This window comes from Oncorhynchus mykiss, chromosome 12 (assembly GCF_057628025.1).
Source record: "Oncorhynchus mykiss isolate SJ-2025 chromosome 12, ASM5762802v1, whole genome shotgun sequence".
In the NCBI taxonomy this organism is placed as follows: Eukaryota; Metazoa; Chordata; class Actinopteri; order Salmoniformes; family Salmonidae; genus Oncorhynchus; species Oncorhynchus mykiss.
The window spans coordinates 81,533,025-81,601,758 of NC_143033.1; the positions used below are offsets into that span (position 1 = coordinate 81,533,025).

Consider the following 68,734-nt stretch of genomic DNA (forward strand, 5'->3'; position numbering starts at 1 on the left):
ATTTTGTGGCTGTGGTAACTAGTGATGACCAGCAGTGTGTCAATTTCCGCAACAACTAAGAGTGTTAAAGTGCGAGGCTCAATTGCTCTGCTGTTTTGGTGCCCTGGCTAATAAGCTATGAGCAGCGTGAAGTGAACTCTTGCACATGCGCTGTGTGTGACTGTGTGAGAGTAAAGTCTTGCCTCTCGCTCCTCTCAATACCTGGGTTTTAACTAGATGGGATACCGCTTTGCCAGATTTGACTTCTCATGGCAGGCTAGGAGAATTTACGCAGAAGGTTAGGATAATTCACGTATCAGGTTAGGATAATTATGTTAAGGTTAGGAAAAGGGTAAGGTTAGCTAAAAAAAAATGTATTTGATCAAAGTTGTATTCCTTCTAGCCATGACCACGTATCTGAAAAAAAAATTGCCGCACAAATTACACTTTTTCAATATGGGAAATGTGTGGAACATTTAAAGGGATGTGACATTGGTTTGCTTTTGGCCCATTCTTTTCCATTTTCCCAATCAAGCGTTTACTGAGCTTCAGAGTAGCCAACAAACGAGGACACAGTCAGCAGTAATGTCTCAAGGATAGATTAATATGAATTCCTTTATCGTAACAGTACTTCCCGCCACAGCGCGATGTCGCTGCTTGCGTATAATTTACTGAAGTTTGGCAGGACTTCCATCGTTACATTTCACAACGTATGCTACAGAAGTACTTCAATAATACGGCTGAGATGAAACCTGTTGTATTGGCACTTTTGTGAGATTCAATGTAAACTTGTTTTTGTATTATTTTTATCAGTTATACCTGCATCTGCTATCCTGTTGTGGCACAGGTGGTAACTTGAGAAGAACACTGAAGTTGTCTAAAACTTGTCATTTTACCTTTATTTAATTAGGCAGTCAGTAAAGAACAAAATCGTATTTTCAGTGACGGACTAGGAACAGTGGGTTAACTGCCTTGTTCAGGGGCAGAATGACAGATTTTTACCTTGTCAGATCGGGGGTTTGATCTTGCAACCTTCCGGTTACTAGTCCAACGATTTTTACCAGGCTACCTTTACTAGGCTACCTGCCGCCGATGCAATTGGACCTGCCAGCTGTGTGATCTTTGAATAATTGAAATAATAAGAAACAAAATCCTAATATCATTGTTGTTTTAATAATATGATGTAATAAGCTGAATACAAACATATTTCAAATACATTTGAGTTGAGGTATATTTTATAATTTATTGTTACACACCAGTGGATGTCGTTGTTCTTTCTTTTAGCTCTGCGAGCATCTCCGTATGACCTCAAGCTCTGCTGGATAACAGGGTCTCACTTCTCTGTTCAAACAGTGAGAGCGTCAGAAAGGGAATGGGACAGACAAGAGACAGAGGTAGACAGAGGTGTGACTGAGTGGAAGACAGAGTCAGGGAAGCTAATAGCGAGCTGGTCCTTCCAATTTATGTCTAGAAACACAGAAAAAGGCAAACTAGCGGTAGAATTTCGTGCGTAAAAAGAGAGTAGGCTGCCCTCTATATTCTTAAGTTTTACAACACTTCTCTTCCAGACTGAACAGTTATTCGGAGGTAGTGTCCTCTGTGGAGTTTTCTTTGTCTCGTAAGATGATTTCATTCACATACATGTGCATGACTGTTTGTGTTTCATCTGTTTATGTGTGGAGAACAAAACACAGAAATGTACATAGGCTATTGATTTAATATTAACATGTATGAATGGTATTCTGCTTGTTTGTCTTCACCATGGATAATTTCAGATGTAGGCTAAATAGCATTTATATATAGAGGGTCACATATATATATATATATAGATATATATTATAGGCTATTCATTTTGCAATGCATGATATGATAATGTTCCTCTAAATCTACGTAACAAACATCTTAAATATGTCTCTCTTTTTCTACGACTACATTTCAGCGCAAGTGACACTAAAGAGCACGGATTACAATGATAAGGATTTCAGAGGTTTGGGTCACCTCGGTGGCCATTTCTCTGGTGGTTAAGGGGGCTCTTGGAGGTTATGGGATGAGTATGTTTGCTGCCCAGTCGTCCCCTCCAGACCCATGCTATGATGAGAACGGCAACCCCCGGAGGTGCATCCCCGATTTCGTGAACTCTGCTTTCGGGAAGGACGTGCGCGTCTCCAGCACCTGTGGAACCCCAGCCTCAAGGTACTGCGTCGTGACCGAGAAGGGTGAGGAGAGGACTAGGGATTGCCACACCTGCGATGCAGGGGACCCAAAGAAGACTCATCCACCCGCGTATTTAACTGATCTCAACAACCCTCATAACCTCACCTGCTGGCAGTCAGAAAACTATGTCCAGTATCCTCAGAACGTCACGCTCACTTTGTCTTTGGGTAAAAAATTTGAGGTCACCTATGTGAGCTTGCAGTTCTGTTCACCCCGACCCGAATCAATGGCTATCTTCAAGTCAATGGACTATGGCAAATCCTGGGTTCCTTTCCAATTCTACTCTACCCAGTGTAAGAAGATGTATAACAAGCAGAATAAGGCGGCAATTACCAAGCAGAACGAACAAGAGGCGATTTGCACAGACTCTCACACGGACATGCACCCGCTGACAGGTGGGCTCATTGCGTTCAGCACCTTGGATGGCAGACCTTCGGCGCACGACTTCGACAACTCTCCCGTGCTGCAGGACTGGGTGACAGCCACCGACATCAAGGTGGCGTTCAGCCGACTGCACACGTTTGGGGATGAGAACGAGGACGACTCGGAGCTGGCTAGAGATTCCTACTTTTACGCGGTATCAGACCTGCAGGTTGGCGGGCGGTGCAAGTGCAACGGCCACGCTTCAAAGTGCGTAAAAGATAGGGAAGGAAACCTGGTATGCGAGTGCAAGCACAACACCGCGGGGCCGGAGTGTGACAGGTGCAAACCTTTCCATTATGACCGTCCTTGGCAGCGCGCAACCGCAAGAGAGGCAAACGAATGTGTTGGTAAGTCAACTATTGTTGGTAAGTCAACTATTTACCCTTGTAACCCAGAGCTTTGCGCTATAACGTATTCTTTTTTGAGATTTAAATGTCCTTTCTAAATTGCAAGACTCATAATGATTGAAAGTATTTTGTGTGATTGCGCAGGTTTCTTATTATGCCTTGAAAAACGCATTTTACGCATTGTCTAATGCAGACCTGATTTGTTCATTATTCAGTTCTTAAATTCAAATTCAATTTAAGCATCTCACATTGATCCAATATGAATTAGGCTTTGTAAACCACCGATTGTTTTTGGCTAATTAGTTCTTTTTAAATCGTTTAATTGTGTCAAATAAAACTAATCCACCACGCATTCGTAAATTACACCAGTAAATTCATTACCCTGTTCAAATATGCCCTATCTGATAACGATTCAAAATGGGAAAACCACAGTAATTGTGAGGAGGGGAATTAATTAAGGTATATCAACCAATTTGAAAAAGTCAGCATAATGTATATCAAATGTTGTCGCCAATAACCAACTTATTGTGTTAATGTAAAAAATGGATTTTGTTGAAAATTATTTAATTGAATGATTTGAATTTAATAAAGTGAGGGCTGGTCCGTGTTCCAAACTTTGTTTTTATCACCCAAACCACCATACAAAAATGGAATGGCATAGTCAGTTTAATTTACTAACAATTACCCACATAAAAGCAAACGCTGATTAGCTACACATTGCAATGATTTATGCAAAACGTCAATCAAAACCAAAATACAGTTTTTTAGGAAAAATATAACCACAATGTGTTGGCCTAATTAATTTTTTTTAAACTTTGTTTTATGATACAATATTTTACACTTATATCAAAATGCATTGTAATACTCATCAACGTTGACTAGCCTTGGATTAATTAACATTTAAATCACTGAATTAATTAACTTCACCCTCCTTTAAAAATAATGGACAATTTTCAATTACTGAATTGAATAGTATTTCATCTCATTAATAATTAAATGAATGAGTTGACACCAACCATGACAATGACATATTTGTACTGTTTAGAACAACACATCATAGATATTTGTTTGAAGTATGTAACCACATAAATCATCGGAGAGTAAAATTGTTAGATATTGATATCAACAAATGGAAATCCCCCCCCCCCCAAAAAAAACAACAACAACCTAACAAGTTAATATAAATACATTTATAAACATGTACTCTTGGCATACTATCCATTTTGGAGGACATAAAAAAACAGACGATTACTGTTTAGTCTAAATGCTTTAACTAGGTTTATATTTTACTCTCAGAAATAATCCCTGAAAGAAAAGGCAGGAAGTTATTTCTCCAAAGGAAGTGCGGGTGCCCAAGTGCGTAATTGCATTTTGAGCAGCGTTTCCGACTGTAGTAGCAGTTCAATAGGTAGGAAACGTAGCCGCTGCAGAGATAGACCGCAGAGTTATGTTGTGTTTCCGACTGTAGTAGCAGTTCAATAGGAGGGAAACGTTGCCGCTGCAGAGATAGATCGCAGAGTTATGTTGTGTTTCCGACTGTAGTAGCAGTTCAATAGGTAGGAAACATAGCTGCTGCAGAGATAGACCGCAGAGTTATGTTGTGTTTCCGTAAGCAGGTGCTTTTACCAGATTGGATGGGTGACTAAGGTGGTTTTATTGATATTTTTGGCACATAGAGAATAAACTTCCACTTTGGGCCAAGTCAACTATTCAGAGAGGGACAAAACACGAGGTACTTTGAAATCAGAACTAAGTTTAATTTATTCAGTAGAGGATATTTTTCAACAGATCTGGGTGCTTGTACCAACAGTACCACACAGCATATAAACAGAACCACACAGAACAAACCTCATCTACAGTGAAACAAAATCTGGAAAAGAAACAAGTTCTGGCACCGCCATTGTTTGTTCAATGACACAGAACAAGTGAACAAGTTGTTCCCCTTGCCCTCTGCATTTTGCCTGTGCAGGGCCGGCATGTCAGTGTGTTTTACTAAAACAAAAGGTTGTCACTTGTGGCATCCATCATGCTGTCAGAATGAGGCCCCTTTCACCACCTCACTTTCTATGTCAGCAGTGTCATTAGATAAAGCGTCAGAACAGGCAGAATAAGCATGCAGTCCAAGGGAAGGGAAGGGAATAATAAGGGTGGCTTGACACCTCGTTGTGTGGAATGGGCGAGGGAGGCTGTTATTCACTGGGCTACAGCCCAGCTCAGTGGTCTGGCTAAAGGGGCTCAGAATGGCTGCTGCTAATGATCTTTCTGGGATTCCGGTTGGCCCCTGACTTTGAGTACTATCGAAAGTGAAAGAGAGCGGTGGAGAGACAGAGAGAGAGGTTGAAAGACAGAGAGAGAAGTGGAGAGACAGAGAGAGAGGTTGAAAGACAGAGAGAGAAGTGGAGAGACAGAGAGAGAGGTTGAAAGACAGAGAGAGAAGTGGAGAGACAGAGAGAGAGGTGGAGAGAGAGAGAGAGAGAGAGCAGTGGAGACAGAGAGAAGTGGGGAGATAGAGAGAAGTTGCGAGAGCGAGAAGTGGAGAGACAGAGAGAGAGAGGTGGAGAGAGGTGGAGAGAGAGAAGTGTAGAGACAAAGGGAAGTGGAGAGACAGAGAGAGAGAGGTGGAGAGAGAGAGAGAGCGAGAGAGAGACGTGGAGAGACAGAGAGAGGTGGAGAGAGAGAGAGGTGGATAGACACAGAGAGAGGTGGAGAGAGAGAGAGAGAGAGAGAAAAGTGGAGACAGAGAGAAGTGGAAAGACAGAGAGAAGTTGAGAGAGAGAGAGAGAGGTGGGGAGACAGAGGGAAGTGGAGAGAGAGAGAAGCAGAGACAGAGAGATAGGTGGAGAGTGAGAGATAAGTGGAGAGAGAGCAAAGAGGACAGACAGAAAGAGGTGGAGAAACAGAGAAAGGTGGAGAAACAGAGAGAGAGAGGTGGAGAGACAGAGAGAGGTGGAGAGACAGAGAGAAGTTGAGAGAGCAAAGTGGACAGACAGAGAGAGGTGGAGAGACAGATAAAGGTGGAGAGAGAGAGAGAGGTGGAGAGACAGAGAGAAGTTGAGAGACAGAGAGGTGGAGAGAGAAAGAAGTGGAGAGAGAGAAGTGGAGAGACAGAGAGAGGTGGAGAGACAGAGAGAAGTTGAGAGAGCAAAGTGGACAGACAGAGAGAGATGGAGAGACAGAGAGAGGTGGATAGCGAGAGAGAAGTTGAGAGAGAGAGAGAGAAAGAGAGAGAGAGAGAGAGAGCTAGAAAGACAGATAGTGATGGAGAGACTGAGATGGAGAGAGAGAGGTGGAAAGAGAGAAGTGGAGAGAAAGAGAGAGAGATGTGGATATGGGAGAGTAGTTGTCTACACTGCAGGTGCTGCACTGGGGAAGTAAAACAATATCCATTTCCCATGTGGCTTTGCATGCGGGGAGGCCATCATATTTAGTGGAACTGCATTCTTATTGGCAGCCGTTACCCTCTCATTGCATTCCCATCCAATGATGTGGCATGCAAAGCAAGTTAGTTAATTTAAACCAAATTCAAATCTTCCTGGTTGGATTTGCCTTTAATTGAGAAAATACATCTAATAGAAAATACATTTTAAAAAATACATTTAATATGAGAAAATACATCTCAATGATCAGCTTCATCTGTTGCCACCACACCCACAAAGGCCAGTGATTGGTTTATCATTGAAGAGATAAATGAAGGAGATAAATAAACACAGAGAATTGGCTCCTCCCCTGACCATCAGGTTTTCTCTTCCAGAAGAGGCACATCTCTTAAATTCATCCCAGCTGCTTTGTATTCCAACCATGCACAGCGTAGCATTGACCCTTTCGCGTCAGACCTACTCTCCTCACTTCGTTGACTGATGGGGTGTGAAGGAAACTGTGGGAAAGACTTGCCTGCCAAGTGGCTATTGAGGCAAGTTGAAAATGGTAGCCTTAGTCACTCATACGTGTAATTTTGCACTTTTTCAATTCTAACTTTGTTTCGAACAGAGGTTAAATGCAACACTATTATTTCATTGAGATGGGGCTTTGACCTTACCGGGCTTTTACAGTTGTGGAGCATTTGTGCATCCAAGCCTAGTTATTGATTTCATGTTCTCCTCTTTAATGTATGTTATAGGCTTTTGGCCCACTGATGTAGAGGGAGAGTTGGAAAGTTCCTGCCAAGGCCTGGTAATTCAGCATGGCCTTCTTTTCTCTCTGAGCTGGGATTCTCTGGCAGAGGGGTAGTATCAGTCACTTGCCACTGGCTCCTCCGCCATGTTTGACCTGTTGCCTTACACAGATCTCTGCATGTGTCTAACCCCCCTAAACTATCAACATATCAAAGAGCCTGTCACAAAGAACCAGAGAGAGAAAGCAATTGAAAAGAAACTGTCCAACCCCCTGGTTTATAGTACATATTACAGAAAGGACAAAAGGGAATTTACATGTAGATTGAAAGAGGATACAAACGACGCATGGCGTGCACCTGTATTCCCTTTTTGACAAACCTATGAAACAGCCACACTCTCTCACAAGATGCTCTTTCCCCCTCTAATTGTTATCAGCATGTTTTGTACGCTGTTGAAAGTATTTGGCAGCTATCGAACAGAAACAGAAGTCATTCTTGGTTTGGACTGACACGTCTACCACCTACAGGGATGTTGAATTAGATGTGATTATATCAATATCCCACAGGCTCTCCTCCCGGGCGGTCCAGCACATACTTGTGTTGTACCAACACCAAAAATAGCGTCAAAGTGTGCTGAATCTTTATGTGAGCTCTTAAATCACCCCGAAAGCCCACTGGATTGCGTTCACTATGTCTCAAAGGGAACCGTTTGGAGAGAGCATTTTTAAAGTAGAAGTTCATGTTCTACTGCAGAGGTTGTTCAGTCAAAAGACCCTGTTATAGAACACAGAGCTTTGTTTAAATTGTGATATCTCTGGTTGAGCTATCCCACCTGTCTGGTAAAAAGTGAAGAGGAGACAGGCTCTAACAAATCCCATGCTTTGACCCCATGTTGACGAGGCCTTCAGCAGCTCAGTGAGTCTCTCTGCAGGCCTGTTCTTTCTCCATGTGGCTGACTGGGACCATTGACATTGACAGCTCAGTTCTTTCTCCATGTGGCTGACTGGGACCATTGACATTGTTTCTGCTGACTCCAGTCCGGCTGCCTTCCCCTGGGCTGCCAGTCTGGGTCGAGGCCGGGGCTGCCCACCATCTGGGTCTCATTCCGCTTCCTTTGTAGCCCATGTGACAGGAAAAATAACTTATTGAAAAGATGATGTCATAGATGTTCTTGTAGAGGAACTCTTCGGCCCCAAGCAGCCATCATCTACTGCCAGGGGTTAGGTCCATCTGGATTTGGTGACCTGTTTGTAGGTTTGGATTTTTCGAGTTATTAATCCTTATTTAGAATAGTTTTATATGATTGTTATTTCTATTTTGTTAATAACCTTTATTTAGTCTGTTTTAGCAAATATTTTGTTGGCTAAAGAATGCAGCATATTAAGTGAAAGTAAATTGGAGCAAATAACCACTGAAATGCTTTCACTTTATTTAATTACTTGTTTCGTATGGATAGTTACTTGTTTTGTATGGATAGTTACTTGTTTTGTATGGATAGTATGGATAGTTACTTGTTTTGTATGGATAGTTACTTGTTTTGGATGGATAGTTACTTGTTTTCATAGAATACAGTATTTATTCATGAACATAGCTAGCAAAGAAAGGTCTCATGGGCTGAAAGAATGCAACATTCAATTATGGGTACCAAGCAACAGGAAATTTGCCATGCAGACCTAAACATTAATCTCTGTAAAATAAATGTTTTTTGAATGAAAGAGAAAAATAACCAACAAAATAAAACACAAAAATGAAAACAAGTTCGTGCAGCAGGAGAGCTTTTTGAGCAGTTAATCGGAAGCAGGTGGGTTGCAGCCAGGTCAGTATTGGGAGTCTCTCAACAGACAGATGAAAACTTAGACACCTAGACACCTTTAAACGGCCCACTGGGAATAGAAGGTCAGTTAGACTGCACTTAGACTAGAATCATATCATTAGGTCATATCATTTGGCCTCTTCAAGGAAAAAGTACGATCTGCGTGTTTGTAGAGACACATACTGTATATAAAAAACAACATCAAATTTGCAGTCTTAAGAAAATAAAACAATCTGCGGTCAATATCAGGAGTTCTAAAAGTCCAAAAGATGAACCTCTATGCTAACAAGGTAATGAATAGCAGTACATTTGGGCTGTTACTCATTCCAAAACATCCCCAGACTAATTCTGTTCTGTAACTGAAGTGGAAACTACAGTGTATCTCTATGGTGGGCCTGCAGGACAGTCCTTTTGGCACATCAGCCTGTGTGGTTCTGGTGAGCTGGGAGGTTTCACTGTATACAGGGAGACTAAAAAACAAAGACGTATATTTTTGAGATCTCAAAATCCAAGCTCTGGTGGAATCCAGTGTCCTCTGGGCAAATGCTTCATGTTTTTGGGGATTTTGTTTTGTTGAGCTTATAATTCAAGACAGACATCAACATAGAGCCAAAAAGGCTTTACTCTGCCTTTTAAGACAATAGAGAAAATATTCTATGGCTATGTTGTGGACGGCGGTTTGGAGAGGTGGCCCTCAACAGTTGGAAGGAAATGGTAGCTTTGGTTTAGGATTCCTTTTCTCTTGACTCCGATGTCAGAGGACCATGAGGGGTCATTTCACACTGCTTCAGTGTGTCAGGGGACATACAGGTCCAGTCTCTGTTTATCTGGGTGGGCACTGTCCTCTCTTCAGGACCTGAAACAGTCAATGTGTTACTAATACGTGATAACTGCTGACAAGTGTTGCATTATACATATCACAGGTCATATTATGAATGCTTGAGGTGCTGTATCACAAGTCAAGAGGACATTGTAGAGACTGTATAATTCAGAGATCTCACAGTGAAAACGGAGACAGGTGGGTCTGGCAACTAAATGGAACAGCCGCACACGTTGCTAATCTGTGACCTCATTGTCTCTATGGGGTAACTATGCTGAGGTACATTAGTGATGCCGGGGGGTGGCTTAAATACATACAGGCTTAAATATACAAGGGTTCTCAATGGTCAACAGAGGAGAGGGAGCACACAGGTAGAGCTGGGAGCCTGTCTACTATACATCCATCCTGTGTATGCATATAAACTGTCCCCCAGAATAAAATCTGCAGTCTTGTAATTCCAAAGTAGAGAACAGGGGGATGTGGAGGATGGAGAGGGATTAAATAGTGTTTGATAGGTGGTATTATCTTCTAGTGTCTGAAGAGAAGCCAAGGAAGAAGAAATGGCCATTTCTGTCAAAACAAGCAAATATGCAATATTTATTTCTGTTGATAACCGTGTGTGATGGAATGAATGTGTATTAGTTTGTTTATCTGTGTGTGTTGTTTGGATGTATCTGTTGACGTAGACATTGGAAGCTGATGTGTGTGTGTGTTTGCACGTTTAACCTACATGGGTTTAACCTCCGCCACCCTCTGCCCGTCTGGGCTGCTACGGCAGTGGCGACAGGACCACCTAGCTTGAGTGTGAGCGCATGGAGCCCCTACGCGGCGCTGGAGCTGGGGAGTCTGGGAATGATTAATGGCCCAGTGAAATGACACGCTCCGCGCTCCACCGCTCAGTTACAGATCCCCCACCAGCTCCCCCACTGTGCTGCCACCCAACACAGCCAGTACTGGGACGTTACCACCCCCTGCCCACACACACACACATGCACACACACACTTCCCTGTGTAATGGCATGGCTGGTTATCGCAATTACCCTATTACCTCAGCATTGTGAAACTCCCAGTAGAAGCCGAGTAACGGCCCTCGGGTGATGCCATCCTCCCTGCTGTTATGTGGATAGAAACTCCCAGTAGAAGCCGAGTAACGGCCCTTGGGTGATGCCATCCTCCCTGCTGTTATGTGGATAGAAACTCCCAGTAGAAGCCGAGTAACGGCCCTTGGGTGATGCCATCCTCCCTGCTGTTATGTGGATAGAAACTCCCAGTAGAAGCCGAGTAACGGCCCTTGGGTGATGCCATCCTCCCTGTTGTTATGTGGATAGAAACTCCCAGTAGAAGCCGAGCTAACGGCCCTTGGGTGATGCCATCCTCCCTGCTGTAATGTGGATACAGGACCTTTTAAACTAAAAGACAAAAACAACAAATGGCAACTAGCTCTATTATGGCTGAACGAAGGCTTGACTCATTAGAATCTGAGACAGTCAACAGGAGGCTTTTCATTTTCACCATGTCGTTTGCGTCAGAGCTAAGGACTTTTCCAGCAACTGTTTGCTTTTACACCAACAAACTGGACCAACAAGTCAAAGTAAAAATGTTTGACTGATTGAAGATTTTGACTGATCCATACTGTTGAATGGTAGTGTTGTATCAACACTCAATTAATTTCAGCTGGAAAACGTGTCTTCAGATACAACAAAGCTTGTGTAGCGTCTAATTGTAAAACTTATCTCTGTTCAGTTCACAAATGCAGATTTCAGCGACTCTTCTCGTCCTCCTCATTAAAAAACACTTGTCTCCAGATCGACTTCAGCAACGCTTCTCGTCCTCCTCAATAAACTCTCCAGAACGACTTCAGCGACCTCTTCTCGTCCTCCTCATTAAAAACCTTTTCTCTCCAGAACGACTTCAGCGACCTCTTCTCGTCCTCCTCATTAAAAACCTTTTCTCTCCAGAACGACTTCAGCAACGCTTCTCGTCCTCCTCATTAACTCTCCAGAACGACTTCAGCGACCTCTTCTCGTCCTCCTCATTAAAAACCTTCTCTCCAGAACGACTTCAGTGACTCTTCTCGTCCTCCTCATTAAAAACCTTTTCTCTCCAGAACGACTTCAGTGACTCTTCTCGTCCTCCTCATTAAAAACCTTTTCTCTCCAGAACGACTTCAGTGACTCTTCTCGTCCTCCTCATTAAAAACCTTTTCTCTCCAGAACGACTTCAGTGACTCTTCTCGTCCTCCTCATTAAAAACCTTTTCTCTCCAGAACGACTTCAGTGACTCTTCTCGTCCTCCACATTAAAAACCTTTTCTCTCCAGAACGACTTCAGTGACTCTTCTCGTCCTCCTCATTAAAAACCACTTCTCAGAACGACTTCAGTGACTCTTCTCGTCCTCCACATTAAAAACCACTTCTCTCCAGAACGACTTCAGCAACCTCTTCTCGTCCTCCTCATTAAAAAACACTTCCCAGAACGACTTCAGTGACTCTTCTCGTCCTCCTCATTAAAAACCACTTCTCAGAACGACTTCAGTGACTCTTCTCGTCCTCCTCATTAAAAACCTTTTCTCTCCAGAACGACTTCAGTGACTCTTCTCGTCCTCCACATTAAAAACCTTTTCTCTCCAGAACAACTTCAGCAACCTCTTCTCGTCTTCCTCATTAAAAAACACTTCCCAGAACGACTTCAGTGACTCTTCTCGTCCTCCTCATTAAAAACCACTTCTCAGAACGACTTCAGTGACTCTTCTCGTCCTCCACATTAAAAACTACTTCTCAGAACGACTTCAGTGACTCTTCTCGTCCTCCACATTAAAAACCACTTCTCAGAACGACTTCAGTGACTCTTCTTGTCCTCCTCATTAAAAACCACTTCTCTCCAGAACGACTTCAGCAACCTCTTCTCGTCCTCCTCATTAAAAAACACTTCTCAGAACGACTTCAGTGACTCTTCTCGTCCTCTCATTAAAAACCACTTCTCAGAATGACTTCTCTCCAGAACATTGTAAAACAAACAAACAGCAGACCCAATCACCGCCGTGATAAGGAAATGGAGTTGTTCCCACTTTTATTTATTTGTCCAAATAACTTCTGCTTGGGCCTCTCCAAGGGTCTTCAGTACTTTTAAATTGATTTCAGTCACCCCCGACACAACATGTCTTTCTCCCATACCCCAGTGACCAATTCCTTTCTCTGAATAAGGAACCACTTAGTGGATTTAGGGGGAAATCCAGGGGGATAAATAACAGTAGGATATAATCAGTAGGGCTTGAGGACAATGGCTACCAGACCCCCCTTCTTCCCCACAGAACTGTAAATATCCCAGGGATCCATCTGCTGCAAGAAGTAAAAACCTGGGGATTCATCAATCGCATTCCTCCTCCTCCTCCTCCTCCTCCTGCTGCTGTGCTGTGTGGAGCAGATCTCTGTTCTGTTGGCTCCTGGAGCATGGAACCCTGCACAGGCAGAGGATTACGCAGCCTTTCATACGTCTTCCAGTGCTGGAGAAGATGGATGAAAACCAGGGAGGCTGTCATATACTCTGGGCAGGGAACCAGCACTTGCCTGGGGTCATGGTCATTCCACACACCCCAAACCCCCAGGCATTACTTCCTCCCACTCCTGCTGGTCCAAACCCACAGGCAGAGATAACATCCTCCCTGCCATGCTGATGTCTTGGGCGATGAGCACTGAGTGTACACGTGTGCGTGTTTGTGTGTGCATGGGGTTGGTGAGGTGATGGGGATCATTGGCCCTCTTTTCACAACCCTTTTCTTTATGCAAAATGGTTTATTTTCCAAGATACTGAGCTTCGTTTCTTCAGGATTGTGAGTTTGAGATATGGTATCTGGTTTCCTCACAGACGGGTGGGAAATGGAATGAGCTAAGAGGCCCAATAACAAACAGAGACCAAAGCCCAAGTTAGATTACGCTGTGATGTAACAATGGCAGAGTCTTGGCTCTGTAACACAATGTTTTGAACTTCAAGAGTGACATTTCCTCAACACGTATCAAACCCAAAATGGTGGACTTGACCCATCCCATCAACAGATGGAGATGATTCAAAGAAGACGTGACCATTTCAATGAGCTTATAGGTCACAGCAACTTCCAGGCCACAACCTCAGTGTCCATGTTTAAATCACAATGAAAACAGTCAATAAAACAGTGGCCAGTAGCTTCAGAAGGGTTTCCTCTCCGTATCTCAGGGAATTGCATAAATTACACCAAACCCTTAAAGTTAACATGTTGTATACACACTGCATTCCATTTTAAATTACCCCCCAAAATATCATTAACAAGCCCTGGATGACTTTCAAGCTTATTTTACTGTTTCATTCTAGGTTTGGCTTCTCACCGAAGAGTAGTTTCGTTATTGACTCTAAGTTTGTCTTGTTCTCCAATCACTCACAACTGACAGAAAAATCAACATAACAAGCCTGTAGCATATAGTGTTACAATGAAAGACATATTGGAACTGTCTGATCTGAATAAGTCATTGTAAAAAGCCAGACAGTTCTGTGATATCTTATCTGGAGACAAGTTGATAATTCTGACCTAAGTGAAAGTGACAGAAATGACAGACATCAATGTGATGTAAGTCTATGTGAAATGTATTGGATTAAACTGGATCTGACAGTGATTTGAACCAGACGGTTAAAACGTACAGGTTAGATTGGTGTATTTTCTATCTGGCTCAGGACGTAGTTACTGTAGGTTCATTGGGTTCCTTAAGATAACAAAACACTGGCGTGCAGAAGGAGGAACCCTGCCTTTTCCTCTCCAGACCAATTCCAGCTCCTGAAAGCCACCTAGCAACCAGAACAAACTTTGGAACTTAGGTGAAATTAGTATGAAATAACACAACTCACATTGACTTCTCAGTGTTTCCACGAAAACAATCATTAACAATTATTCCATAACATTTTCTTTTCTCTCGCCAGAATGGAACTGCTCAGTCCCTTTTCCCAAGGCAAGCTGGGAAAGGGGCTCAAACATTTCCTCATTTACCTCACATTATGAGCTTTCCACCTGTTTTGATTAATAGAGAAAGCTTAACAAGCCACAAAAAGGAAAGCCTCCAACACCACTGGGATAAGGACCTTTAATGATCCTCTGATTATTGAGAAATAAAATGGCTGGCCTGACACATTCGAAAACATAAAACATATTTGAGAGAGATTTTAACATCGGGAGTTTGCGTGGTTATAAATGAGCCCATGGAGAAAAGGGGAGAAAAGCCCAATAAACATGTCAGGGTTGCGATGGATCATCGTTTATGTTTTACAGCACAGCGGATTTCTGCTCGCTCTCTCTCCACCATGGGGGATAGACATATAAATCAGAAATTCAGTTGTTGATAAGATGATTGCACCACCTATATTTTATCTAACCAGGCAAGTCAGTTAAGAACACATTCTAATTTACAATGATGGCCTAACCCGGACGATGCTGGGCCAATTATGCACTGCCCTATGGGACTCCCAATCACGGCCAGTTGCGATACAGCCTGGAATCGAACCAGGGTTTGTAGTGACACCTCTAGCACTGAGATGAAGTGTGTTAGACCACTGTGCCATCACTGAGATATATTTCATTCTGGCGTATTTCCTCACCGGTGCTGTACAGTACATACGCTAAAGCGGAAATGCTCCCCAGATGACCCGTCCAACCGACCCCCCCCCCCCCCCCCCCCCCGCCCCCCCATATACTCTTGTTTATTTTCTCCCACCGCCCGGCAGCTCATGACACCACAGGATGCTCTGTCACTAGCACGTCAGCCTGATACTTTAATTGGAAATGTTATAGTCCAATGTTTTCCCACATTGACCGCCCAGGCAGCAGCGGAGTTCACATAAGTCACAATTACCCTTAGTGCAGCCGCTAACATCTAATGCACACGCTAAGTCTTAGCGACCTTTATCATTCATAAGTAGCTCCCCGGAGGTGATGAGGACTCCTGACTGTGGGGACCTGGAGTGTTTAAATAGAGCGTGACTCATTAAGACCAGAGGCCATGAGAACAGGTCTGTGGATTGGGAGAGTAGCAGTTTGATTGGGCTCTGTTTGATAGCGAGATCATTTCCACTTAGGTGTTCTCCTGCCTGCTCTCGTCCTGTTCCCAGCCCTGTGCAGGCAGGATAAATGGACTGAGATATGTTGCTCATTATACGTATATTATTATTCACAAGATATGGTGTATTATCACTGGCATCACAACTAGTTGTTGAGGGGAGGGAGCAGAGCTCTCTGGCTATTACTGATTGCACAATTATATAATTTTGCTGTTCCATAGTGTCAGGTCTTTTTTCTTGTAGTTAAGGGTTGTGATACAGAGCAGTCTCTGTGGGTTCATGTACAGGTGATGTGTGGTTCCACTTGAGCTATTCTAAAATAACAAGGCGGCATACTATACAGTAGCCATGCCTTTTTAACACATGCAAAGAAATACTTGGGAAAGATGGCTAACACAAACATTGTCATTGAGATCAACAATGTTTTTTGAGAGGCTTCCAATGAACTCTCAGACAACATGGATCCAACCCCAACTTCTCCATGGTTATGATATTTTGTATGCAGTAGACTGGCATCGTTTAGGCCAATTAACACCTGGTTTTGACAGTGGCACCAGTCACCAACCATCACACTGGATACATTAGCATTCACTAATGTTACATTAGATTAGCTAATGTTATACTCAGAACAGGAGAACCACGGTTGAATTCTGCCTTCGTTCTTAGAGCACGGCTTGGCCTGACATTGGGTGGCTGTTTTTGTTGAGACGCCACGTGCCCGGTCGCCAGGCAACCGCTCTGTTTTACGAGGAGTTACTCACACAAAAGCAGGGGAGGCCTGATTGCTCAGCTAATTGATCTCCGCCAGAGATCACAGAGCTGCGCTCGTAAAAAGAGAGCGCTCCCCATGACATCACTGCGTAGCGAGGCGGAGGGGAGATGCCTTCCCAAACTGCCTCTGTGTGAGAGAGAGCCCACAGGGAGAGAGGGGTAGGGTGTCCCACTGAGATGGGGAGCAGGGAGAGAACACACACACTGCTATTAAACCTGCGTTAGTAGTGGGAAATGGGAGCCCATTAGGGAGGCTTTCTTGTTACTAAACACGGCCACAGGGGTTGGTGGTGTAAAGGAGATCCTATTAGTCCTCAGGCACACAGTGCTGCTCAACATACTTCACTTCTGACATTTTGCTGCCAGGCCAAATGGCCTTTATAAAGGATTGTTGTTGTAACATAGAAATTGGGGCCACTTGATCTAGGACACATAGGACAAGTGTTTTTCAGACTTTCAGTAAAACACAATGTACAGTCATTTAGAGTGCAAGTTCTCATTATGGTACACTATCATAGTCAGGGTCTGTCATGGTGTTATAAAACATTTGTGTTGTACTATACCTCAAAGTATAGGCAGTCTGTTTCAAGTTTGATTGTAGCTTTTCATGACCGTGTAGTGGCTACTGAAGTTTACATTTACCTTCAGTAGCAGGTCTTTAACAATCTTCCTGTTGTATTCTCTTGGCAAGAGTGATACCTTAAAGCTGGAAGGTTATCCTTGGGAGTTTTCCCTATAAGCTTACACTCTGACTTGGTTTAAGGCAAGTAGTTACTGATAAAATCAGCATTTACCTTTCTGAAGACTAAAAAGGGCTGTATTGACCCATGCATTGTCTTTTGACATAAGAGGATGCTTGGGTCCTTGGGTTGAATGGAAAAGCATCAGAATCAAAACCACCATTTCATAACACAAAAATCCAATACATTAGCATGGCTTATCTCTTCCATCTTCCATCTCAGGGCACAAAGTGCACTCTTGTGTGGTTTGGCAGGTCTTCAAAGGTTAAAGGTGAACTGAGTGATTGATCATCATGTCTCACTCAGTGTTGTCATGGTAACCAAGCACAAGCCATAGACCCCTAGGGATTAGACATGTTGCCACTAATTGGCCACCCTAATGACTTTAGTTTGATAACATCTCTGTAGTAAAATCAGGCCACCTGGGCTCATCTGCTTCCATCATCTCTACCCTTTAAGCCAACCATGTCGAAGTGTGAAAAATAACTGTGTTGGTCAATATGCAGTATTTCCAGGAACTGACCATTAACTGTCACTGTGGCAGACCCTCTTGTCCAGTTCTTCCATGTTCTTCATGGATGAGCAATATTTCCATCAATGCCTGTGTGCATTCCTTCTAAAAGAGAGAGCTACTGAATGCCGAGTGTCAGTGGTATGGTGTGAGGGGCCACTAAGGGGGACAATGCAGATGTTAGACCTCCCAGCGTAGAGAGGTCAGAGTTTCCATTCAGTTCCTATAGCTGAGGAAGGAACTGAGACAGGTGCTGCTTCCACTGCAGATGAACCCCAGCCCCAGGGTTGTTCATCACTGCATCCTGTTTAAACCTCCTCCCTCACCGCCTCCAATGTGTGTCTCAATAAAAACAAATCACACATGCTAAAAGTCCTCGTGTTGAAACAGTTGTCTGTCTCAACCTGTCAGCTCTGCTCAGACGGAGTCTTTATACGCTCTTTATCTGCACTCTCGCTTGTTTATTTATTTGTTAGCATTACGCCGAGGTGACGGGTTGCTATGGAAGAACATCAGGGCCGTTGGCTGAATCAGTCCTCCCAATATGAGACGTTTCACCCCAGCTTTTCACCCCAGCTCAAGTCATCAAAAGCATTCCGGAAACTCGTAAAATGATTCATCATCTGGATAGCTCGTTCCAAAAGGCCTTTGTTGTTTTTTCTCCCTCTTCAAAATAGCAGCTGCTCCAGCAATGTGCAATCTAAATATTTATTGGAGGAAAATGTTGAGTATGTCTGGGGCATGAAGCTAAGAGCATAAGGGTGACTGATCTAATGGGAGTGCCCCACAGAAGACGTTCAGGGGCGTTTGTATCATTAAAGTCATGCAGTATGTATCAACAGACCAAATGCACAGTTGGATCTTAATTCTGTTACAAATCCCTTGGCCCAAAGAAATGGAGGCATATTACCAATAATGTTTCGAGGCATGTCTGCTGATTTTTGGCACCAAAATGTATAATATATGCGTTTCTCTATTAAACCAGATATTTATGACAATGATGTATTAGAACTTCATAAGAGTAATGTAGGAGTGATTTTCAGACGGTTGTGATGGCAACATATTGTATCATCCACTTAAAGCTATTGCTATAATTCTTAATGAGCCAAACAGTGACTTCCATGTCCCTCCCATTGATGCCGATATGCTGTAATACCATAGGTTCTCATCCTTAATAAAACATGACCATTGATTCATTATGCTTTCATAAGTCAGGCATGCTATTAGTCACTTGTCATTTTTATTGATTTAGTTAAATAGTTACTTGACTTAACTATGACTTCATATATTACAGTTCCATTGCGATTTGGATATTTATGGGGGAATGAGTGGGAACACTTTGATTTCATAAGTGCTTTATGAATGTTAATGAATACTTGTGACTCATTTTCTGAAGCTTCACCCACACACCAGGCAGGTGTTATGCAAGTATTATGCAGGCATCATGTAGGCTCTGTAACAAGCACTTTGAATGAAATGTCACAAGTTTATTTTTCTCTAATTTCAACTAAAACCGTTTATTGTTGTAACTTCACATGATGCCAGGATTTGTTTTACCAGCACATTGAAACACATGCTGTTTAACAAACTGCATAGCTCATAAAATGTCCTATAAACATGTGCAAATTATGCACCTATTCTAATTGGGAAATCACTAGGTTCCTGAGGGCATGGCCAAACAAGACTTCAATAAACAAGACTTCAATCTCTGAGTCTGTAGTCTCTCACAGTTAGGCCTTATGCACAGCCACCGCACCGGGAGGTTTACAGTAACCAATGTGGTAGACTCTCACAGTTAGACCTGATGCACAGCCACCGCACCGGGAGGTTTACAGTAACCAATGTGGTAGTCTCTCACAGTTAGACCTGATGCACAGCCCCTGCACCAGGAGGTTTACAGTAAGCAATGTGGTAGACTTTCACAGTTAGGCCTTATGCACAGCCACCGCACCGGGAGGTTTACAGTAACCAATGTGGTAGACTCTCACAGTTAGGCCTTATGCACAGCCACCGCACCGGGAGGTTTACAGTAACCAATGTGGTAGACTCTCACAGTTAGACCTGATGCACAGCCACCGCACCGGGAGGTTTACAGTAACCAATGTGGTAGACTCTCACAGTTAGACCTGATGCACAGCCACCGCACCGGGAGGTTTACAGTAACCAATGTGGTAGTCTCTCACAGTTAGACCTGATGCACAGCCACCGCACCGGGAGGTTTACAGTAACCAATGTGGTAGTCTCTCACAGTTAGACCTGATGCACAGCCCCTGCACCGGGAGGTTTACAGTAACCAATGTGGTAGTCTCTCACAGTTAGACCTGATGCACAGCCCCTGCACCGGGAGGTTTACAGTAACCAATGTGGTAGTCTCTCACAGTTAGACCTGATGCACAGCCCCTGCACCGGGAGGTTTACAGTAACCAATGTGGTAGTCTCTCACAGTTAGACCTGATGCACAGCCCCTGCACCGGGAGGTTTACAGTAACCAATGTGGTAGTCTCTCACAGTTAGACCTGATGCACAGCCACCGCACCGGGAGGTTTACAGTAACCAATGTGGTAGTCTCTCACAGTTAGACCTGATGCACAGCCCCTGCACCAGGAGGTTTCCAGTAAGCAATGTGGTATAGGAGGAAAACAAACCCAGCGCTCAGAAATATCAACCTATTAAAATCAAGTGTTGTCATGGAAATACTGCATTCCTGGATAAAAGAAACACCTATGTGAGAATTCTGTTCATTGACTACAGCTCTGCGTTCAACACCATAGTGCCCACAAAACTAAGCTAAGGACCCAGGGACTAAACACCTCCCTCTGCAACTGGATCCTGGACTTCCTGACAGGCCGGTAAGGATAGGCAACAACTCGTCTGCCGCGCTTATCCTCAACCCTGGGCCCCCTCAGGGGTGTGTACTTAGTCCCCTCCTGTACTCCCTGTTCACCCAAGACTGCATGGCCGAACAGGACATCACTGGGGCCAAGCTTCTTGCCATCCAGGACCTGTATAATTAGCGGTGTCAGAGGAAAGCCCATAAAATTGTCAGAAACTCCAATCGCCCAAGTCATAGACTGTTTTCTCTGCTACCACACGGCAAGCGGTACCGGAGCGCCAAGTCTAGGACCAAAAGGCTCCTTAATAGCTTCTACCCCCAAGCCATAAGATTGCTGAACAATTAATCAAATGGCCATCGGATTATTTACAAGGACCCCCCCCCCCCTCCATTTGTTTTTACACTGCTGCTACTCGCTGTTTATTATCTAAGCATAGTCACTTCACCCCAACCTACATGTACCCCCGCACATTGACTCGGTACCGCCCCCTGTTATTGTTATTTTATTGTGTTTATTTGTAGTATTTTTTACTTTATTTGTAGTATTTTTTACTTTAGATTATTTGTTAAATATTTTCTTAACTCTTTCTTGAACTGCACTGCTGGTTAAGGGCTTGTTAAGTAAGCATTTCACGGTAAGGTCTACACTTGTTGTTTTCGGAGCATGTGACTAATAAAGTTTGATTTGATTTAGATACCTCGGAGAGAATGTGACAAGTATATTAATCTCCTAAGGGCACTGATGTTGTGTTTTTCTCAGATCACTGACAGGGTGAGGATGAGAGGCTTGTTTGGCTTGGCACACAGCATCCTCTCATAATATGGGCCACTATCATTATGGGCCTTCACTGACTGAGGGACTAATTGATCCCGGATAAACAATAATTCACTGGAATTCCTTTCCTCTTCATCCTTGAACAAGCACAGCATTCCTCTCAATACAAATCACACAACTCCTCTGTCTGCGGCCTAGGAACACAGGCAGCCGTGTACACAGAGTGTTTGGTTAACATCAGACACCTGGTGACAGGTAGGTTATGTGTGTCTGTGGCAGGGAGGTGCTGAGTCCCTGCAACAATCCAGAACCTGCTATCAATACAGGGCATGTATGGCCTTGAGATTCTCTCACAGAACACAGAATATTAATCCACCTACAGCGAGCTGTGGGATGACTCATCATGTCAGCGTCTCACACCTACCATGTCCTTCACTATGCAGTATTACAACACTTGAAAATAAATAGATTGAAATGGTGTACCTCTAAGTATGTTCGACAGTGCTTCAAATAACAACAAAAAGGCCCTACGTGTAGGCTACACTGCCAGGTAGGTAGCCACTGTTACGATCCCTATTATTGATGTGAAACTACAGAAATCACATTTCGTCCCGTAATTTGACAAAATTTAAGCTCTTATTGAACACATATTGAAAACTAGGGAGATTTTGTTTGTTTCTTCACTTGTTGTTTTGTTGTCAGGCTTCCCAGTTGTTAACACAACAGTGTGTGTGATAGATACTGTGAGGGATATTTTGGGCTAGCTGGTCTAAATATAGCTTATCAGTACTTGAGGCCTTGGCACTGAGGGACAATTAGAGAAGTGATTGGAGAGCCGGCCAGGGAAGTGTGTATGAGATAGCACAGCGCTCATTAGGAGAGGCTGGGGAAGTGTGTATGAGATAGCACAGCGCTCATTAGGAGAGGCTGGGGAAAGCCAAGGAGATAACGCTTATTAATCACATGATGCAGACATTCTCTCACACACACATAGACACCACACACAGTGGGTCACACACAGGCTGAAGCAGTATTGTATACACACAGACCGCACAAAGACGTGCTGCTTGTCAAAGTAATAGGAGATTTGGCCTATATTGCATGCAGAATGCATGTGCCCAGATACTTACCTGGTATTTCTTATCTCTCAACTTTCATCTGGCTCACTGTGAAGATTAAAGTTACAGTACCAGCATACAGGTAACTGCCAAAATAAAGGAAACACCTGAGTAAATGAGGGGTACAAAGTATATTGAAAGCAGGTGCTTCCACACAGATGTGGTTCCTGAGTTAATTAAGCAATTAACGTCTCTTAACGTCCCATGCTCATGTATAAAAACGCCCACTTACCCATTATTTTGGTTACCATGGCTAGAAGAAGAAATCTCAGTGACTTTAAAATAGGGGTCTCAAAGGAGCATAGGGGGTTTAAAGGGTGTGTGTGTGTGTGTGTGTCTCAGTTACCAGACCTCAACCCAATTGAACACTTATGGGCAATTCTGGAGTGGCACTTGAGATGCGTTTTCCACCACCGTCAACAAAACACCAAACGATGGAATTTCTGGTGGAAGAATAATGTAGCATCCCTCCAATAGAGTTCCAGACACTTGTAGAATATATATCTGTTCTCAACGCCCTTGACACTTTATGTTGGTGTTTCCTTTATTTGGGCATTTTTCTGTAGGATGTTTGCCTCTGGTAAGAAAACTAAGAGCATTCCATTCCATTTCCCATTCATAAAAAATCCCATTACATTTGTACTCACACGTCCACCCAAAGTGGAGATAACATCTGGGATAAGAAGGCGGTAAAGAGCAAGGGAGGGAGGGAAGGAGGGAGGGAGGGGGGGGGCACGCTTCAAAGCTCCGGGGGTCTGGTGTGCCCTGAGTGTGCTGATCGGCCCTGGGGTTTGAGGTGTGATAAGCCCATGACATCTGCCAAACACCTCGGTTTGTGTGTGACTGTGTGTGTTTAAGCCCCAATTTAGAGGAAGCAGCTCTGAATCCCACCCACCTGGCAACCCTGGTCCCCAATGGCAGGTGTAAGTTGGTTGGTACGTGATTGGGAGTGCTGATGAACGTGTAGCATATGTGCCCTTATCACTCAGATCTTGTGGCTATAACCGTAAGGCAGGGTGCACTGATGGAGAGATTATCCACAAATAAGAAACCATGCGGGCTTCTCCTCCTCCAGCCCTATCACAGCAGTACGTGTCTGGATGAGACTAAAACAGAAAAGCTCAAATGCAAGCCAAAAAAATGGAAGTTCTTTCACAGTGCTTTGGAAGAGAATATCACTAGAGCAGAGGTGGAAAGTCCACCCTGGCTCTAACGCACAGAGAGAACTGATGAATGAATCACCCAATTTAATTGGGAAGTTATCCGTCATAATGTTATGACAATAAAACAACTAAGAAAGTTAGTGAAGGCTGCGAGATCTGTGGGAAAGGAAATCTCTCTCCTGACGTCACTAGGGGTCAGAGGTCAAATCTATAAGCAGGTGGAGGGGAAAGGAGAGCGTGGAGTCGGACTACACCATTTACTCTTAGAAACTGGATCGCTCACGGCCTGGCCAATCCATCTGTTTTTATAACTCATTGTCTACAAATGACATGTCTGACCAGAGGACTTTGACCCACTGATGTCATTAAAGTAACAGTAACTTTCTCAGGGTCTCCATACACTACAGCTCACTAGCTGTTATTTGGTTCCCCTCCACTAGACTTTTGGAAATTGGAAAGTAACGTGGTCAACACCCTACTGTGATATACTGTACATGTGAATGAAATTGCTGAGTTCATCAGTTTTCAGTTCCAGCTTATGAAGCACTGGACTAGCTGAACTACAAGGTTGCATGGTGGGAGTTTTTTTTGTGTTGAGTGTTGAGGTTCAGGAGGCCAAAGTTTTCATTAAGTGTACTCAACACCTGTGTAAAAAGCATGCGAACCCACTGACCTCTGTGTTATTCACCCCCTCGCCTTCTCTCCATCTTTCTGCAGCCTGCCACTGTAACCTGCACGCCCGGCGCTGTCGTTTCAACATGGAGCTGTATAAGCTGTCTGGGCGGAGGAGCGGCGGAGTCTGTCTCAACTGCCGCCACAACACGGCCGGACGCCACTGCCACTACTGTAAGGAGGGCTTCTTCCGGGACATGTCCAAGGCCATCTCCCACAGGAGGGCCTGCAAAGGTACAGTTCCTGGGCTGGGTGTCTGCTGGGTGGGTTACTCAAAATGGCTGCATGACACCCAAACATCACGCTATTTGATATTCTGCTTCGGTTTTGGACTTTCTTGACATATGTTGTTGGAAAACAAGTTGAATTGTTCTGCCATGATATCTACAAATTATCAGCAGGAAACAAGTCTTCCAACTATCTTTTGATAACTTTATTGCGTATTACTTTCCAGTACTTCACTACTATTTATTATTATGTGAGACAGGTGAAAGATAGTTGTAAAGACAAAAGCTCCCACCTTGCCAGTGTGAGTGTTGCTGACCTGTGTGATTCTGGTATTTGGAGTCTAGTGGGAATTCCATGACAACACAAGCAAAACAAACTGAGTGATGTGTGAGCTGATCCGCTGTACAGTTGAGTGGAAACAGATCTCGCTATCAACCCCATCCCCACACACACACACTCACAGGTGTGAGCACATAAGTCAGGTTTGAGTCCATGCTGTTCAGGATTAGTGTATGAGGAGAGAAAAGCTTCGCTCCCTCTGTCTCCCTGCACCGTGGGGAGAGAAGCCAGGCTCTGAGGCACTGAGCAAACAACCACCTGTCACTCACACAAACTTACACGCGCACGCACGCACGCACGCACACACACACACACACACACACACACACACACACACACACACACGCACACACGCACACACACACACACACACACACACACACACACATACGTGCACGCACACACAGACACACATGCAATCACACAAGCACCAGCACAAGATGAGGCAGGTTTGAGTGAGTGGATTCATAAAAAGCATATTTTGCGCATTTACCTCAAATGCTTTAACTTCTACCTCTGTTTCTTGTCCAAGTCATAAGTTATCTCTCTCAAATAGAGGTTACAGGTTACAGTAATAACAGCATTTCTGTGGACAGAGCCTTTGAAACAATGTAGTTGAAGTACCTTTATCACTAAAGCAGGGGAGGATCCCAACAATCGGTCCCTAGTGACCACATTTTATTCTACTTTATTTGCTTAACTTGGAGGGCTATAATGAATCGCCCTACATTTCTGTGAATTGTAACGGGGGAGGTGGAGAACAAAAAGACGAGTGGCTAACAGTAGAAGTGAGGTCTGCCATGGAATGCAGGAGTGCAGGAGTTGATTCAAACAGTCTCTTTGAACAAGCCAACCATTTCACCTCAGCATCAGATCCACCAACATCCCACATTACCCTGAACTGGATGACTTCTAGTCTTTCCAAAGACTTATAATACAACAATATCCTACACTCTTAGAAAAAAATAGTTATTCGGCTGTCCCGATAGGAGAACGCTTTTTGGTTACAGGTAGAACCCTCTGCAGAAAGGGTTCTACCTGGAACCGAAAGGGTTCTACCTGGAACCAAAAAGAGTTCTTCAAAGGGTTCTCCTATGGTGACAGCCGAAGAATAGTTTCATGTTCTAGATACAGTAGCACCTTTTTTTCTAAGAGTGTAATATCCTCCTTGTATGAAAGACAGAATATTGTTTCAAGTCGTTTGTTTTCCAGTCTGATTACAACATCTCAATGTGCTGTATTACACTGGGACCCAGCTTGCGCTTCAGTGACAAGTGAGTGACTCTGTGCAGACCCGCATATTGTGGTCTCCAACCACAGCCGTGGCTGCATTCCTATTGGCTCAGAGCGGGTTCTCAGAGTACCTATTCTCCAGTGCCCTTCAGCCTGGTCCACCATTGGCTAATTAGTCACAGGAACTGCAACATATTACATTTCCTACTACAGACCACAAGGGACCTTCACTCTTAACTCATACTGACTATTCCAAGTCTCACGGAGTGAAAGTATCAACACAGTCCACCATCATATATAAAAGTCAGCCACTTACTCAGACTGTTTTGGGGTCGTTTCACAGTGGTGGCAGTCAGAGTTCACACCTAATTGGAGTTCAGGGCAAACGTAGTTCATGTTGTGCTGTTGTCCTTAACACATTTCATGGATCTTTTGCACTTCTTGAAAGTGACTAATGGTTGGGAGCATCATTATTTCACTGCACGCTGCCAGTCCAAACATTTTTACAGTCTATATTTGGGATGCAAATATAGTATATCAGGTTAGTTTTCCTGAGTTTCTCTCCTTCCTTAATGCGCTAACCACATACAGCAACCTGTCTTAGGCTTTCTAGAGGGCTGTATCAGTAACCTGAAGGCTTCCAGCTCTGCCCCAACTTTTACTCTGTTCCATACTCTGGGATCAAACCCAAACAGCCTGATTGCTGCTCTCTCCTCAGGTGACAAACTCAGCGCTTTGTGACATCAGTCAGGGCCCATGGTATTTATTGTTCAACTCAGCCAACCATCTCGCTCTGCTGTTTTTGGACAGGAAACACAATGCTGTGCCAACACAGCCAGGAGGAAGTCTGCTTTCATTCTCCAACCTGAACCCCCAAAATGGAGGATCACCACTCTCTGAAAGGTGGAGGTTACAGAATAGACCCCTCCGCCTTATAAGCCGAAACACCGGCGTCTCCAGTGGCAGTGTGGAATGCCTCATGTTTTATTTCCCAGATTAACGACTTCATCCCTCATCAAGCGCAGTGTAAACACGGCTCTCAGAGCACAGCGCGGCCCCCGGCGGCCCCCAGCTCTAACGGTTTGTTTTATTCCCAGTCCTCTCGTCCGCTCCGCCATATAAGCCTTTCACCAGGCCCAGGGAGCCCACAGCAATGGAGCAGCCACACGGTCCACTGAATTACACTCCCCCTCAACCTCTCAGCAACTCTTTACCTCCACACCGCAGGGAAATTAATTAATGTTTCCAGTGGGTTCCCAGTGTAGCACTCAGAACATTAAGAGCACAATGCAGTGGTTTGAGCTCAGAGGAAGAGGACTAGATGGTGGCGGATGGATTGAGTGGAGACGCAGTGGTGCATCTCTATTGTGATGTGTGGTTAGTGCCATCTCTATTGTGATGTGTGGTTAGTGGCATCTCTATTGTGATGTGTGGTTAGTGGCATCTCTATTGTGATGTGTGGTTAGTGGCATCTCTATTGTGATGTGTGGTTAGTGGCATCTCTATTGTGATGTGTGGTTAGTGGCATCTCTATTGTGATGTGTGGTTAGTGGCATCTCTATTGTGATGTGTGGTTAGTGGCATCTCTATTGTGATGTGTGGTTAGTGGCATCTCTATTGTGATGTGTGGTTAGTGGCATCTCTATTGTGATGTGTGGTTAGTGGCATCTCTATTGTGATGTGTGGTTAGTGGCATCTCTATTGTGATGTGTGGTTAGTGGCATCTCTATTGTGATGTGTGGTTAGTGGCATCTCTATTGTGATGTGTGGTTAGTGGCATCTCTATTGTGATGTGTGGTTAGTGGCATCTCTATTGTGATGTGTGGTTAGTGGCATCTCTATTGTGATGTGTGGTTAGTGGCATCTCTATTGTGATGTGTGGTTAGTGGCATCTCTATTGTGATGTGTGGTTAGTGGCATCTCTATTGTGATGTGTGGTTAGTGGCATCTCTATTGTGATGTGTGGTTAGTGGCATCTCTATTGTGATGTGTGGTTAGTGGCATCTCTATTGTGATGTGTGGTTAGTGGCATCTCTAGAAGTACTATAAAGAAATACAAAAACAACCGTTATTTTAATGTGGCTTTCAAGTACAATCCCTTACAACCCCTTAAGAAAGAGACACACATCGTTAGAATACACATGGATGTTACCCACATGCCATCGGGAGGGACAAGAGTGACCTCGTGTTTTATTTGACATTTTTTGGTCCCACCCTGCATTAAAAAGTCATTTGTAAAGGCTATAGAAGATAATGCCCATTAAATCAACAGAAAGCAAGATCAAGCCTACAGTTTCAGTCCATATACTGTACAGTTTAGAATCCTGTTTCTAAATTAATGGGACTATTTACTGTATTCCTGACGTAAGAACCACAATAACATTCTGGCTGGTAAAGATGGGGGACTTTATTAGAAACATGACTTTTCATTCATACCCTTCTTGTTTTTTTTTGGACAGGATTATTTTATGCTGATTTTATTATACCTCAATAAAATGTGTCAAACAAACTTGGCAAAATGTACTTATACTGCAAATTGAGTAGAAAGAGGACAGAAAAGTTTTACTTTTTTTATTTAACAAGTGACTTCTAATATTGATGAAACCCGTTGAATCCCAGCTAATAACACCCAACTCCAGCCTCTGTTGGACCGCTTAAAGCTATTTTCAAATGACTCTTCAGCTACATAAAACACATACAACTCTAATGGAGAGAGCTGGGCTTCCACTTCAAACACAGGCTTTATGGTAAACGTTTGGCAGTGCACATGCACAAAACTCAAATTCTCACATTTAATGTGCGATCCTCCTGACTAACAACTTAAACAGACGGCTTTGATGTGTGTTCCACTCTCCCATTAATGGGGAACATTATTCAGGATATATTTGCGAGGAACTCTTTGCCAAAAAGCTTTAGATTGTGAACTCAATCTGAGAGGAGCACAGGCTCTGCTCTGCCCGCCGTGGATCACAACGCTCCACAGAGAAAACACAAAGACTGGTCACACACGGCTTAAACACACGCACGGCTCACACGCACGACACACACACACACACACACACGCGCACGCACGCACGGCACACACACACACACACACACGACACACACACACACACGCACACGCACGGCTCACACGCACGACACACACACACACACACACGCACGCACGCACGCACGACACACACACGCACGCACGACACACACACACACACACACACACACACACATACATACAGGTGTAGTCTCAAAGTGCTAAAAGATATTATTTGATCATGTAATATACTGTTCCTCAATACTCATGCCTGATGGCAAGGCCTATAATCATTAAGGAAAAAGGGAGTAATTGTAATTTGTTTGAGGTCCCAGTCCCCATCTGTGGTGGCCTGTGAGTCACTTTGAGCTTGTTCAAAGCTTACTTTGAAGTTCAGAGAGTCAATATTGGAGGAACGAGAGGCACAGGGAATTGAGAAGGATGCCTTACGCCTAATTGGTTTTAAACCAATACTAGTGAAGACCGAACAGATTTAAACTCATCTCATCTCTGTTTTCTCCTGCTCTTTCCTCCTGACAGCGTGTGATTGTCATCCAGTTGGCGCAGCCGGCAAGACCTGCAACCAAACCACCGGCCAGTGTCCCTGCAAGGACGGCGTGACCGGCATCACCTGCAACCGCTGTGCTAAGGGCTACCAGCAGAGCCGCTCTCCTATCGCCCCCTGCATAAGTATGACTTGCCTCAGTACTAAGAGAAATGTCCACAGACAGACCACACAAGTCAGCCCAACCATAGCCCAGCTAGCAACAACACTGGCCCCATCAATTGGAGTAGTCGCTGACAAGTACTCTATCGCACCAAAACACATGCTTGTTATGCAGGAATTCATGGCCTGAGTTCATTTCATTTTGTTATTTCCCCCTGTTCCTTTATTTCTTTGGATGGATATTTTACAGTTAGACCAGAGCTTAAGTAAACAGGGCATAATGTCTAAGCTAACATGGCCTTGTGAGTCGCAGCACCGTTAACAGCCCATCTCCCTATAAATCCACCCAGCCGGTCCAGGGTAATGATGACTGATATGTTTATTGGCAGTATCAGCAGCCCACAGATTCCAGCCTCTCGGCGATAAACGACACCTACATACACAAGATGGGCTAATGGGTGGCTAGCACCGCCAACACAGCTGGCATGACCAGATAAGATACCTCGGATGGCTGGGACACATAGACATTTACAATTGGCCACCATTTATACAGTCGTTTCAATTGGTGACATTTCCGATAAAGTTGTATTTGGAAATTCAACAAAGCCATTGTGGAAAAGGAATCAGTGTGCTTGGCCAGGATCCACAGCGATAAAATCAATCTTTGAACCCACTGGAATAGGATTTCCTTCATTTCGTTGGGAAAGTAACAAATGTAGTGTAAAAAAAGATGGAGGAAATGGGGGTCTTGAAAATTGAGCTGAAAATATTTGGTTTCTCGTATATTTTCGAGCTAAAATGTTTTAGGTTTAATAGCTTAATATAACATTTTTGTTATATCAAACTTCCTGACAACTTCAATTTTAACAAGGCCAGGGGCCCTGGCTCTCTGTGCCTTACGATACAGCATGCCACGAATACAAGAGAGTGATGGGAAATTGGCTATTAATGTGTATTCCAAGCACAATCTCTGTGTTCTAATCAGCAATCAATAACATGACAACCTATTAAGGCATACCTGAGAGTATATCACCAATGCTCTGAGGTTCATTTAAGCCCCAAGGAAGGCGAGCAGGAAATTGAACAGAGACATTCTAACAACTTTGCTCCTTTTTTCCACATATGAAGCTGTCAAACTGAGTAGTGATGTGAAATGTCATTATGTTTGTGCTGTGGTTTCTCTGTTGCAGAGATTCCAGTTGCATCGCCCACCTCCACCTATACCAGCTCTGAAGAGCCCTTAGGTGAGTTTGTGACACTGCTGAGACGTGGTATCCACAGGGTATGGCAATTACTAAAGCATAACATAACAAATGTATTGTATTTTAGTACGAGCACAATTCATATCATTCCATAGTTTCTATTCCACAGTTTCTTATTTGGGTTCAGGGCCACCTTCAACATTGTAGTATTTTAAGGGCCACCATCATAATTGTAGTATTTTAAGGGCCACCTTCAACATTGTAGTATTTTAAGGGCCACCATCATAATTGTAGTATTTTAAGGGCCACCTTCAACATTGTAGTATTTTAAGGTTCACCTTCCATAATTGCAGTATTTAAGGGGATGTGTATGTGTCAGGAGATGTTAAATCCAGGTTTTTGGTCAGCTCTCTCTCCCCGGCCTCCCACCCATTATGTATTCCCACTCAGCCTCCAGCCCATAATTTGATTGCACGCTTCATTTGCACCAGTTTGTTTTCCAATCATCTCTCGTTGCGCTGAGAGGGAAGAGAACCCTTCCCTTGCTCACTTATTTACAGCCCTATTGTTGAAATGCACAGCTCTGAGTCTGCGTGCTATAGTGCAACACTGATTTGAAGTGACATACCACTGTAACATTTAGCTCATACTTTCAGCCACTGCTCAGTCCAAGCTTGTGGGGTAGATCCCCTGGCATGCGTATGAGGAGAAAAAGAGAGATCTGGAGCAAAGTATTGGTCTCTAAAACCTGTTGCCTAAGCCAAATTGTTTTTGGTCCAACTTCTACTTAAATGGATACTTGCATGCCAGCAGATACCCATAGACTGACAGTCATTGCTCTAATGCTAGTTAGCAATGGCTCGCGAAACCGCCTCTAACTTCCTTCTTACTGGACACAGAGACATCATTTGACTCTGGGGAAGTAGAAAAAGGGCCTCATTGCCCAAATCCCGCAGTATTCCTTTAAATTGCCTTCCATGTAAAACATATAGGTTCTGTCACTTTTGATCATTAACATGGGACTAACAGTGTGGCTCCACATATTTCACTGAGCTGAATGGCCAACCTGCTACATACGTTGGCGACCAGCTGCAATGGGGTTTGGAGTCTTGTCAGGAACCCCGCACAGACACCACCCTCCAAATTAAGAGTGGTGTGGTCCCCAGGGACCCTGGAGAATGGTAGGTGCCCCGCTAGAGAGGCCACACAAAGGGGACGTTTGTCCTCCCAGCGGGGACCGGGGCCTTAATGAGAGCTGTGGGTGTGATGGCCAGTCCTGGGATTGTGCTGCTGGGCTAATGGGCAATGCCAGCTATCAAAGGGAGGTACGATGAAGGCCTCCAGGGGCCAGGGGGGCCCCCGCCCTAGCCACATTTAAATGGAAATCAGGCGTGGTCGATATGGACTCGTCAAATTAATTTACTTTGGGATTTCCCTTCCCTTTTTCATTTCTACACCCCCCCGAAAGCTGCCAGGCGTTTCACTAGAAATGTTTTCTCCACATACATGCACTTTCTCCCCATCCCCCTGCCTCCACCCCAATCCGCCTTTTTGGGGGAGTGCGTTTTTTTCTCGCTCCGCTGTTACCCGGGCAACCTCATTCACACAGAGTATAAAGGAAAAGAAAGGGGAGGACTGGACAGAGGGCTGGAAGAAATAATGAAGTTTGTCCATATTCAGGCAAACTGAAAGGTCCCCTCTCTCCTAACTGCTCCCCCTTTCCCCCCGGCCGACCAGCCCCCCCCCCCCCCCATAAAAGAGCATGGGGCTTATTACACTGGGAGGGGGAGCAAAACCAGGAGATGTTCTGGTTCCAATTTGTGTCAGTCAGTGGAAAAGTGGGAACAAACCATTTCCATTTTCAGTTTGGCCTCTCGTCCCAGACCCATCTCCCCCATTACAAAAGGTGCCTGGCACCCTGACAACACGACGGTCGGCGGACATCGATAAAGCCTCTTGGCACGCCTGCGAGCCCAGGTCAACACAGCTTGGTGTCAAAGGGAGAGCACCAGACCCGAAAGCAATTAATCATAACTATGAGCTCTTTCTGGCCACTGGTTTGTAACAGGCTCCTCTCAGAGGCCACAGAGAGATCGACCACAGAGAGATCAGCCCGTGCCAACGTTAGAGTATTCTCTTTCTCGCCTCAAGTGGATTGGATACTGCTTAGGCCCCTGCTAATTTTTGTTAGGCTACTAGCTAACTTCCTTCAGTGACCTCCTTTTGTGAGTGACCTTCCCAACCCTGAGTGCTGACACAATGGATGCCAGGACTCTGACAGGCTAGATATTCTGTGTGGAGAGGTTGGAGGTTGAGAGTGGGAGTGAGCTGACAATAGGATCTGTGTAAAGGTGTCCGCATGCTTCCCATCCTAAACTGTCCCGAAAAGTTTGTGCATATATACTGAGTGTACAAAACCATAGACTAACCAGGTGAATCCATGTGAAAGCTATGATCCCTTATTGATGTCACCTGTTAAATCCACTTCAATCAGTTTTTGTGCACTCAGTGTATTATGACATTTTGTGACGTTTTTGTTTGTTTTGGTCCTCGGCAAGGTTTTTTTCCTGGCTGTTCACGCACTCCACATTTTTTCTCGAGGCTATTGCAAGTTCGGTAGCCGAAGTCTACGCCCCTTCGTCGGTCATTGGTCAACAGTAGGGATTCTACAATTAAGTGTTTGTCGACATTCAATGATAGATGACTCATTTTCATGCACATTTTGTTCACTTGAGAAATACTAAACCAAACAGCTTATTTAGATGTAAAATAGTGTGACTAAGATCACCTCAGCAAAAAACGTCAAAAATGAATGACAGATTTCTTGAGTTATCTTAGACTAATTATATATTTTATATAATTTTATATATTATATATTTTTAGGAAGTGTATACTGGCTACGGCGCCTCAAGATGGACAAACAGTACTATTGCCGCTTTTTCTCATTTTTCAAGCAAAGGTCTTATAAGGGAGTCTGGGAGCACACTCATTCTGTTCGACCACTAGGCGCCAGCCGAACTGAAGCATGCGGAAGCCTTAAACCTCCACCAGCTCCACAGGGACACCATAACAGCATAACAAGAGACAGTGTACCATAAGTACACTAAATTGGCCTGGCAATAGACGCAAGCTTTCAACCCCTTACAGTGGGGGTAGAGTGTAGACCCTTGGATGTACCTGAAAGGCTTTTATTAGATAACATAATTGAGGTCAGTCCGTAAACCATGAGAGAGAGAATATTTAAAATCTAGATGTTTGTGATATGTTGGCTGTGCTGTAACCTAATTCACCCATTATTTCACTCGCTTCCACAGACTGTGATTCTCACTGCAAGGCAACCAAGGGCAAGCTAAAGATCAACATGAAGAAGTACTGCAAGAAAGACTATGGTGAGACCACTGTGCAGGAATTATATGCCCAGGCGTCGGCCAGCGGTCGAGGGTCAGATGTATTTATTAATCACAGGCATGTCCACTCCCAAGCCCCTCATTGCATCAAAGGGAAATGGTCTCGGAACTGAGCCCAGGGGACCCCGCTGATGGACAGGCCAGCCAGTATTAGACTGAGGAGTGCTGCTTTCTGGGAAATAAGACATGCTGGAATGATGGAATTCAAAAGAATATATGTATTTCTTGAAGGTTATGTTCAAAACCAGACAGCTTTAGACTGTGTTTGGGCAATGGCGGTGTAAAGCACATTAACAGATGTATCCAGTCTACTTTGATTAGTTAGCATGGAAAACAGATACATATTATTATCTATCATCTGTAAGCTAGCCACACAAAACCCATGTCTAACACATCCTAACATCCCTGCACTGACATACACTCATTACTATGTGAGATTCACTGGAGGTGGGGGGAGCTGGACAGAGAGAAGAGTGTTTGCTGGGGGCATCCTCACCGCAGGGCCTCTTCTTTTATCACCAAAGATAGAGATCAGTGGCATCAGTGTCTGGGCAGAGAAACAAAGGGATTATTCAACTCTTACCTCTACATCTTGAGCTCATATCAGTTCCTCCACTCCAGCTGAAACTGTCCTCAGAGAGAGGTTGTGGGACGAGCCAGCCCCCCTGTTGGTTTGGAGAGCTGCAAAGCTCCGCTCTGCCAGGCTTTAGATGGACCTATTTAGATTTGTTGTCCCACCTTGACGGATGTGTGTGTGTGTGAGTGTGTGTGTGTGTGTCTTAGGGGAGTTGTACCTCATAAAGAGAGGGCTCTGAGCTTCAGAGTGCCGCAGAACAAGTTCCCACTGAGTCCTCTCACAGTCCCTCTCAATTACAGCTAACGGACAATTTCCTCTCCCCTTCCACCTCCCTCTAAGCCCTGTGGATCTGCTCACCCTGGCCCCTGTCCACGGTCGAGGGCAATCCCTGCTCTCAGCCACCAGCCTCAGTAGGGTCCAGTATTATTGCTCCATGGTGAAAGGCTGGTGCACCCTGGGAGCATGAGGCTCTGGCGGGGATCTGGCCATTAGGAATTGTCAGCAAGCCCCATATTAATAAAATTAGCCAAATCACACAACAAATATACTTTGTCATCAATGACTCCACAGGAGTTCATCTGCATCTGAATCTAAGTGAGTAATATGAAAACATTCACGTTCAAGCCAAATACAGATATTTACATAGCTTGCTATTTTAGAACGGTTTCACAAATGAAATAACTTCTGTAACTTGAAGCTAAAAGGACATTTGAGTTTGATGATGGATGATGCTGGACTTGGATCATTATATTCTGAATCAGCACCAAAAAACAGCACCACTAGATCTAAAAATAGAGCAAAAAGAATGAGAAGGGTGGGGGGGTAATGTAAGAGAGACAGTAGTAGCAGTAGGGACAGTCCATGGATCATATCATAGGCCTCCTATATAGTATTTCATTGTGCTGTCCCACTGTGTAGCCTCCATATCTCCATATGGAGAGTGATTCCCTCGCCTCTGAGGGTTTTCCATTCCATTAATCACAGTAGTATTATGGTGCAGATCTCCTATCAGCAGATTCATGTCTGCTAACCACCGTACAAATCTCCCCAACCGCAGCAGCAGCACAAACCCTGAGGCACGTCCAGCACTCTGCCAGCATTTGAGAAGAGATCGTACTCCGTATAGCCAAATACCCTTTATAAAAGACAATGCAAGATCTCTTAGACTCCTGGAATGAGACCTAACTGTACAGTCGGCCTATATCATATTGAATATTTTGGTCACCAATTCCTCTGTAGTTATACCCATTAAGTTGGTGTTCAAATTGTTAAGCCTTTGATTGTTAGAATAGATTTGTTCATACATCTGCTATAATCAGGGTTTGGGGATAGCTCAGCCATATTACAAAATGACATATTGGTTTCCTTACCCTGTAAGCAGTCTATTGACAAGGAATGACTACAATCCATGCTTTGATGTAGTTTCCCTGGCACTGTTTTCTACTTTCACTGTTCACATGATAATGTTTTAGCATTTGTGGCACAAATCCCATTCAAGTCAAGTCAACTAAACCAAAGCATGGATTGCTGTGATACCTTGTTAATAGACTGCTTGCAGGGTAAGGAAACCAATGTGTTATTTTCTTCATTTGGGTGAACTATCCCTTTAAGACTTCAGTTCAGTGTTCTCTCTAATGAAACACATCCAGCTGCATTGGCCACACTGTTCCCCTTCATAGCTGTCACATGTCCAAAAGCCTCATCATCAATCATAGTTCATCAATCAAACAGAGCGATACATCAGAGACTTTTAACAAAGTTTCAATGCATAAATGGCCAAATGTTCTTCTTTTCTCAATCAATATTGTGCAACACAGAGAGAGACAATAATGTGAGCTCATTGTTTCAGTTCCCCAGAAAACTGAACAGCCATCAGAATACATATTTTCATTCATTTAATCTTGCTAGTCATCCATGAAAAGAACAGACGAATCTATAAATCACAAGACTGATTCATGAAAAGCAGAAGGTTGGTTTTTCAAGAGTTCATCAAAACAGCGCAGATGATTCTCCTTTGGCTATGCTGGGGCTTTATGAAGAGACCATTCCTCAGGGGACTTTTCCTCTGCCTCAATCTAATTCATTTCTCAGGGCTGTCCCTGGGCCTTTGTGGGGTTCACAGTGTCTCTGTTCTTTGGGGCCACGACCCCCCTGTGTGAGTGGCGCTGCGGGCCTCCCAGGGTCACGGGAAGAGGCCCCCTGTTTAAACACAGTGGTGCACTCTGCCGGCTCGGAGCATTCCACAGGGCGCAAACAGGTGGTAAATTAGGCCGACGCTGACGGATTGCCACCCCGGAGAGAAAGAAATATGATTTGTTTATTCATTTTTGTTTTCCATCGTGGCCGTAGCTACGGTGACGGCAGCCACAAAGGGTTATATTCTGGGCTGACACCCTTCCAGCGGGGAGGACAATGAATCAAAGAGCTTTTGCAGACGTTCAGGGCCAGCGGTGAAACGAAGGGTCACACAGCCCCGTCACCCGGCGGTCCCTGTTAGCTCACCCTGGGGGCTGCAGGGCCCAGATCAGTCACTCAGCTGATAACCAGATGGGACAGGGGCCTCCGTATTGAAATTAAACACGCTCTAATTTGATTAGAGCCCCCTTGTCGGCGGTGTGCGGGTCAAGCCCCAGCACACTACTCAGAGAGGGGACCCAGCGGGAGGCTTGGCTTCCATTGTGTTATTAAACCCCTCTCTCTCTCCCTTTCTCTCTCTCTCTCTCTCTTTCTCTCTCTCTCTTTCTCTCTCTCTCTCTCTCTCTCTCTTTCTCCCTCCCTCCCTCCCTCCCTCCCTCCTCTGTGCTACCCTGCTAAGATGGTCCAAGTAGTACTGATATACCATATTGTCTGCTAACAGAAAAACAGAAGTTTAGTGTCCTAGATCTCCATTCATGAGCTCAATTCAATACCATCCCCATGGACGCTTTGGACTTCATTGGGTGAGGAGCAGGACTGAAGCATTGTGCAGAGGTGTGAGGACTGAGCTGCTTGATCTTTCCAGCTAACATCCATGATTAGTACTGCATACTTTGGTCCACTCATGGACTGGAATCTTAGTCCAGTATAACAGTATTTTACTATCTGCTTAGAGAACTACCAATTTCCTGAGCGGCCCATAGAGTGACAGAGGGTTCTGCATTGGTGTCAGACAGCAGAGAGCTGAGTCTGGTCCATTCACCCCGGGAGCTCGTTAGCCAGTCGGTCAGTAAGAGCGACCCAGAGAGAAGAGGGCTATCTCTGCTGGATTCTCACGCTGCTCTTGGATGGGGCTCTGGGAGCAGAACCCGGATAGCTCATGAGGTCGGAACACATCCCGATTCTTCTGGAAGCCTCTCTGTGGCTGGGAAGATAAATAGTGGCCCACTCCACCCCCCCACACACCCTTTATGTGTTTGGATGAAGGAGTAGGCTCCAGCCCAGAGACACATTGTTAATGAATGGCAGGACTGTGAGAGCGTGCTCTACTCAGCCCAACAGGCCTCCTTTCTTCTGAAATTGTGTACAATTTGCTCACACTAGCAGGGCCCCCCTTCCTGTTCTCTTAGAACATTCCAGGCTGTTATGGGGGACAATCGATGCGGCTCGCAATAGAGAGCGTTGGCATTCAGAGAGAGAGACAAGGAGAAAAAAAATACTTCCTGTGCTATTTTCAGCCACCTACATTTTTCTAACATTAGTCCACACACAAGTGCGTGTGTGTATGTGTGTATGTGTGCACTTGTGTGTCTGTGTGTGCATGTATGCATTTGTGTGTGTATTTATTAGTGTGTTTGAAACATTTCACACCATCCACACACTGTTTCCCAAATTGAGTCAATTTAAACCATTGGGAGTGGAAACTATTCAGGTTGGTTCATTTTCCACCTACTTTAGTCCAATCGTTAATAGCACATTCCCAGCTAAACCACTTCACCTCAAGCACAGATTAGCTCCTACCCCAGTGAGTTCAGTTGTTTCCCCCTTGTTGCGATGACTGAGGCGTTTTTGCAATCAGAGTGATGAAGTAATGGTAGATTTATGTGACAGAGAAATCCATGCAGGGGAGCTGCTGTGAGGGGGGGTCTGTATTTCTATCTGCTCTAAGGGGCCAAATTCTTGGGAGAAAGGTTGAATGGCTACCAGGTCCAGGTTGCTCTAGCCCAGGGTTCTTAAGATGTGCAGCGTCCTGCTTAACAGCTGAAAGGCCATTCTATCAAAAGCACAGGAATGGCGTTGCTTCAGAGCTTTTACCTCAAACAGATGTGGTATTTTTTTAGTAAAGGTTGAATGCTGCACTTTCACTGTTGGACTTTCTGAGTTGAACCCAGTATACCAGCCACTTCTTTTTCTCCAGGCTTTTCAGTTGAGGAAAGGAAAGCGTTTCTAAGGATACGTCCACAGCAGTCAAACATTACAACCAGTCTCAGGGAGGTGCTCATTCAAATGTACTCAGCGGGCACCCATTGTCTTTACCCTGGGGAGCACTATGGCAACTGTTGCTGTAATACGGAGCATGCTAGCCAACACAACAAGGAGAGGTCAGGGGTCATGGCTGAGGGGAGGGACCAGGGGAACAATCCACACACACTGGGTCAGCAATTCCTGAATCATACTCAAACATTGGAGCAGTTATTGGAGCTATAGTAAAACAGGACATTTACAGCTGAGGGGTCACCCCCAGGCCAGTCTGGACCCCAGGAACAAAAACCCACAGGCTGATTCCCTGCTTAGTTACCCTGTGTGTTATTAGGAGGATCTATGTTTTACTGTACATTCACTTTTACCTGGATCTCTTATACTCGAGAGTTGCTTGCTTTATTGTGACATTTTCTTATTCCCCCTTCACTCCTTCTTCTCATTGGTCATCCAGCTGTCCAAGTGCACGTCCTCAAAGGAGACAAGGCAGGGGAGTGGTGGAAGTTTACCGTGAACATCATCTCTGTCTACAAGCAAGGTGAACAACGCATCCGGCGCGGTGACCAGCTCCTGTGGGTGCGTGCCAAGGATGTGGCCTGCAAGTGCCCCAAGATCAAGCTTGGCAGGAAGTACCTGCTGCTGGGCACGGATGACGACTCCCCCGGGCAGAGTGGCGTGGTGGCGGACAAGGGCAGCCTGCTCATCCCCTGGAAGGACCTGTGGGGCCGGAGACTGAGGAAGTTCCAACAGCGCGACAAGAGGGGCAAGTGTTAAGAGGAGCCAGAGAGGAGAGAAAGAGAGGGGGCTCACCTCGAGTCTGAGGAACACAGGAGGAGGAGAAAGAAAGAGGAAACACCAGAGGGAGAGAGGAAAGAGGGAGAGGTGAAGTGAACAGAGAGAGAGAGAGAGAGAAAGTGACTGAGTGCTGCTGCTTTGAGTGGAAGCAAAAAGAGAATATTAGTTTTAGAAACATATGTGTGAAGGAGCTCTTTTTACAGTTGTTGTTCTGTTTGTCCTTCAAGGTTTGTTTCATTGTGGAATTGCAGAGTTTGCACCTAATATTTCAGATAAGTTACTTATTTTTTGTTTTATTCATGATACCATTATTTTTATATTTCCAGTTCATTTCTACAGAACATCAGAAAAAAATCTACTGTATCACATATCTGTGTTTAAAGAGGCTCTTATATATATATATAAAGAGCCTATAAAGCCTATAAAGAGCCCACAATATATATATAAAGAGCCTATAAAGCCTATAAAGAGCCCACAATATATATATATATATATATTGTGTAAAGTTGTTTCTAGCAAGCTGAGGTGGCACGGCATGGCTTAAGGGGAATCTCTCTCATGTTTAATGAGAGGCTCCTGCTTGCCAGGCCTTGTCAAGATAAACTGTGTAAACTGCAAAGAGTGTTAACACGTTAAATTGATCATTTAAACTAGGTTTTACTGTGGTTACAGCGTATACTTGTAAAAATGGGAGAAAAAAAAAAAACAAGCCAGCTATTGCCAGTTACCTTTCTTCTTTAAGAGCTCCTCATGTGGTTGTTACCTCATTATTACTGCTAACTATGTAATCAAAATGAAAGTGCCATAAAGAAGTTGCTCCTCAGATACTAGCATAGGGAAAGAGTCTGTTACATGATACATTTCCTTGCCATCCTGACAGTGTGGTTGTGACCTCAGCAAAATAAAAGTACCAGTAGGCATGATATAATATTACTGTATTTAGACAGCACTCTGTTCTCAACTAGAGAGACTAAAATAGATGAGTTGACCGTGCACTTAATGTTTAGTCCTTTAGTATTCAACAGTAATCACAACATATAAGATATGTTCAGTGTTTAATTGCACCTTGCAGGATACAAACTAACATACTGTATGGTTCCAGAAAAATCAAAGAACTAATGTATGTCCATTCATGATTGTTCAACCTGAGATCACACATTTCACTGATTACGTGCTGCCTTTGGCCTTTGGTCCTGGAACCTAATGTCCACTGACTCTGTGTCATTGATTGATGCATTTGGTTTGCTATCCTGTTCACGTTTGTTAAAATACAAAGTACTGCTTGAACATCCCACTGAGCATTGACCTGTTTCTGCTGGTAAAGGACTGATCGTGGGGGGTGGGGGGGGCATTCTGAATCACCTCACCTCATGTGGTTTGATAAGACCTATCAAAATGAACCTATGTTTTGTTAAAATAATAGATGCATGCTGACTACTTAGCTGACTAAGCTAACCTAATTGTGGATGACAATATGTACAGTATGTATATGCTGTATAAAGATACATGTATTATGTTGTAAAAGAAAACCTGTGGGGTGATGAAATATCACAGGAGTCAAGCTGTGTGATCAACACACTGTGTCAGCATCTGATTCTCACTTCAAACCTTGCAGACATTCCATTTTCAAGACGTTACTTGGTACTCAGCAAAAGGGGTGACCGGCTGTTTAAATGTTATATAGCTGTATAGTTTGTTACTATTTTTTGTTAAACATTTACTAGATGTATGTCCATGTGTTATTAACCCGAGTTTTAAATACCATAGGCTTAATAAATGGGTAGACAAATAAATTAAAAAGAGGCAGATTTCTCTTGTTTACAAGTTATGCATACCCAGGAGTGTATTTCAGCAGAGAGAGGCTTATCTACAACCTGTAATAAACAATCCCAAACATATTTGGGAAATACATAAACACACAAAAATGCAAGCAAATGCACACCTGCTCACACACATACACACACACACTTTTTTAAACATATTTGTATGGACATTTGTATTGCAATCCATTTCAAATGTTCTTGTGCCAGTGCATCCATCTCTGGATCTACACATATCAAAGCTGTCAGTGGGTCCACTGTGTAAAGTTAGACCAGTTTTCCACACATTTGGAGAATGGTACTCAGTCATGACCAGATATCTGCTACAAAAAATGTATCTGAATGTTGCTTGTGTTCATACTTGGGCTTGTAAATGTTGTTTAGCTTTGTCCATTGCAAAAGTCTGTGTAATGTCCTGTAATGCATACTAATATATTATGTTTATCACAAATGAATATATTTAATGACACATGAAACCATGTGGCTTTTGTTTTTGCCTGTTTTTATTTTTGGTCACTCTTTGCTTTGGATAATAGACGGCTGTAATGAAAAAGTAAAAGTCTGTAGCTATTGAACAGCCTAGTAAATCTGAAATAAAGCTCTGTAAAAGTACTTGTGGACTTTCAACTGTTTCTCATCATCTCATCTGTGTCTCATTGGTAGTTCTGTACTTCAGTGAGTCATTTGGGATTGACATGGGCTAAATGGTGTGGCCCAATAAGACCGCAGTCTGTCATTACCCTATGAGACTGCATCAGCCTCTGTCTGTTTTCCTCCTGCAATAACAGTGAACTGCAGTTGGGAAAATTAAATGAAACTTTAAGAGCGGTGCAGCGGTCTAAGGCACTACAGACACCCTGGTTTGAATCCAGGCTGTATCACAACCAGGCTGTGATTGGGAGTCCCATAGGGCGGTGCACAATTGGCCCAGCGTCGTCCGGGTTTGGCCGGTGTAGGCCATCATCGTAAACAAGAATTTGTTCTTATTAACTGACTTACCTAGTTAAATAAAGGTAGAAAAAATATATATAATAATAATCTAAACAGCACTAAGTTCCTAGTTAAAGAGGTCATTTCAGTACAGTCAGCACAGAGGGTGACTACAGAAAACAGCAATACTAAGAGTTGTTCATTGAGTAAATGTATTCAACATTCATTAGACATTACCGCCCAAGAGCTCCAGTCATTTACAACAACACAAAGTAGTTAACTCAGCAATTCCTTATCATCATTGGTTTTAGATCCCTGAACTCTATAAACTTCACATACAATAAGTACATGATATTAAGCTGATTATATCACAAGCTTTTAGTTCATGCGCAGCACAGATGGAACTGTGGGGTGGAGGCATTGTAGTCATTGGATGACATCCTGAACTTCATTCTCAACAACGTGTTCGTGGCCAAAAGTAGCCCTGCTTTAATCATCATACAAATGACCCATCCCCAACTCAAGTCCTTAGTTTGTTTTTTGTCTGTTATGGGAGTTTGTACCAACACTACAGTAGGATTGATTGGTCATAGGCTAGGCCTACTCAAGGGAAACAATCCAAAATACTCCCAAGGATCCAACCAACTGCCCTTTTATAAAAGGCTGTGCTCTTCATTAGTGAAAGGGACCACAACAACTAACATTACTGGCCGACATGGCTGTAAAAAGATCCCAACTAACAAGCCTTAAAGATGGAGGAGAGAAAGACAGAGGATGAGGTCACTATGGATGAGTGTAAACTCATAACGCTCATTCAGACACACAAAAGATGTGGTGTGTCTGGAGTTGCACAACAAGGCTCTTGCTCCTTTCTCTATGTGGTGCTATTGGTTTCTATTGGTTTTGCTGTCTGCCAGGATGACTGTTCTTGCTATCCAAACTCCAGGCCTCCTCCACAAAAACACAGTTCTGTCCTGAACACCCAAAACAACTCTTTCACTTCAGACTAAAAAGTTCAGACCGTTTTATGATGTGCTCTCCCTCTATTCACTGTGTAATAGGGAGGGATGGGAGATGAGGTGAAAGGGGATCTGGGTGTGTGTGAGTCTCACTCTCAGTGTGAGAACAGGAGTATCTGGAGCAACACATGGCTCTACTCCAGGATGCAGAGAGAGAGGGCTGTGGAGTGACATTGGGAGGAGCAATGATTTCAGCTCGCATGCAGGCAGTCTCCAGTAGACTGCAGCAGGGTGGGATTCCCGCCTTTAGCCCTGTACATTCCATAAACATCCAGCCCAGGGCCAGGCACACTCCTGCCATTGTTTCCCTGTTAACAGGCTGCAGACTCCTCTGAAAACAAAGGCTTCCGCCAGCACGTCTGACAGGGACCGAACTAACAGCATGACAGGACAGGGCTGGACAGTGTCCCTATGCCCCCCACTGGTCTACAACAGCCACTGACAGTAAATGGGGGAGCCTCCCATCACATTACCATCCATGTTTTCAGTTCCCAGTCGGTTGTTTTATTCGCTCCTTGGTCCCTGGCTTCACTTTGAAACTTTTGAGGGGCATAGAATTACCATCTGCTTCCCCTTTCTCTGTTACTGTGGAGACAGTGATGTCTGACGGTAAAATGAAAACAAGGTTCTAAATGAAGCAAAGGACCCCTCCACCTGCTATTAGTAGAAGGTAGTAGAAATGAGGTCTGAGCACATCGCTGTTGAACTTTTCACATCATATCCAGGAATAGATTCCCACCCCCATTCTCCTGGTTCACACCTCTTGTGAAGTACCACTTCACTGTTATGATAAACTATGATAAACTACCACACAACTCTGACTCACATACACACTCCAGCCTCCCACCTACACCACCCAACACCATTGCACACCATTCGAAGGCTGTTTGAGATGCAAACCATCGACGGGAATACTATGGGGTTGGGTGGATGGTGAAGGGCTGAGGCTTGGAGAGTGGATTAGCCTGGAGAGAAGAGGTGCCGTGAGAAACTCTCAGACCCAATACAACCAGGGCCCTCAGCAGGCGGTAGTGCCTCTAGCGCCACCATGGTTAATCTGACACTAGTAAAGCCCATCCTTTCTCCCCCTCTGCTCCACTCCTCTCTTGAGGGGAAGTGACTCTGTGAGGGGAAGTGACTTCATTTAACTTTTTAGAAGAGTGCCTACACATTTTCTTTGAGAGAAAGCTTTAGGCTGCGTTTAAATCACGTAGAACCAGAGCCATGGTGTTCTGATCCCCTTCTCTCTGAAAAGTAGACGCAATCAGTGCCTTTGTTACTGGAAACCCACTACCCTTTGTAGCACCTTGCGGTCGGATGCCAATCAGTTGCCATACCAAACGGTGATGTAGTCAGTCAAGATGCTCTCAATGGTGTAGCTGTATAACTTTTTGAGGATCTGAGGGCACATGAAAAATACTTTCAACCTCCTGAGGGGGAAGAAGCGTTGTCGTGCCTTCTTCACAACTGTGTTGATGTGTGTGGACCAATGTTCGCTCAAAAAAATGTCATCATCTGAGAAAATTCCAGGTCTGCTGAGTGCAAACTTGAACGTTGTGGAAATTCTGTGCAACTTCTAGTGCACATTTATTGTGAGCACTGAGGCTGTACCTGCTTAAAGTTACAGTTATAACATTGGCCAAGTAGGCTACTATGGCTATTTGATCATAATGTAGGCCTATCAGAGTGGCCTACCATCAAAAACAATGGAGAAAATGCATCCCATAATATATTTATTTATTTATTTATTTTACCCCCCTTTTCTCCCCAATTTCGTGGTATCCAATTGTTAGTAGCTACTATCTTGTCTCATCGCTACAACTCCTGTACGGGCTCGGGAGAGACGAAGGTTCGAAAGTCATGCGTCCTGCAATACACAACCCAACCAAGCCGCACTGCTTCTTAACACAGCGCGCATCCAACCCGGAAGCCAGCCGCACCAGTGTGTCTTAGGAAACACCGTGCACCTGGCGACCTTGGTTAGCGTGCACTGTGCCCGGCCCGCTGGTGCGCGATGAGACAAGGATATCCCTACCGGCCAAACCCTCCCTAACCCGGACGACGCTAGGCCAATTGTGCGTCTCCCCACGAACCGAGCGTCTCTGGTGGCACAGCAGGCGCTGCAGTGCAGCCCTTAATCACTGTGCCACCTGGGAGGCCCCATCCCAGAATATTTTAACATGGAAATAGCTGTTCTATCATTCAGCCTACTGTAGCAGCCAATGTGTGGTGTTCAATGTAGGCCTACATTCCGTGAGACTTTTGAAAAAAATATGCAGGGCTTGACATTAACCTGTTTATCCACTTGTCCTTCTGACAAGGAGGTGACTGAACATGTTTTGTTTGATGCAAGAAACCACTTTACAAAGTAAAGTTAATTATTATTCCCATACCATTATTACAGAGAATCAGACAAATTAAGTTACCCTATGCCTATTGGCTACTTAGGTTATTTAAGCCTGTTTCAAAATACAACACTGCCCATTTAAGACAGAAAAAAATGGCTAGAAATGCACATACTTTGTGCTCTTTTTGGAAGCAACCACTCCCCATTGCTGACTATAAATTAGCTATAACTCACTTATTAGCAAATAATATGAACAAATGAGCACAAATGGCTACATGCAGCTCTCGCCTTGATCTCAAAACAAGCACATCTACTCGCGACCGCTCATTCTGTAAACGGTCCAGTTCAAAATGAATGGCACAGATCAATATATGGCAATGTTCTATTTGCATATAGGGATACCGCAGCTGGTTGGTTATGGCGCACCGGTCTGTGGAGTAGGAGTTGTGCTTGTCAATGCAATAGAATCCTACTCTGGTGCATTCTGCCTACAAGAACATTTCTTTCATAGTTAGTTTTGCATACTAAGTCTTGCATAGTTCGTTTTGTTTCGGTATGTATTGGTATGCATTGAAAGTGGCTAATATTGGCAATTCCCACAGTAGAGGGATGGTATTAACTAAAGGGGAAAACTAGAAAGTTGAGAGAAGAATCTCGTGCTTCTCTGCATGGGCTGATATTTCTTCTGCCCGGCAGTCCCAGGGGAGCTGCACACCCACGCACAGCTTAGAGGGAACATTGGTGTGGACCATGTTCATTCTTTAGTGAAGTGGACACAGAGGAACTCGAAGCTCTTCACCTGCTCCACTACAAACCGGTCGATGTGGATGGGGGCATGCTCGGCCATCCATTTTCTGTAGTCCACGATCAGCTCCATTGTCTGGCTGGCTGACTTTGAGGGAAAGGTTGTTGTCCTGACGCCACACTGCCAGATCACTGAAACACTGGGATGACGGCGTTATGATGGCGTTGATGTGAGTCATGACCAGCCTTTCAAAGAATTTCATGGCTACAGATAGTCATGATAGTCATTTATTGTACAGATAGTCATGATAGTCATCAATTGTAAATGAGAACTTGTTCTCAACTTGCCTACCTGGTTAAATAAAGGTGAAATAAAAAAAATAAAATAAAAATTTAGACAGGTTACCTTGGCATTCAGGGACTATGGTGGTCTGGTTGAAACATATAGGTATTAAAGACATGGTCAGGGAGAGGTTGAAAATGTCAGTGAAGACATTTTCCAGCTGATCAGCGCATGCTCTGAGTATGCGTTCCTGCAGCCTTGTGAATGTTAACCTGTTTAAAGGTCTTACTCACATCTGCTACGGAGAGCGAAATCACACAGTCGTCCGGAACAGCTGGTCCCACTCATGCATGGTTCAGTGTTGCTTCCCTCGAAGTGAGCATATAAGGCATTTAGCTCATCTGGTAGGCTCGCGTCAATGGCTGGGTTTCCCTTTGTAGTCCGTGATAGTTTGCAAGCCCTGCCACATCCAATTAGCGTTAGAGCAGGCGTAGTAGGATTCGATCTTAGTCCTGTATTGATGCTTTGCCTGTTTGATGGCTCATCAGAGGTCGTAGCAGGATTAGTGTTCTTGCCTATAATCCATGTCTTCTATTTGGGATATGTACTTATTAATGAATCCTGTGACTGATGTGGTAAACTCCTCAATGTTATCGGATGGAAACATATTGTGCTAGAGAAACATTCCTGTAGCTTAGAATTCTCTTCATCGGACCACTTCCGTATTTTGCGCATCGCTGGTACTTCCTGTTTAACTTTTTACTTGTAAGCAGAAATCCGGAGGATATACACTGCTCAAAAAAATAAAGGGAACACTTAAAGAACACAATGTAACTCCAAGTCAATCACACTTCTGTGAAATCAAACTGTCCACTTAGGAAGCAACACTGATTGACAATAAATGTCACATGCTGTTGTGCAAATGGAATAGACAACAGGTGGAAATTATAGGCAATTAGCAAGACACCCCCCAATAAAGGAGTGATTCTGCAGGTGGTGACCACAGACCACTTCTCAGTTCCTATGCTTCCTGGCTGATGTTTTGGTCACTTTTGAATGCTGGCGGTGCTTTCACTTTAGTGGTAGCATGAGACGGAGTCTACAACCCACACAAGTGGATCGGGTAGTGCAGCTCATCCAGGATGGCACATCAATGCGAGCTGTGGCAAGAAGGTTTGCTGTGTCTGTCAGCGTAGTGTCCAGAGCATGGAGGCGCTACCAGGAGACAGGCCAGTACATCAGGAGACATGGATGAGGCCATAGGAGGGCAACAACCCAGCAGCAGGACCGCTTCCTCCGCCGTTGTGCAAGGAGGAGCAGGAGGAGCACTGCCAGAGCCCTGCAAAATGACCTCCAGCAGGCCACAAATGTGCATGTGTCTGCTCAAACGGTCAGAAACAGACTCCATGAAGGTGGTATGAGGGCCCGACGTCCACAGGTGGGGGTTGTGCTTACAGCCCAACACCGTGCAGGACGTTTGGCATTTGCCAGAGAACACCAAGATTGGCAAATTCGCCACTGGCGCCCTGTGCTCTTCACAGATAAAAGCAGATTCACACTGAGCACATGTGACAGACGTGACAGAGTCTGGAGACGCCGTGGAGAACGTTCTGCTGCCTGCAACATCCTCCAGCAGGACCGGTTTGGCGGTGGGTCAGTCATGGTGTGGGGTGGAATTTCTGTGGGGGGAAGTAGCCGGACTGCCATTAGGTACCGAGATGAGATCCTCAGACCCCTTGTGAGACCATATGCTGGTGCGGTTGGCCCTGGGTTCCTCCTAATGCAAGACAATGCTAGACCTCATGTGGCTGGAGTGTGTCAGCAGTTCCTGCAAGAGGAAGGCATTGATGCTATGGACTGGCCCGCCCATTCCCCAGACCTGGATCCAATTGAGCACATCTGGGACATCACGTCTCGCTCCATCCACCAACGCCACGTTCAACCACAGACTGTCCAGGATGCTTTAGTCCAGGTCTGGGAGATCCCTCAGGAGACCATCTGCCACCTCATCAGGAGCATGCCCAAGTGTTGTAGGGAGGTCATACAGGCACGTGGAGGCCACACACACTACTGAGCCTCATTTAGACTTGTTTTAAGGACATTACATCAAAGTTGGATCAGCCTGTAGTGTGGTTTTCCACTTTAATTTTGAGTGTGACTCCAAATCCAGACCTCCATGGGTTGATAAATTTGATTTCCATTGATAATTTTTGTGTGGTTTTGTTGTCAGCACATTCAACTATGTAAAGAAAAAAGTATTTAATAAGAATATTTCATTCATTCAGATCTAGGATGTGTTCTTTTAGTGTTCCCTTTATTCTTTTGAGCAGTGTATATGGTCAGATTTGCCAAAGGCAGGGTGAGGAAAAGCCTTTTATGTGTCTCTGTGTGTGGAGTAAAGGTGATCAAGAGTTGTGTCGCCCCTAGTTGCACAGGTGACATGCTGGTAAAAATGAGGTAAAAACGGATTTCAGTTGTCATTAAAATCACCGGCCACAAAACGTGCCGCCTCTGGATGTGCATTTTCTTGTTTGCTTATGGCTCAATACAGCTCATTGAGTGCAATCTTAGTGCAGGCATCGGGTTGTGCTATTAAATAGACAGCTACGAAAAATATAAATAGTGGTAAATAGTATGGTCTGAAACTTATCATGCGCTATTCTAACTCCCACAAGCAAAAATTCAAGACTTCTTTAACATTAGAGATCTCGCACCAGCTGCTGTTAACAAAGGAACACAACCCTCCTCCTAGCCTTACCCGGAGCTGCCGTCCTGTTTAGACGACGCATGGAAAAACCTGCAAGATATATATTACCCATGTCCTTATTCAGCCAAGACTCAGAGAAACATATGATATTATAGTTCTTCAGGTCCTGTTGTATGTGACCAATTGTATTGGTCACATACACCTATTTAGCAGATGTTATTGCCGGTGTGGCGAAATACTTGTGTTCCTAGCTCCAACAGTGCAGTAGTATCTAACAATTCACAACAATATACACAAATCTATAAGTAAAAGAATGAAATTAAGAAATACATAAATGTAATTAAGAAATATATCAATATTAGGACGAGAACACTCCATACACCGGAGTTTGTTCTCCAGTGACTGTACATTTGTGAACAGAACAGAGGCTAATGGCGATGAATTTGTTTGGCGACGTAATCTCGTCAGGAGGCTGCCTCGCTTGCCTCTTTTTCTCCGCCACTTCCTCCTTCGAGTCCCGGGGATTAGTACCTGGTAAGCAGAATGTTTAGCGCTGCCGACTCATTGAAGTAGAAATCTTCATCCAAATCGAGGTTAGTGACCGCTGTGCAGATGTCCAGAAGCCGTTTCGGTCATAGAAAAGGATGGCCGAGAAAGTTAAGATCAGCATAAAAAAAACAAAATAGTTGGAATTGGTCGGGAATGTAAAACGGCTTCTATCCACTGTTACGCCATCACAAATACATTACTGTTTTAATTTTACGCAAATGTTTTATAGATATCCTTGAATGAACTTCTGCACACCAGGTCACGCACACATACAGTAACATGGTTAAGATGCTGCGACACACAGTGCCCAGGCCTCCAATTCTACAATACAGTAATACGAGTCTATTCATCAGTCAATAGTTTACAAATAATACACAAACACAACCTTTCTGCTTTCTATTTTCCAGGCCCTCTTCCATCCCTCAATCGTTCACACCCTTCATTCACAGTGAGGCTTAAGCATTGGAGAATGGGACTCCATGAAACAGAGAACGAAGCACCTTAATGGAGTCTAAATCGAGGGAGGCCTCAAAGAAGCACTTGATGTCATCCCTCACACACACAAACACGCACACACACATAGCCTCTTGGATTCCAAACGTGTTACACCCTCAGCAATTGACACTAACACCCTCAGACCCCCCTTCACTCACTTAATCACTCTCTCCCCCATCTCCCTCTCTATTTCTCTCTTTATTTCAACGCCTATGGTTCAAAAGCTGTATTTCTGGCTTACTAGATTGGAGCACAAAGGCTTTTCTCATGCATCTTGGAGAAGCCCCACTAGAGGCCTACATTCCTGCCTGGGTGCCCAAGAGCACATAGAGAGGGTTGGTTTTCTTTCTTCTCATGACCATTTCCATACAGGATTAAGCCACTTGGCTTTTGGACGGTGCATACTATATATTTCAGCCACCCCCTCACCATTCTCAGAGGCCTGAGGTGAATTATGGGTAAGACAATCAGCTCATAAACTAGCTAATTTAATGTCTATTCACACACACTGTCAGGGCCAAAGTAGGTATGAGTGGAATAACATCTCAATGGTAGTGAAAGGATCTGCTCAACTAGGAAAGCCTTTCAGCTGCCTCACAGTAAACCGCTGTTCTCATCTTCCACCGTTTAAATAGACTATCCAAAAAGAGACCAAACAAAGCCAGGAAGAAATTATCAACAATTTTTTGCCACTATTTCGGACACCTGCTTGATATGAAAATTTCATTCAGACTTTTCTACGCTTTTCTGCTGTGAGCATTCAGAAATAAAACAGAGAATAGGGTCAGAAAATGGTGGGTGAAATTGGAATGTTCCCGGCCCAGAATCCCCCTCTTTCCCCCTCTCTTCATCAGAATACATTAATATCCCCAAGTGTTGGCTCAGGCGAAAAATACTCATGGACTAAACAAAGTGCACAGTGACTTTGGGGTCTGGGATCTTCAAATAAACCCTCACTTGGTGTCATGGGGACCAGGAAGTGGAATTAACTGCTATATTAGCTGACCTTCATCTTGTTGTTTCTCCAGACCTGCCTGGCTGGGCCCCATGGTGGCCTGTAACCACGGTCTCCAGGCCCAACAATGTGGACATTTCCCTCAGCAAAACACAGGCCTGGGGTTTACTGAGCAAACAAGCCAAGCCCTGCCAAATACACTCGCTCCCACATTTCACAATCACTTTTTCCCCTTGCCTTTTTCCCCCTTTGCTGTTACACCACCGAGGAGCCAAAAGAAACCACTGTACAACTCTGGGTATATATGGTGTGAAAGGCCTGAAGATGATAGTGAAGTTGATTCAAGGCATACATTTAGTGAGAGCGAGGTTGACAACCTTATATTCTCAGGGTGACTTGGTATGCTCAGCACTTCTAGCATGCCTGTAAGCCTCCAAAAGTGCTGCCCTACGATTTCCATAAAGTAAATGTGCCACAAAGATATTGTTGAGACACTGCTGAAGATATCCGTCTCAGCATCTGGAAAGATGGTCTGTGTAGAGAATGAACTTGTACACATTGAATCACTATGCAATGAAAATGTTAGAAACTAAACCAAAGAAAACTCTTACCATGCTGCAGTATGTTTAGGGGCATGGGTCTGGTTTTGCCATTACTCTCTGCCTGTAGTTCTTTCCAACTAAAAGCACAGTCAAAGCAAACTGCTCATAGGATGCTAATAAATCAGGCCTTTGGGTTGTCGGATTAATACAGGAAGACATCAAACTGTCACAAAGGATCATAACTGTACCTGCAGAACACTGCGGAGAACTAGGAAATCAGTCTCCTTTACTATTAGACTGCCTCATGGTCCCTGTAACTTATTGAGCATCAGGTACTGCATTAATTCTTCATGTAAGAGAAAGATTTATTTTAGAAATAGAGTAAAGAGTGCAGAGCTCTGTGGTGACGGTAGGCCTTAACCCTTTTAGCTGAAGAGTTAGCTCGGTGACAAATCAGCAGTCAGGATCAAAGAGGAACAGAGGAACAGACACCTCCACTTTGGACACCAGCTCTAATGCAGCTACTCCAAGAACACGGGGTGATATTCCAATACAAGTTCAACATCGGCATCAAAGCAGCACTGACATCAACTGCCAAACATCAATACAACATCAAAAACACCTCTGATGGCAATCTTCCACGGGGTCAGAGAAGGAAGGCTTGGGTCAGACAGGAGGCTTAGCTACGGGAAGGCCAATTCCAGCCCCCTGCCCTTACTGAGTGCACAACGAACACGTCTCTGACAAATGACCTTAGACTACCAGGATATCAGAAACTTTGATCTGCCTGGTTGCAAAACGAAACAACTGTCACGCTGTATAATGATAGGAGACAGGCGCAGGAATACATAATAGGGTTTTTTATTTCTCCACCCAAAATAAAGTACATCATGACAACGACGGGGACGAAGCCCAAAACAAACACTTGTGTGTGTAAACCTCTAAATAATACACCGGAAGAGACCCGTAATAACAAGCGCGCAATAACACGTAGCGCGAAAGCCGATGCAACAGCGCACAGGTACCAACGGACATGGGACAATAATCAATGGGGAACAGAGGGCACATGTATACACATACTAATCAGGGGGAATAGGAACCAGGTGTGCGTAATGAGACAAGACAGTCCGGGGTTGGTGGTAATGAATCCAGTTCAGTGACTCCTAGAAGACCGGTGACTTAGACCTCTGGAGCTGGTGAACGGAATGAGCAGCAGGACCGGGGGTTCCGTGACAGCAACAACTTGTTTTAATCACACTTACAGGCACCATAGTTTCTCCCCGTGGGCATATAATGTTAAAACATTGCAGAATATGGATGGTTTACGCACATCACAGTAGCTGGACAAAGACCCAATATAAATAGAAAGGGAGAATGTCCCCTCACCGTTATACTGCTCCCAAATAGGCCTATGTTTTATGAACATAATCGGAACCATTTTGCAGATCAGATCGCATTCACACATGTCCAGAAGTTGCATTGCAAGCGCGCCACGGATATTGTCACCATAATACTAGGAAGGTGAATAAAATGTAATGATATCATAAAATCGCTAGTTTAAAAAAGACACGCATGGCTGTTGAACCAGCCTTCTTTAGGGGACGTCTTGAGTTTTGAACATATGAAACGGAAAACAAGGTATTTTTTACAGGTTACAGATACATTCTTAATACCGGTATTCACCAACGTTTTTATTTTATTTTTAGGATGTAACCTTTATTTAACGAGGCAAGTCAGTTTAAGAACAAATGCTTATTTACAATGACGGCCTACCGGTTCTTCGGTTAACTGCCTTGTTCAGAACACAGAATTTTATCTAGTCAGCTCTGGGATTTGGTGTGGCCACCAGCAGTATTAAGTACTGCAGTGCATCTCTTCCTCATGGACTGCAGTCGATTTGCCAGTTCTTGCTGTGAGATGTTACCCAACTCTTCCACCAAGGCACCTGCAGGTTCCCGGACATTTCTGGGGGAATGGCACTAGCCCTCACCCTCCAATCCAACAGGTCCCAGACGTGCTCAATGGGATTGAGATCCGGGCTCTTCGCTGGCCATGGCAGAACACTGACATTCCTGTCTTGCAGGAAGTCACGCACAGAACGAGCAGTATGGCTAGTGGCATTGTCGTGCTGGAGGGTCAAGTCAGGATAAGCCTGCAGGAAGGGTACCACATGAGGGAGGAGGATGTCTTGCCTGTAACGCACAGCGTTGAGATTGCCTGCAATGACAACAAGCTCAGTCCGATGATGCTGTGACACACCGCCCCAGACCATGATGGACCCTCCACCTCCAAATCGATCCCACTCCAGAGTACATGCCTCGGTATAACGCTAATTCCTTTGACGATAAACGCAAATCCGACCATCACCTCTGATGAGACAAAACCACGACTCGTCAGTGATGAGCACTTTTTGCCAGTCTTGTCTGGTCCAGTGACGATGGGTTTGTCGGTGATGTCTGTTGAGGACCTGCCTTAAAACAGGCCTACAAGCCCTCAGTCCAGCCTTTCTCGGCCTATTGTGGACAGTCTGAGCACTGATGGAGGGATTGTGCGTTCCTGGTGTAACTCGGGCAGTTATTGCCATCCTGTACCTGTCTCGCAGGTGTGATGTTCGGATGTACCGATCCTGTGGAGGTGTTGCTACACGTGGTCTGCCACTGCGAGGACAATCAGCTGTCCGTCCTGTCTCCCTGTAGCGCTGTCTTAGGCGTCTCACAGTACGGACATTGCAATTTATTGCCCTGGCCATATCTGCAGTCCTCATGCCTCCTTGCATGAGGCACGTTCACGCAGATGAGCATGGACCCTGAGCATCTTTCTTTTGGTGTTTTTCAGAGTCAGTAGAAAGGCCTCTTTAGTGTCTTAAGTTTTCATAACTGTGACCTTAATTGTCTACCGTCTATAAGCTGTTAGTGTCTTAACGACCGTTCCACAGGTGCATGTTCATTAATTGTTTATGGTTCATTGAACAAGCATGGGAAACCGTGTTTAAACCCTTTACAATGAAGATCTGTGAAGTTATTGAGATTTTTACGATGTATCTTTCAAAGACAGAGTCCTGAAAAAGGGACATTTCTTTTTTTGCTGAGTTTACAATAGTTAAAGGTTATGGAATCCTTACAAATGGCTCAAATGCCTATTGCCTTGCTCCAATGATCGCCAGCATCCCTTCTCATGCAGGGAAAGGCCTGTGGTACCAGCTGTGGTCGGGGCAATCCCTGTCATTACAATGCTATGGGAGGGTCAAGAAACCAACACAATGAATCCTGGTCCCACCCAGTGCTGGACATGTCATGTTTGAGATGCCTGACAGAGAGCAGGATGTAGACTGATGGCTCCCATCTGGACACAGCGCCTTCTTTCCATTGTGATGGAGGACAGAGTGTGATAAACATGCCTGGAAAATAGCTGCCTTTGTTGGCCCAAAGATACCAGCCCGTCCATTCTCGTGAAAAACCACAGCTCTGAAACCCTTTCAGTTCAATGGTTCTGCATGGGGTGACACTGCGACACCTGCCACACACACATGCCAGCCCACATACAAACAACGGAGAAAGCCATGCTGTATATTTTCTGTTTACTGTACACTGCACGTAAATCAGCAGGTATCCTATTTGTTTTGTTGAGAAAATAACAAGCACTCAACATCCAGAACATTTGAATTTAGAGGCAAGCTGATGGACTGAATCTCCCTGATGGCACGGTTCCACTAATGGAGTGTGGCAGTGCATCTCAGCCCAATATACTGCTAATCACACAGAGGGTGGCGTGAATTTTCAGCATCTTAATAAGCTGTGTCTAGTTGTCTCTACCTGAGTTACTGCATCATATTATGTGTCTGGTAAAACAACTCCTGCTAAATGGAAAAACACTTTTGATCATATCATTGAGATTGAAATGCAGAAACTCAAAGTCTAAAGGGAAAGTTCACCCATTTTTACATGTGGCCTTATTTTCATTCTTTCTGTGCTTGTAGTTGACCCCCCCAAACGTTTTTTAAAATATATATATATATATTTGGTTTCGTTACATAGACAATTGATTGTCACATTTTGCTGACTTTCCATTCATTATAATGGAATATGCAAATATGTCTAACACATTATAAAACACTCCACACCAACTCATATTACACTCTTTTAAAAAAAGTTTCCAAAAGGGTTCTTCGGCTGTCCCCATAGGATAACCCTTTTTGGTTTGAGGTAAAAACCCTTTTGGGTTCCACGTAGAACCCTCTGTAGAAAGGGATCTACATGGAACCCTAGAGGGTTCGACTTGGAACTAAAAGGGTTATTCAATGGGTTCTCCGATGAGGACAGCTGAAGAACCCTTTAAAATTCTACAATGCTCCTTTTTTTCTAAGAGTGTACATCAGAATCCCATTCTGAATAAAGACTGCACTAACTTTTTGAAAACATTTTCCACTGTGCCATAAATCCACGTTTGAATGATACTGTTTACAACAACACAAATATGCAAATAAGGACATTTAAAAAAGAAACACTTTAATGCAGAGACATGATTCAGAATGGGATTGTGATGTAATAGGAGTTGGTTAGGAGTGTTTTAGAGAGTTTTCTAACATGCTTTAGACACATTTTCATACTGCATTATAGTGAGGGCAAGTGATGACCAATTGACGGTGTGCCTGTTTTGCTACCAGCTCGAGTGTGCACTTTTCGCCGCCAACACTACCGACAATCTTGTTGACGAACCGCTTTCATTCTCGGGTACACGGAAAAGGTGCGAATTAAAACCACCTCTGCCTGAGATCAGTTCAATACCAATTGGGATCAAAAGTATAGCTGGTTAACAGGGAGGCGTTCATCAAGCAGCCTGTATTGCTGGCCTTGCCTGCTGTATGGAAAGTCTGAGCCTTGTGCGAAAGGGCGATACAGTAGCCTCCAGAACATCTATCGTTCAGCTAAACCGCTAAACAAAAGCAGGGAGCATACAAAAGCCCACATCAGATTTAAGCTTTTCGGGAAAAGCCGCATCGATCTTGACGAAGGTCTTGCATATTCAAACAGCGTAACACAACGAGAAAGTAAGAAGAAACAGGGATGTTATCAAGTGGCTTATCAACACCTTTGCGTTTTTGGGCATGCAAGTATAGGTTTTTAGAAGATACGACGAGAGGGAAAGTTTCCCGCTAACAAGGGCAACTACAAGGAGCTTGCAGCGGAAATTACACGTTACGATGCTTTACTTGCTGAACATAGGGAACTTTTGACTGTCTTTTCTGGAATGTCGAAATCAATTCAGAATGATTTGATAGCTTCCATCGCATCATCCATTAAAAGTTAGACGAAAGAGAGAGGTTGACGCAGCGCATCATTTCTCACGCGCACAAGTAGGCTTTCCACTTTCCTCCGGTATTTATTTAGCAAAGAAAACACAATCACTCCAGACAGACACAAGCAAAAACTACTTACATAAATGTTGCAGCAGCCTAAGCTACACCTAAACATTAGAGATCTGACATGCTGATGAAAACGAGACAATTTTTCATTCTGATCAACTGTAGGCTACTAATAAGAGCAGCTGCATACAGCCTACTAGTGCACTGTCCATTTGGTCAGGGTAAAATAATTGGTAACATTATGTATTTATGTCCCATATGTCCCACCTGTTGTATTCGGCGAATGTGACACAACATTTGATTTGAAATCATTATTTTTGTCTAACTGTGTAGTGTGTTATTGTTTTTTGTCTTCCCAGTCAAATCCTTTCCTGCACTGAAGTCAAGCCTCTGAACACCTTAACTCATGCCTCATACCCTCATCCAATCATTGCTGTGATCCCTTTCCAACACTGTATGTAGCCCTCTCATTTCCATTCCCCATAATATTGTACTATAAATGTCTTTATTAAATGCTTTAGGTTAAAATAATTAGTCTTTGACGATTTTTAAAACACTCTTTGTCGTCTCCGTTCGTTCCGCGCCTATACCGTGGGTCTCCCACCCTCCTCAATTTTCAAGTCACCAGCCTCCACTGGTGCTCACCCCCTTTCTACATCTTTGAGGTGGCCAGGCTCCAATGAGAATCACCCTCTTGGGCTGACTGAGGATGTATGTGATACCTCTCCTCTTTGATCCTTACAGAGCCAGGATGTAATACAGAGAAAAGGAAAGGGTGGTATCACTGTGTTCTCTGGCCTCTGCCAGCCTTCCTGTCTGGTTTGGAGTAACATGGGGATTAGTGACAGTCACATTCCAACTCTGTGTGCTGTTGTCACTCACAGCGGCATTCGCACATCATCATCACATACTGCATCACTGCTGAATGCCTATCAGGAAGCAATTGACTCAAAGGAAGAGGTTGGACTCCTTCATTGGCCCTCCAGTCACGACACCTTGTTTTCCTCCATCGTTTATATTTTAGTGTCTGTAACAGTGTGACCAAACCCAGTGCTTAAAGACAGTGTTATTCACGCTTCTGTTTAGAGTTTACAAGGTTTCTATTAACACGTATTTCTCGTAAGCCGCCGCTGATTGGACACAAAGCCCCAAATAACAACATTCAACTAAAGGCTAATATGTGAAAAACTGGCCTTGTTTGAAATTAATAGGCAATGGAGTTTGTGGACAAAGAACTGCATGAAAGCAGAATTAATACTTCACACCCAACCAATACATCACAGTGCTGTGAGACCCATTATTGGCCATCTATCTGGTTTGGGCATTCATTAAAGGTGCATGTTTCCAATTATATCTCAGCCACCACAGCACCTCACAAGCACCCAGCCCAGGTATTATGATATTTCCAACAGCCAAAGACCAAATTGAGTAGATCATTGAGTCACTGTTTACTCCTATATCAAGGAGAAGTCATGCACTATTTTGGTAATATATATATATATATATATATATAATATTGACCACTTTCAATGGACTTTGCTCAAGAGAATCATAGGTCAAAGTGTCCAGACATTGACTTCCCTTGGAGCGATCCTTCCGATGGGGGATTACCGGTATGACAGCTGTAACACTCTGAAAGATGGGAATCATTAACCACTTTAAATAAGATGTCAGATCCTTGAGGTCAGGACAGCATCAATAAGACTGCAGACCACGAGCACCGGAACCTGTACGTGACTTTTACTGGGACAGGCAGATCATATCGAATAGATAGATGTGGGCCAGAATCCTATTTATTAGAGTACATTCCACATCAATGAAAAAACTGTCTGGAAACCGTGGAAACACTCCCCTCATAGACAAAGGATCGGTCAGAATGTGTATGTGTGTTGTGTGCGTGAGAGTGTGTGCATGTGTGACCATGGGTGTGTGTGTGCATACACTGATTTGTATGTGACTGCAGTATGTGCATGTGAGAGGCCTGACCACGCCCCCTCTCCTCTCTGGGGGACGTGGTGTGAAAACTCCAGGGTGTCTCTTCTCCCCCTCCCAGCATCTGGCTCTCTGAAGTGTCTGTGAACACATGAAGTCATTAGTTCCACCTCCGGCTGGACCCCTGCCTGCCTGATCCCCACTGATGTGATCTCACAAAGGCCAGGGCGGCAGGGCGAGCCCTCCCTGGAGACGCATAACCACACGGGCACCAGAACAAATAGCTCAGTGCTTACTCATGTCTCTGGACCTCTTTATGGCAGGTGATTTCTACCCTTTTCAGAGAACACCAAACTTCAAAGTACCGCCAGTCACCCCATTCCTTCTCTCGCCTTTCTCTCTCTTCCCTCCTCACGGCACCACGTAGCTGATTCCTACTCATAACCAAGTAGTGAGACATAAAAACAATAACAGCAGGAATCATTGAGCTATGTGTTAGTATGGCCACTTTGAAGCTGAGGGGGGTCTTCAGCATTGGACCACAAGGTGAATTGGGACATCTGGAGGATGCTGTATAGTATTGATCTTAGATATACTACCAGTCTTATTCATATGAGAGACATATAGCATATTCCTTTGTAAATGCAAACAAAAGTCAATCAGTTTTGATCCATTTGATCAGTTGATCAAGGCGTTTTGAGGAAAACTGTGATAATTAAGCTGTCATTCTTGTCAGCCTTGGAACATGGAGCCAGGAGTTGATCAGTGACCTGATACTATTGAAGTAGAATAAAGGCAGAGAGATGACTGTACTGATACAGATATCCCTTTGAATAGTCAGCTCCCATTCAGTTCGAGTAAATCAACATCTAGCTGCCTATATGATAGGCTGTCAGAGGTGGGTGGTAGATAAACCTGCTGTACAGATGTGAGCCACTCTATTGTTAGCAGTAAAGAACACATGACCTCACCCCTCTAAGGTCAGACCTGTCTTTAACTATTTGCCACAGGACAAATCCAACATTCTAAGCCCATGCTATATACAAGTTAGATGACTGTCGGTTGATCCTGTTCAATATGCCACGTACCGTATCTATTAAAGTGTTTCTTTTTTTAATAATATGCAATAAATAAATTACTTGCACCTAATTTGTCCTTAACACTATTTGTTGATTTTTAGCAAATGCATACATATAATTGGAGGCTGCTGTTGTCGTTACTATACCCTAAGCTTTGCATGTATTAATGTAATCTGGCACTTTCTGGATCAAAGTTAAAATAGCAATTTGCTTGATGTGCTTGATTACGTAGGAATGCCTTTAATTTCATATTCATTTAATTTCCTTCAGCCTGAGATCATGGAACAGAGTGAGCCAGCGTATAGGATGTTGGCCATCTTTTGAAGTGTTGAAAGGGGGGAAAGGAGCGATGGAGAGCGGGAAATGGATGGCAGAGAAGAGATGCGTGAGGCATTGGAGGTTATCCACCAGCTGAGGAAACACCGAGGCTGGCTGGGAGAGGTTGTTTGTGGTGAACACAAGCTCTGCAGCCAATACAAATGTTTTGGTAGAAAGCGCTTGAAACAACTTCCCATCAGCACAGGAAGAGAGATCCCTCTTCAGTGATAGGAAACACTCGTACTTACACACACAGACAGGCATAACTGACATAACTCATGTCATCTTCTTGGCTTGGTAGGGTATGATTCATTTGGACCAGAAATAATCTGCACCATATGAAAATAGCTCACTCTCAAGAATTGCACTATGGAGCAACTTTTTGCGCACATTCCTCCAGTAACCTCCCCACTATGTCTGAACAATCCCCTAGATCACAGGTTAATAATCCCCATTGCTCCTGGGGGACAACAGGAGCTCCTGTGGTGCTATTGGATAGTGTTTAATAGGCTCCCTGCTGTGACCTACTGCCTCAGCCTCTCCTCCCTCTTCCCAGTCAAACAGGGGAGCACGCTTCCTTCACTCTGCCGTGAAATCAGGGACACTGTCCCCTCGCTGAGCCAGCACACAGCACAGCCTGCTGCGGCCATGCCAACAACTGCCTTACGCTGAGTTACTATTTGCCACTGGCACCCACAGGAAGACAAGCCAAGCAGCCACTGTTGTATCTCTTCTCCTCTTAAACTTTTAAGGGTGCAAATGTATTGAGATTTTACTATTCATATATTAAACTTCTAAATCTATCCCTGAAAACTGTGAAAATTACTCAATGGCTAAACCAGTCACACAATTCATAACTTAGCAATTCTTTACTTTAAATGAATGGGCATTAAAAAATTATTGAAAATGAATGTATTGTCGTCACTTGATTATTGAAATGCCTGTGTCTTACAGTGGTCCAAACCTTGCACCCTATGACACCTAGCAGATGTTCTGGCAGTGGTAGGGAGAGGGCATTGAAACCTCCAACAGACACACTGGACATGCTCTGTCTCCCAGAATGATAGATGGACCGATGATCCCTTTTCCCTGTCCATCTCTTTTCCAACAACGTTTTTGCTTCCTCCATAACCTCTGACCTCAGCCGCTGTGATGGAGACCCTGGTCCTTTCACTATCTGGGCCACAGCCCTCCCAGTGCCCCTGGCTACTACTGAAGGCCCCATCCACTGAGCCTAACCTGCCAATAATGGATGCAGCCAAGAAGAGGAGCGAGAGGAGGTGAGAGCCTGGTGGTGCACACATCTGCTATCCTCAATGGCTGCCATTCAACTGGGGGAAAGTTTCAAAATCCTCATCCATCGGACCTGTCTATGACTGATGAGGATAAAGGTATGATTCAATCTCCAACTAGTAAAACATCATCCTGTCCGATCATAGCTTATAGGTTGAGGAAAAACCAAAGAGATTGTTCTCAATGACAGAGTAACAGTTGGACAAGGAGCAAGAGAAAAAGCCAAAGGACGAGCCCAAATCTGTTCTGTTGAAACTCCACACAATGGAGATGAGAAAGACAGAGACTGTGGACCTGTGGATGACATCACTAGTGCAGGCTCTGTTGCCAGACAATCAGTATATGAGAGATTTCTGCCAAAGCTTGGCAAGAGGGATATGTTACACACAAGCCTTTTGCTCTGGTTTGCTCTGCCAAACCTTGTCGAAAGCACATAGTTGGAGAAGATGGATAAATGTGAAACCGAAACGAGACTCCCAGTACAGTACTCTTGCCTCTACAATCACTCAGCCCTCTCTCTGTTTAATCATGAAAATGTCTCTGTCTTGCTGACAGGGACCCAGAGTTTTTCATGTAGATACTGTATTTCCCTCCTAAGAGACCACAGAGAGTTGTGCTGTTACAGTACAGTAGTATCTCATCATGCTGCCAGTAGAGGTGCTGAGGGACTGCAGCATCCCACCGCTGAGACTGACCCACAACCCGACAATGTTCCGCCACCCCACACTTTTCTAAATATGTACACGAGTGCCGTGGAGAGGGGAGCGGGCCCGGAGGAGATTGGGCCGCCGCCGCTCACCGCTCCACCCGCAGGTCATAACTCCATTGTCAGACAGGCAGGCTGAAGCTGGAATGTTTAGGCACTGTGAGTCAGGTGATTTATGGATCGATATAACCTCTGGAGTTTAAAAATAACGAGAGCAAATCTCACAGAGAATGAAGTACTTCTGAACTGATATAACCACTTTGGAGAGTTTATCCACTGCAGAGTTGAGTTATGTGAGACAGATAGTGATGTTTTAAAATGGCTTCAAGCTTACATTACAATGAAATGGTGGTGTGGAATCAGAATAGCACAGTTGACTTACTCTTGGACTCAGTTAGACACAGAGGAAGTTAATAAAAGCCAGATAACAGAATAATTGGACCTTAAGTTAACAGCTCTGTTGCTCACCAGTTCAGCCAAACCAATTTCCTTAGATACTTCAGTGTTTCAGTTTATTTCTCCAGTACCTCCAGTCCAGCATCACTCATTCCTACCAAGACCACCTTCCCACCCTAAAGGCAGGACATGGGGACTGAGTGTAACTCACGTTGTGGCAGGTCCCAGGGTCAGGGTCCGGCTGTGTGAAGACCTTCTCCTGCCCAGCATTTATTTTAATTGATATATCCTGTTCTTCCCTGTGTCCTGCTCTTCAGGGGCCCAGCCTCCCCTCCATATTTCTCCAGGCCAAATGCAGCTAAACCTACAGCCTGAGCCCAGAGGTCTTATTTCATCAACAGAGCTTCTAAATGCTTCTCTAAAAGCTACTGTTGTAAAAGTTGTCTGGTGTTCATAGACTAGGTAGACAATTAAACTGTGTAAATCAAAAAAATGATTTAATGATGACCAACCTAGGTATTCCAGAGTATAATGGTCCACTTGTAGGATGACATGTAGTTTTGGAAACTAGTTTTAAGTCCCTGTCCCTACTAGTAGGATGACATGTAGTTTTGGAAACTAGTTTTAAGTCCCTGTCCCTACTAGTAGGATGACATGTAGTTTTGGAAACTAGTTTTAAGTCCCTGTCCCTACTAGTAGGATGACATGTAGTTTTGGAAACTAGTTTTAAGTCCCTGTCCCTACTAGTAGGATGACATGTAGTTTTGGAAACTAGTTTTAAGTCCCTGTCCCTACTAGTAGGATGACATGTAGTTTTGGAAACTAGTTTTAAGTCCCTGTCCCTACTAGTAGGATGACATGTAGTTTTGGAAACTAGTTTTAAGTCCCTGTCCCTACTAGTGCAACACACAGATGTATTTGGATTGTGTTTTGTTCACCCTGCAGCTTTTTAGAACGACATTCTCTATTCTCAGTAACAGCCTGTTCATCGTCTATGGTCAATTCCTAGTATTCCTGGAACAGCCTGTTTTCTTTCCTTAAGTAAAAAAAAAGAAAGAAGAAAAACATGAAGCAATGTTGAAATGATCCTCTTTCTACGAAAGGTAAGAGAAGTGCCATCAACAGTAAAGTGAACAATGCCAGATGCTGTTATCACAGCCTAGTCATACCAGGATTACACATTTTATTTTTAGTATCCCGAGGCTTTGTAAATCAGGAATGTAATATGAAAGAATAGGCCTACAAGACTAAAGAAATACAGAGCATTGTTGTTCTACTCATCACTCAAATAGCACACTGTGGTAGGTAGTGTGTACCTGTTATGTTAAAACTTACGGAAAAGCCCTGCTCCATTTTCATTGGCAAAGTCTAGATCGGCAGAAAAACACTACTCATTTCATTACTGTAACGCATAGGGAAGAAAGGTCCTATTTAGTGTCATGGATGCTAATTACTCTGTCGGCAGGGAGCTGATGAACCTGGGACTTACATCTTAAATCCTTTCAGCATGCTCTACCACACCAGGCTGCTGTCATGTCCTGAATGATGCTCTACCACACCAGGCTGCTGTCATGTCCTGAATGATGCTCTACCACACCAGGCTGCTGTCATGTCCTGAATGATGCTCTACCACACCAGGCTGCTGTCATGTCCTGAATGATGCTCTACCACACCAGGCTGCTGTCATGTCCTGAATGATGCTCTACCACAGCAGGCTGCTGTCATGTCCTGAATGATGCTCTACCACACCAGGCTGCTGTCGTGTCCTAAATGATGCTCTACCACTCCAGGCTGCTGTCATGTCCTAAATGATGCTCTACTACTCCAGGTTGCTGTCATGTCCTAAATGATGCTCTACTACTCCAGGTTGCTGTCATGTCCGAAATGATGCTCTACTACTCCAGGTTGCTGTCATGTCCTAAATGATGCTCTACCACTCCAGGCTGCTGTCATGTCCTAAATGATGCTCTACTACTCCAGGTTGCTGTCATGTCCTAAATGATGCTCTACCACACCAGGCTGCTGTCATGTCCTGAATGATGCTCTACCACACCAGGCTGCTGTCATGTCCTGAATGATGCTCTACCACACCAGGCTGCTGTCATGTCCTGAATGATGCTCTACCACAGCAGGCTGCTGTCATGTCCTGAATGATGCTCTACCACACCAGGCTGCTGTCGTGTCCTAAATGATGCTCTACCACTCCAGGCTGCTGTCATGTCCTAAATGATGCTCTACTACTCCAGGTTGCTGTCATGTCCTAAATGATGCTCTACTACTCCAGGTTGCTGTCATGTCCGAAATGATGCTCTACTACTCCAGGTTGCTGTCATGTCCTAAATGATGCTCTACCACTCCAGGCTGCTGTCATGTCCTAAATGATGCTCTACTACTCCAGGTTGCTGTCATGTCCTAAATGATGCTCTACCACTCCAGGCTGCTGTCATGTCCTAAATGATGCTCTACTACTCCAGGTTGCTGTCATGTCCTAAATGATGCTCTACCACTCCAGGCTGCTGTCATGTCCTAAATGATGCTCTACCACTCCAGGCTGCTGTCATGTCCTAAATGATGCTCTACTACTCCAGGTTGCTGTCATGTCCTAAATGATGCTCTACTACTCCAGGTTGCTGTCATGTCCTAAATGATGCTCTACTACTCCAGGTTGCTGTCATGTCCTAAATTATGCTCAACTACTCCAGGTTGCAGTCATGTCCTAAATGATGCTCTACTACTCCAGGTTGCAGTCATGTCCTAAAAGATGCTCTACTACTCCAGGATGCTGTCATGTCGTAACTGATAGTCTCTGGTTATGCTCACTGTTGACAAGTTGATGATCGTACAAAAGAAGACCTCTAGACACACACAAAATCATTCAGACACACACACACATTCACGAAGACATCTCCACCATCTGGAGAAGTTGAACATGTGGTTCAAACAGCTGGCAACAAACCACCACCCCAACGGAAACCCACAGATACCCCCCGTGTCCTCTTCCCTGGTATGTGCCTGAGCCAACATGTTCAGCCACCACTGTGTAACATTGATATGTTAGCATTTATCAGTAATACATGGTTGTATGCTATGTGTGAATGGACTCCAGATTCATACGGAAACATCTGTACAACGTATGGCTATAGTAACTGGAGAAGGCTGTTTGGAAATGCATTTAAGAATAAAAATATTACAACTCGCTCCCGTATGAAAGATCAATTACTCTATTTTGACCTGTGTGGGTATTTTGGCCTGTGTGGGTATACTTTATAAACACTTCTGTGCTGTGTAATAGAAGCCTGCTGGAATGACAGTCTACAGGCAGTGCAGGGTCATTGAGGCCAGATGAGAAAGAGTTTATTTGTGGTTTGGTAAAAACAACTGCATGTCACAGTATGTGGACTTTATGTAAATTGAGGCAATCCAAGTAGAATAACAGAGACTTCAACACTTGTCTACATTGGCCTTTCAGATTTTTTTTAAATGTTATTTGAATTGTCTGATTCCAATCGAAACATTGATTAAAAAAATATGCTTACATGAGGTCAAAATGCCAGTATAGTATGTTGGTTTTTAACCCCGCCACATACCTCACAGTCTCCAAATCAGATGAAATTATTATCATCTGAATGCATCCTGTTAGTTATCTTTAGGTAGTCATGTTTCTGTTGTCCATAAGGATAGTGTGAATATTACACCCCTGAAATGTTTGCTAGGTATTTTACCAAAGGACTGATCTCTGTCTCCCTGTGCCTCTGATCCAGCAGGGCGGCGATAGTGTGAAGATTAAAAGCTTATCCAATTAGCCACCCGCTGAGACCTGCTGAGCCAATCAGGCCCATCTAAAGCCTGTGGTCACACTGGAGTGCTGCCGGACAGGCCCAGATCAGCTGGGTCAAACAGAGGAGAATGTCTCAGGGCTGCCCATGCAGGGGGAACTACAATGTCTTAGAATGGGGGAGCCCTGTCTCCTCTCTTTCCTGGCTAATCTTCAATGAACACGCTGTTCCTCAAATAGTTCTTGAACAACGATATCAGAGGGGGAAAAAGCTTGGATTACTCGAGCATGAGTAACGTCACCACTGCACACAGAGACCCCACACTGTGCTTTTTAGACCACTGTTCAGGCTGACTTAAAACTGAGGGGTTCTGTGTGACAGATTTGTTTGTTCACTTTCAATTATATGGGGATCAATTTAAGATCCGGCTATGTTTTGTTGATCTAGATATTTCAGTGATGACATCCTATTGTCTTTTTACACATCCATTTGCAGGAATTGCTGTGTTCTGACTGTCCTCCGGTTTTGTCTTCTGGACTGAAATGTCATTGTTGCATCCAACAATATCAAACCTGTCTTTATCAAAATAGAGACAGGATAAATATAAGAGGATGAGTCAATGAGCACTAAAATTGACACTCACAAAATCACAGTGAGACCATTGTGAGAAGGTCCCTGACACATTACTACCAATCATACGTGTCTCTACCTAGTCCTCTTCGTCCTGGGTGGGACATAAAGCCGCAACAATCTTCTTCTGTCTTTGACCACAGTCCCATGTCAGTCATAACAAGCAGGGAGCTCATTCATCAGGATTTGTGCTGACACTGTGGTCACAAAATCTGCAGAATGAAAAACAATTCAGTGAACACATTGTTTCCTTCAAAACACTGCCCTCTGCAGGAAATTAGGGGTAAACAGAAATCATGACAGTTTGGCATTTGGCATAAAAGGTCTTTCAGGCTATTATGCATAAAGAGGTCTGTATTAGGCTATACCAAATACTTAATCTTTGGTGTGAGACATTCTAAAGAGGGAGTGAGTCTTGTATATTCGATGTTCTTCGTATTTCTATTGACTATGCGAGTCTAGAGGTCAAATGCAGCTTTTCACAAAATACGCTCTTTCATTAGGGTGTCAAAGGTCATAGGATTATGACTTTTTTCCCTCATTTGTCATCATGGCAAAGACAAGCCTGCGCTCCAGCTCACATGGTCATGAATGGGTGTCTTCAACACAGCTG

General features: G+C 44.2%; 1 protein-coding gene across 1 annotated transcript; it reads left to right on the forward strand.

The window, feature by feature from the left end:
* Window positions 1-227: 227 nt before the first annotated feature.
* Window positions 228-42,670, forward strand: LOC110538506 (netrin-1). Its single transcript, XM_021625367.3, has 7 exons — window positions 228-1,597; window positions 1,919-2,963; window positions 24,410-24,598; window positions 29,736-29,885; window positions 31,053-31,106; window positions 34,379-34,453; window positions 39,898-42,670. Exons 2-7 carry the CDS (start codon window positions 1,949-1,951, stop codon window positions 40,215-40,217), a joined length of 1,803 nt encoding a protein of 600 aa, XP_021481042.1. The 5' UTR covers window positions 228-1,597; window positions 1,919-1,948; the 3' UTR covers window positions 40,218-42,670.
* The last annotated feature ends 26,064 nt before the right edge of the window (window positions 42,671-68,734 follow it).

Coding starts and splice junctions, on each gene's coding strand:
- LOC110538506 (XM_021625367.3), top strand. CDS start 1,949: ATGATAAGGATTTCAGAGGTTTGGGTCACCTCGGTGGCCATTTCTCTG. Junction 2,964..24,409: donor AGAGGCAAACGAATGTGTTG/GTAAGTCAACTA, acceptor ATCTTTCTGCAG/CCTGCCACTGTAACCTGCAC. Junction 24,599..29,735: donor CCACAGGAGGGCCTGCAAAG/GTACAGTTCCTG, acceptor TCCTCCTGACAG/CGTGTGATTGTCATCCAGTT.